This window comes from Ranitomeya variabilis, chromosome 5, assembly GCF_051348905.1.
Source record: "Ranitomeya variabilis isolate aRanVar5 chromosome 5, aRanVar5.hap1, whole genome shotgun sequence".
Taxonomy (NCBI): Eukaryota; Metazoa; Chordata; class Amphibia; order Anura; family Dendrobatidae; genus Ranitomeya; species Ranitomeya variabilis.
Window position 1 is genome coordinate 400,436,744 of NC_135236.1, and position 72,089 is coordinate 400,508,832.

General features: G+C 43.8%; 1 protein-coding gene and 1 long non-coding RNA gene across 2 annotated transcripts; both read right to left on the reverse strand.

Annotated features, from left to right (window-relative positions):
* Positions 1–37,802: 37,802 nt before the first annotated feature.
* Positions 37,803–41,639, reverse strand: LOC143776096 (isotocin receptor-like). The gene is made up of 2 exons (XM_077265080.1): positions 40,058–41,639; positions 37,803–37,997 (listed from the first exon to the last, which is right to left on the reverse strand). The coding sequence occupies exons 1-2, from the start codon at positions 40,956–40,958 to the stop codon at positions 37,864–37,866; spliced, it is 1,035 nt and encodes a 344-aa protein (XP_077121195.1). The 5' UTR covers positions 40,959–41,639; the 3' UTR covers positions 37,803–37,863.
* Positions 41,640–42,462: 823 nt separating this feature from the next.
* On the reverse strand, positions 42,463–50,014 carry LOC143776097 (uncharacterized). Its single transcript, XR_013215768.1, has 4 exons — positions 49,759–50,014; positions 49,376–49,423; positions 44,168–44,248; positions 42,463–43,964 (listed from the first exon to the last, which is right to left on the reverse strand). It is a non-coding gene; the product is annotated as an uncharacterized LOC143776097 (long non-coding RNA).
* Positions 50,015–72,089: the final 22,075 nt, after the last annotated feature.

Consider the following 72,089-nt stretch of genomic DNA (forward strand, 5'->3'; position numbering starts at 1 on the left):
ATTATGTTCAGTGGGTTGGAGCAGAAAAAACGGAGAGTCTTCCCGCTCAATGAGAAAATCCAGGATCTCATCAATAAAGAATGGAAAAAACCTGAAAGAAAGGGTTCCTTACCTCCAGCGCAGAAGCGCAGATATCCATTCGATGATCCTGCAGTCACCAACTGGGAAAAAGCCCCTAAGTTGGACGCGGCAATAGCCAAAGTGGCAAAACGGGCCTCTCTCCCCTTTGAGGACATGGGGACCCTTAAGGACCCCCTTGATAGAAAAGCGGACACCTTTCTAAAAAGTACCTGGGAGATGGCGGCCGGTTCTTTAAGGCCTGCGGTGGCTTCAACCTGTACAGCCAGATCAATGATGGTCTGGTTGGAACAGTTAGAGACTCAGTTAAAAGAAGGTGCATCAAGGGATTCTATTTTGACTGCCTTACCACTGATCCAAGAAGCGGCTGCTTTCTTATCAGATGCATCTATTGACTCTGTCAAAATGGCTGCTAGAGCAGCAGGTCTCTCGAATGCGGCCAGGAGGGCTCTTTGGCTGAAATGTTGGCCAGGCGATATACAATCAAGGTCAAAACTCTGCATCATTCCTTGTAAAGGGGAGTACCTATTCGGGCCCACCTTAGACGAACTCCTAGAGAAGGCGGGAGATGACAAAAAGAAGTTCCCCAATCTGCTGGGGTCCTACCGTCGTCCCTTTAATAAAAGAAGGTTCGGTCGCGGAGGGAAGCGTACCTTTTCACCTTCAAGGGATCGGTCTAGGTGGGATGACAGACGTAGACGAGGTACGGGATATATGTTCCGTCGTTCCTCAAAAGAAAGGAAGAAGGAGGACAAATGACTAGGAGCCCCGGTGGGGGGTAGACTTTTACATTTTGGTTCAGAATGGTCAGAGATCACGAATAGTATCTGGGTGCAAGATACTATTTCTCGGGGTCTTACTCTTGAGTTCTGCCATACCCCACGGGATAAGTTTATGTTGACTCCATTGCGTTCTAATCCCCTAGAGCAATCTGCTCTGGAAGAAGAGGTGTGGTCTCTCTGTTCAAAAAATGTCCTTACACAGGTTCCAGAGGCTGATAGAGGGAAAGGTTTCTATTCTCCCTTGTTTCTTATTCAGAAGCCCGACAACACGTATAGAACCATCATAAATCTCAGACATCTTAACAGTTATTTGGTTAAGCATACCTTTAAAATGGAGTCCATCAGCTCGACAATAAAGATACTGTTCAAAAACTGCTTTATGGTGGTTGTCGATTTAAAGGATGCCTATTACCACGTACCTATTCATGTGGATTTCCAGCAGTTTTTGAGGGTAGCAGTGTTAATGGGAGGAGTTGTTTATCATTTTCAGTACAGGGCTCTTCCTTTCGGTATAACATCAGCCCCTAGAGTATTCACAAAAATAGTGGCGGAAGTGATGGCTCACTTGCGAGAATCTAATGTCCTTATTGTCCCATACCTTGATGATTTCCTCATAGTAGGTAACTCTGTAGAACACTGTTTGTCCCAACTGGAGCTAACTAGAGTTAAGTTGGAACGCCTGGGCTGGATAATTAATTTTGAAAAATCTCGGTTACAGCCTCAAAAAATTCAGAAGTTTCTGGGCCTATTACTAGATTCAACTACACAACAGTGTTATCTTCCAGAAAATAAATTAACTCAGATTCAGCATCAAGTTCTAAAAGCAGTTAATACACCCTCTATGACCCTGCGGCAAGCTATGTCCCTGTTGGGGTCCCTCACATCGTGCATTCCAGCGGTAAGGTGGGCACACTTTCACACTAGATCCCTCCAAAAAGAGATTTTGGTTAAGGATAGGATCTTGAGGGGTGTATTAGAGGAAAAAATAACGCTTGAACCAGCGACTCTCAAATCCCTAAATTGGTGGCTGGATAGGGATAACTTGTCAGCAGGCGTTCCCTGGATGATAGATGTGTCCCGGGTTGTGACTACGGATGCCAGCTCCTCAGGTTGGGGGGCTCACATGAATGACATTGTAGTGCAAGGCCAATGGGAACCATACTCAACGTCCTCTTCCAATCAGAGAGAATTATTAGCAATCGAGTTGTCGGTTAAAAACCTCCTCATGTATCTACAGGGCCACCACGTCAGGATCCTCTCAGACAACCGGGTGGCAGTCTCCTATATAAATCATCAAGGAGGGACACGCTCCGAGGCTCTGATGCAGATCACAGATCGTCTCCTCCGGGTGGCAGAAGAGAATTTACAATCTTTGACTGCTCTGCACATCACAGGAAAAGACAACATAAAAGCGGACTTTCTCAGCCGCAATGTCCTAAAGCAAGGAGAATGGTCTCTAAATGGAGACATCTTCAGACAGATTGTCCGTTTGTGGGGTCGACCGGTGGTGGACCTATTCGCCACAAGGGAGAACAAAAAAGTAAAAAACTTTTGTTCCTTAAATCCCAGGGAAAATCCACTGGCAGTGGACGCATTCCTCATAAAATGGGATTTTTCTCTGGCCTACGCCTTCCCGCCACTGAACCTGCTACCTCTAGTGGTGAGGAAAGTCAGAGAAGATCGGGCGAGACTCATTCTGATTGCTCCCTTTTGACCCAGGAGAACCTGGTTTTCATGGCTCAGGATGATGTCAGTGGGCGATCCCTGGGTACTCCCAGACATCCCATATTTGCTTTCCCAGGGGCCGATACTCCATCCACAAGTAAAGGGACTTCATTTGACGGCTTGGAGTTTGAGCGGTCATTGTTAGAAAATAAAGGCTTCTCTCCTAAATTAGTCGATACCCTTTTAAGAAGTAGAAAGCCGATAACAACAAGAATCTACTCCAGAACCTGGAGAAAGTTCTTAACTTCCTCAAAATTTAATATTAATGATGGTGTACCAATACGTCAAATATTGGAATTTTTGCAAAGAGGGTTAGAGTTAAAACTCTCTACAAGCACATTAAGGGTACAAGTTTCAGCACTTGGAGCCCTGTTCTCATGTAACATTGCGGGTAACTACTGGGTGTCGAGGTTCATTAAGGCGGTCGGCAGAATTAGACCACTGTATAGAAACAAAATGGTACCATGGGATTTAAATCTGGTCCTTTCTTCTTTGACAAAACCCCCTTTTGAGCCGTTGAATGAAGCCTCAGTCAGGATGTTATCTCTCAAAACAGCTTTCCTAGTAGCTATAACATCAGCTCGCAGGATAGGAGACATCCAGGCACTCTCTAGACTTCCCCCGTATATAGAATTTCTCCAGGATAGAGTTATCCTTAGACCGGACCCAGCCTACTTACCAAAAGTAGTATCCCAGTTTCACAGATCGCAGGAGATAGTTTTACCTTCGTTTATCCCTAATCCTTCTAACCCTAAAGAAAGTGAGCTCCATACCTTAGATGTCAGGAGATGCCTTCTTCAATATATCTCGGTCACTAATGATTGGAAGAAGGATAATGCACTATTCCTGTCCTACCAAGGTCCAAGGAAAGGGGCTAGAGCATCTAAATACATATTAGCGAAATGGATTAGGGAGGCTATCTCTCTCGCTTACACGACAGGTGGGGGTCCAGCTCCGCAGAATCTGAGGGCACATTCCACCCGAGCCATGGCGTCATCCTGGGCAGAGAGGTCTGGAGTGTCGGTCGACCAGATATGTAAGGCGGCCACATGGTCATCCCCTTCTACCTTCTTTAAGCACTATAGGTTAGACTTGGGGTTCTCCTCAGATCTCACCTTCGGGTTAAGGGTGCTACAGGCTGTGGTCCCTCCCTAAAAATGGCTTACATCTCTGTAAATCTCTCGTGGTGCTGTCATGGGAGTCCGAATAAAGCATTAAGCTACTTACGGGTAGCGGCATTTTTCGGAGGCCCATGACAGCACCCTTAGTTCCCTCCCTTTTCACGTGGGGTTGCACATCCTGGGTTTATAATCAACCAAATAATTTAAAGAAGGAATGTTATCTTCTCACGTGTATTACTTTATTAAAAGTCATTGTGTTTAATTGTATGCAATTTTGTGTTTGCTTGTCATTAACTGCGGTTAGTCCTCTCAGGCTCTGTAATCCAACTGATGCATGGGAGAGGTGCCGCCCTTTTGTATCTGTGGGTTTCCTGTTCCTAAAGGGGCGGATCCCCTCTCTCGTGGTGCTGTCATGGGCCTCCGAAAAATGCCGCTACCCGTAAGTAGCTTAATGCTTTGCAGAGGTTTTTGTGCGGATTTCACCTGCGTTTCTACACCTGCGGATTCCTATTGAGGAGCCAGGTGTAAAACGCTGCGGAATCTGCACAAAGAATTGACATGCTGCGGAAAAAAAAACGCAGTGTTTCCACGCTGAATTTTCCGCAGCATGGGCACTATGGATTTTGTTTTCCATAGGTTTACATGGTACTGTACAACGCATGGAAAACTGCTGCGAATCCGCAGGCAAATCCGCAACGTGTGCACAGACCCTTAATCTGTCTTGTCTTAGCACTTGTATTTTCAATAAAGCCATCTTTTATCATTCCATTTTTGCCTGGCTGTGCGCAATCATTTGCAGTTTTTTTCCTTTAAATGTACACTTGTCCCTAGTGCAGATGTACGGCACTTTGTATGAGGCACCTAATTTAGTAAGAGGTGTGCGTCTCGATTAATAGCTAACAGAACTTGGAAAAATATTATTTATTATTATTCATACTTTGATCTGTATTTTATATCCAAAATAGGACAAAATGCAAATAAAAGCTTAGATATGGACATACCACTTGCTGGCACATATATGTGGTGTACTGGTCTCCTAGAAGAGCAATGAAAGGTGAAAGCTACTTATGAGCCGATGCAATGTTTGTTTTCTTGAAGCAATCTTCAGAGCTGTCATATGCAATTGTTGCCTCAGATTCTGACACACCGCCACATCTCCAGGGAGCTGAGGCTTGGAAAACTAAACTGCCTTCTATCGGGTAAACACATGCTGCTCAGATGCATTGCAGCTCTCTGTACCTGACTTTTTCAATCGTGAAACTTGTTTTGATTTTCTTGCTGACTATAATCAGTGCGGGGCGGCCCTCCTTGGCTGTCCTGAGTTAAGGTTCACTGACACTGCAAGATTATCGTTCCAGCCAAGGAACACTTGCTTCGTGATAATCTTGCAGTCTAAACGGGCTGCTGAGAAAATAGCTTGTTCATCAGGTGAGCTGATATTTTCAGCAACCTTAAAAATCATTATTCTTGACGGTGTACAGTTGTAAATAGGACAGAATAACAGCAGCTTATCTGCAATGGGTGATATATAAGCCCTGTATGCCTTTGCAAACATCGGTAAATAATTACTGATCCATTGTCGTTTAATGCCTTGGATGGGTCTGTAAATGAAGCCATAGGGATGAATGCAATTGGTAATGGTAATGACTGTATGCGTAAATTATTAAAACTTTACATAGACAACTACAGTTCTCTTATGTCAACACTGGATTCCTATAATAAATGAAAGCTATCTTAGTAAAGATGAGTGAATTTGCTCGGGTCCCTGCTTATTCGGCACGCTATAGCGCTTATCGAATAAGCTGCAGAGGAAACTCAGATACCTGGAGCGCTCCCGGTGATCAGCTGATCGACGCTGCATGTGTTGTGGCTATGTGATATTCACAGCACATGCAAGGAGAGCCCAACAAACAGGATCTCCATGCATGTGTCGTGCCTGTCACACAGCCGTGACACATGCAGCTGCGGAGCCAAACAGCTGATCGGGAGCGCTCCATGTAACCGGGTTCCCTCTGCAGCTTATTTGGTAAGCACTATAGCTTGCCGAAGAAGCAGGGACCCGAGCAAATTCGCTCAACTGTATTGCTTAGGCTAGGGTCACATTGCGTTAGGGCAATCCGTTAAGCGCATAGCGCTAGAGGATTGCGCTAACGCAATGCTTCTCAAGGGTCCGCGTTCAGCGTCCCCGCTAGCGCAGATCCCCGATCTGCACTAGCGAGGAACGGACCTCGGGCGCACCGCGGACGCTGCAAGCAGCGTCCGAGGTCCGTCACTCAAATGACGCGACATTGCTAGTGCACGCCCAATGTGGGCGGACGCTAGCGACGCGTTCACCATTAGGGGCAATGGTGGCGTTAACGGACTACGTTAACCCGCGTTATGCCGCGGTGTAACGTAGTCCGTTTAACGTGGTCACATTAACGCAATGTGACCCTAGCCTTAGCAATTCACTCGTTCCCATTTCCAAGTGTGGGGCATTCTACATTGTGATGAATTGTCCAAAGTTCAACAAGGAAAACTTGTTCTTTGTTTCTATTAAGCTCTATATCTCAGCCTTTGTTTCGATAGGCCTATATGAGAGATCCTGACCCAGAAAACGGCAACCTCACGTGAAACATGGCCTTTGCTAAGGCTATGTGCACACGCTGCGGATTTTGATGCGGATTTTGATGCGGATCCGCAGTGTTTTATGATGCGTGGAATTGCATCAAATCCGCAGTGTAGTGCAATGTTAGTCAATGTGAAATTGAGAATTGTTGTGCACATGCTGTTTGAAAAACACATGCGGATTTGCAGCATTTTATTTTCCGCAGAATGTTAATTCTTTTTGTGGATCTGCAGCGTTTCTGCACCTATTGACTTCCATTGTGTCAGGCCAATCCGCAGCAAAACTGCAGGTTCAAAAAAGATCTGTGGATGTGCCTGCGAGAAACGCTGCAGATCGGGAGGGGGAAGAGTGTGTGGGTGAAGACTCCGTGGGCAGAGGCTGCAGAGAAGATGTGCTTGTGTGTCTGCGGGGGGCTGTGTGCGTGCGTGTCTGTGTGTAGGCAGGCATCGTCCGATGGGACTACTAGTCCCTTCCTGCTATGCCTGCTACAGTGACAGCTAGCCGGATGATGGGACAGTAGTAGTTCCATCATCCGGCTACTGTGTTCAAGTGTAAAAAAAACCAAACAAAAAAAAAACACATACATATAGACATAAAGTACATACTTACCAAACACCTAGTCCCTGTAGCCCTCGATCACCTGTAAAATAAAAAAAAACAGTATACTCCCTGTTACGATGTAATCCATTTAATAATGAGTGTCCCACGACGATCTTCCGTGGAGAGCTGTTACATCGGCAGATGCGACCGCTCTCCAGGGTCTCCGGTGATACAATAATGGCAGGTATCCTTCCACACTGTATCCCTCCGCCGTGAGTTCACTTCTGCTGCATGGGAAAATTTTCACGCAGCAGTGCCAAAAAAGTAAGAGCCCATTGAACCCTCAGTGATAATAATGCAGGAGCCATTGTGTCACTGGAGGCCTATAGAGCAGTCACATCTCCTGATGCGACAGCTCTGTAGGGAAGATCGTCGTGGGACAGTCGTCGGACCAGGGAGTATTTGTGTTGTTTTTTTTTACGGAAGATCGAGGGTGTCGCATGGATTGGCAGAACATTGAAGATGGCAAAACTCTGTAGTGTTTTATTTATTTAAAATACTTTTTTCTAGCTGTGTTTATTTAACCCATTAACAACTATAGGATTAGTAATGGATAGGTGTCTTCTTGACGCCTCTCCATTACTAAGCCGGCTTGATGTCAACTTACAATTCAAAGGTGACATTAACCCCCTATTACCGCATATGCCACAGGGAAGTAGGAAGAGAGAGGCTAACTACGCCATTTATGGTGCAACTGTGAGCTGGTGTTTGTAGGGGGCAGAATCCATGGTCCCTTCCTAGGCTATGAATATCAGCCCGCAGCTGTCTGCATAGCCTTTTCTTGCTATTAATTACTAGCTATTGAACCCGTTCTACGCCCGGGTGGCGAGCATTTATATTGGTATATGGTCTCCATCCTGGTATGTGCTGCTTCCATCCTGTCCTAACTTTATGTGCTGCTACCATCTTGCACCTGCAACCTGTCATATGCTGCTCTTATCCTGCGCTCATTTTCTGTCATGTGCAGCCCCTATCCTGTGGTCTTATGCTGTTTTGTGCGTCTGGATGTTGGCATTCTGTTATGTGATGATCACATTATGTAATGTGCTGCTTTGATCCTGCGCCCCGTTTTGTGATGTGGTGATGTCATCATGCCATCCTGGTATGTGCTGGGGCCTAAGTAAGAAATTGCTGTGGCGTGAACTGCCACAGCGTCATGAGTGTGGGCTCGTGTCCACACGCCCCGTTTCCGGCTCCTAAATGTCCCCCTGCACCCGGAATCGGCGCCTGCGCAGTCTGCACTTTCCGGCGCCATTTTCTTGAAGACACTGCAGTGTCGGCGCCATTTTCTTGAAGACACACTGCAGTGTGTCTTCAAGAAAATGGCGCCGGAAAGCGTGGACTGCGCAGGCGCCGATTCCGGGAGCAGGGGGACATTCATGGGCGGGAATCAGGTGCCGTAAGTAAGAAATTGCTGTGGCATGAACTGCCACAGCGTCATGAGGGCGGGCTCGTGTCCACACGCCCTGTTTCCGGCTTCTAAATGTCCCCCTGCTCCCGTAATCGGCGCCTGCGCAGTCCGCGCTTTCCGGCGCCATTTTTTTTCTACAATACGGACACAGGGTATAATCTAACGCTAGGAGCGTCGCGTCTACGCAGTTTATAAAGGCTTCGGACAGAGTGACGCTCCCAGCGTTATATTATAGATAGGGGACCCCGCGTCTTTTTTGGGGGGGGTCCCCCTATTTTAATAGCCAGTAAAGGCTAAATATACAGCTGCGGGCTGATATTCATAGCCTGGGAAGATCCATGTGTATTAACCCCTTCCCAGGCTATAAACATTAGCCCCTAGTCGCTGGCTTTCCTTCTCTGGCGCAGAAAATTGTGCGGTAGCCCACGCCATATTTTTTTTTTTTTATAAATTAAACATACTGCATTTAAGGCTGAGGTCACACTTGCGAGAAACTCGCACGAGTCTCTCGCATCAATACCTGCCACTGCCGCCGGCACTCGGGATCAGATTGCGTGGCTGCATGTATTTCTATGTAGCTGAGCGCTCCAGTCCGAGTGCCGGCGGCAGTGCCGGGTATTGAGGTGCAAGACTTGTGCGAGTTTCTCGCAAGTGTGACCCCGGCCTAATGCAGATTTTTTTTTTTGTGTGTGTGTGTCCTTAACTCTTTATGTACCATTTTATTATGTTTATTACTAAACATCGGGCTTGGTGTTATCTATATATCTATCGATAGATCTAACTATCTGTGTGTGTAAACATTATTCTTCAATGGAGTATGTAAAGGAAGAGGTTGGACAAGAAATGACATGACAATAATAATTTTTTTTTTTTGTTCATTAATAGATCTTTATTTATTTTACAAAAACGCATACAAATCCACATGAAAATCAGCATCAAATTCGCTCGGATTTTCACCTGCGGCTTCTGCCAAGAGATGCAGAATCTGCGCAGAAAATTCCAAAGGCAAATCTGCAACGTGTGCACATACCGTAAGTCTTTTCAGAAGACAGTCTTCCTGATCACACTGAAGTTGGTTAAAAAAAAAAAAAAATTGCTTATTAGTGGATTTTTGTTTTCACCTATCAGTTCGATACAAACTGTCAAAACTTGTCATGACTAGTGTTGAGCATTCCGATACCGCAAGTATCGGGTATCGGCCGATATTTGCTGTATCGGAATTCCGATACCGAGATCCGATACTTTTGTGGTATCGAAACAACATTAATGTGTAAAATAAAGAATTAAAATTAAAAATATTGCTATACTCACCTCTCCGACGCAGCCTGGACCTCACCGAGGGAACCGGCAGCGTTGTTTGCTTAAAATTCGCGCTTTTCCTTCCTTCCGTGACGTCACGGCTTCTGATTGGTCGCGTGCCGGCCATGTGGCCGCGACGCGACCAATCACAGCAAGCCGTGACGTAATTTTCAGGTCCTTCTAGGCATTCAGTATTTTAAAATTACGTTCCGGCTTTGTGATTGGTTGCGTCGCGGCCAACATGGCGACGCGACCAATCACAAGCCGTGACGTCACGGGAGGCAGGAGACGCGCGCATTTTAAAATGCGCGCGTGTCCAGCCTCCCGTGACGTCACGGCTTGTGATTGGTCGCGTCGCCATGTTGGCCGCGACGCAACCAATCACAGAAAGCCGTGACGTAATTTCAGGTCCTTCAGTATTTTAAAATTACGTTCCGGCTTTATGATTGGTCGCGTCGCGGTCACATGGGCGACGCGACCAATCACAAGCCGTGACGTCACGGGAGGCTGGACACGCGCGCATTTTAAAATGCGCGCGTCTCCTGCCTCCCGTGACGTCACGGCTTGTGCGACGCGACCAATCACAAAGCCGGAACGTAATTTTAAAATACTGAATGCCTAGAAGGACCTGAAAATTACGTCACGGCTTGCTGTGATTGGTCGCGTCGCGGCCACATGGCCGGCACGCGACCAATCAGAAGCCGTGACGTCATGGAAGGAAGGAAAAGCGCGCATTTTAAGCAAACAACGCTGCCGGTTCCCTCGGAGAGGTGAGTATAGCAATATTTTTTATTTTAATTCTTTATTTTACACATTAATATGGTTCCCAGGGCCTGAAGGAGAGTTTCCTCTCCTTCAGACCCTGGGAACCATCAGGAATACCGTCCGATACTTGAGTCCCATTGACTTGTATTGGTATCGGGTATCGGTATCGGATTGGATCCGATACTTTGCCGGTATCGGCCGATACTTTCCGATACCGATACTTTCAAATATCGGACGGTATCGTTCAACACTAGTCATGACATAAATAAAAAGAATGCATAAAGTGGTTTAGCCATGCACAGGTTCTATTGTTTCGGTGTAGAGTCGTATAAAGCCCAAGGAAACCCAAACTGATGTCTATAGCCAAAGGACGCGTCCAAAGAATTCACCCAGTGTAAAAAAGCAATGTTTCAGCTCCTCAAGTCTTTAAAATGGCTCCATAAAGTAGCTGAAAAGCTGCATTTTTAAATAATATTGTTTCTTTTATTATTTTAAATTCCTGCAGTGCTCTACCCTCTTTTTTTTATTCCCATTAGCTTTGTCAACTTGTATTCAAATCTTTTCAAACTTGCACCAATGTATATGCTTTGATAGTGCAGCTCCATTTTCCAGAATTTCTCCCATCCTTGTGGAGAGTGACATACTGGCCCTGGCATGCCAATGTAAGGAGGCTTATTCAGCGTACAATGCTCCACTGGCAAATTCAATATGCAAATTGCCTCTTCAGAGAGGAAGAGGACTAGAACTCAATAGTCCAGAGCCTCTCACCTAGCCATACTTTGCACTGACTAGGGGCAATACCCCAAATATCGTGTCTAAATAGAGATTCTGATTTGGATTTTATCCTAAGTTATATTGCAGGACTTGTTAAAGGGTCGATAGTGACTTGCAGGACACTGCATGCAACAGATGGCGCTATAGAGTTTTATTCCTCTCTGAAGAAGCAATTTACAAATTATGGGTGTCGTCAAAGGTGAAAAAGTCCTGAAATGATTCTTGTTTTTATGATTTCTCTTACATGATAAAACCCGGCATTATAACAGAGGTGTTGACTTTTTATATCCACTGCGTATACTGTGCTCAGCTTAAATGAGTACACCCCCTTTGAAAAGAAAGATTTTAATCAATATCTACCTGAACACAATATTTTCCATGATTTTGAAAAGAATGAAGTTTATAGAACACTTTTAATCCTTAACATAAATTAAAGTAAGGTTAATAATATAACTTTCATTACAAAATCTTTAGTTTTACCTAAAACCCACATAAAAACTAATACATCTAGTATTTTCTATTATCTCCATGATTTTTAAGGACAGCACCAAGGCTTCTATGCATAGAATGAACAAGTTGATGACATATTGCAACTTCTATCTTTTTCTATTCTTTAACAATGACCTCTATTAAAGCCTGGATGCTGGATGGAGAGTGAATTCTCTATAGGTTTTTGATAGGGTTCAGATCAGGAGACATACTTTAATTACTTTCAACCCTACTTTTCTTCAGAAATGCAACAATGGTCTTAGATATGTGTTCTGGATTAATGTCATGTTGGAAAAGTGCATGTCTTTGTGCATGAAAATGAAGGTATCCAGCTTAGGAAATAAAATCAAAAGTCTTTATTTGGACAAATTTAAAAAGTAAGCTGCTTGACAAACCAGTGCATAATGGAGGAAGAAATGTCTTGAATAAGGCTACTTTCACACTAGCGTTTTCTCTAGTTGTCTTCCACGACAGCCACAGGAGGTTGTCTCCATACCCTAATGGGGGACAGGAAGCACAAGAGGTTAAAAACCCCTCCCACCTCCCATTAACCAGTGTCTTTCCTGTTCCCCATGGGGCATGGAGAGATTCCTGGTGCGCTGCAGCGGCCGGCTCTAGCAGTGTACCTTATTTCTTTTCTCTTGTGCCGGGCACTGGTGGTCGGGTCCCCAGGGCTTTCTCCTCCGTTGTGCTCCCGTCTCCTCCGGATTCTGGGACCGCATTCCCGGTCCTCCTGCGTCCCCTCGCGGGGGTAAAGCGGACCGGTGAGCCCATCCTGGAGGCCTCCCTGAGCTCTCCAGCGTCTCTCCCTCCTTGTGCACGCTGTTCGACGACCCGGAAGTCATGTAACGCTTCACTTCCGGGTCGGTGCTCCTGTGTGAAGGAGCGTCTCTCTGCTGAGATGCATGGCCGAACGGCGTGTGAGGCACGCTGCATCCTCGCACGTCTGCCTGGGACTACGGAGGGGGTGGGGCGGCTAATTACCACGCGCTGGGGCAGCCTTATTTTCTATATAAGCTGCAGAAGATGTCTCGGGTAAGCCTGCTCAGCATGGCTACATCTTCCCCTGCAGCTGCAGAGCCCAGCGCTCCCCAAGCCCCAGTAAGTGTGGCAGGGACGGGTCCCATTTAAAGGTAGTTTTCAGTGTACCTTCTTATACGGCTTCCTCATTTCAGGGAGACAAGCCTGGCCATAAAGCTACTACCAAGCGCAAATGTGCTACTTGTAATGGGAAACTGCCCTTAAAATGGGAGAAAAAATTGTGCCAACCCTGTACGGACAAAATAATCCGGGCTGAACATCCTTCATTAATTGAAGAGATACGTTCCTTGGTTAGACAGGAGGATCAGACCTCTTTAGCCACGCTCGCTCCACCGCCACCACCACCCTCACCTGGTCCATCGCTCCCCAAAAAGAGGAAGATCCAGGAATGTTCTGATTCCGAGTCTGATGGCTCTTATGCGTCATCTTCAGTTAAATGGGAGGATGTCCTACCTCATAAAACTGCGGAAATTAGGAAATACCTTTTTTCCTCTGAATATATTGAGGAATTGGTGTCCGCAGTGAGGAATACTATGGGGCTTAAAGGGAACCTATCACCCCGTTTTTTCGGTATGAGATAAAAATACTGTTAAATATGGCCTGAGCTGTGCATTACAATAGTGTAGTTTGTGGACCCCGATTCCCCACCTATGCTGCCGAAATACGTTACCAAAGTAGTCATTTTCGCCTGTCAATCAGGCTGGTCAGGTCGGATGGGCGTGGCTTCTTCCCCCAGATATTGCGTAGTTTTCCGTTGGTGGCGTAGTGGTGTGCGCATGTCCAACGTCCCCAATCCTGCACGGGGGGGTGAAAATAGCAGCGATGTCCGTTATTCCATTGGTGGTCGGTGGGCGCGGCCATCTTCCTTTGGCCGCGCGTGCGCAGAAGCGGCGCTCTGCTGGCCGCGGCTTCAGGAAAATGGCCGCGGGATGCCGCGCGTGCGCAGATGGAGATCGCGGCGGCCATTTTCCTGAAGCCGCGGCCAGCAGAGCGCCGCTTCTGCGCACGCGCGGCCAAAGGAAGATGGCCGCGCCCACCGACCACCAATGGAATAACGGACATCGCTGCTATTTTCACCCCCCCGTGCAGGATTGGGGACGTTGGACATGCGCACACCACTACGCCACCAACGGAAAACTACGCAATATCTGGGGGAAGAAGCCACGCCCATCCGACCTGACCAGCCTGATTGACAGGCGAAAATGACTACTTTGGTAACGTATTTCGGCAGCATAGGTGGGGAATCGGGGTCCACAAACTACACTATTGTAATGCACAGCTCAGGCCATATTTAACAGTATTTTTATCTCATACCGAAAAAAACGGGGTGATAGGTTCCCTTTAAGGAGGAACCCGTTCCTCAGTCTATACAGGACGAGTTGTTTGGCATACAGACTGATAAACAGCCTGGGTTTCCCGTACACAAAAGTATCATTGATATGATAAATAATGAGTGGGAACTTCCTGAGAAACGGCTAACTACCCCATCAGACTTCAAACACCGGTTTCCTCTGGATGAGGAGTCGATTAAATGGAACATCCCAAAAATAGATGTTCAGGTGGCTAGAGTGGCAAAAAAGACTGCCCTGCCGTTCGAAGACTCCTCCCAGTTAAAGGATCCCTTAGGAAGATTGAAAGTCTGCTCAAAAAATCTTGGGAAACTTCCACTTCGGCCCTCAGGTCTACTATTGCATCCACCTGTGTAGCCCGGTCTCTTTTCCGCTGGATAGAGGAGTTAGAAAACCACATCTCTCAGGGTACTCCAAGAGATGAGCTATTGGACTCCTTGCCTATTTTACATAGAGCAACTGGTTTTCTTGCAGACTCCTCTCTAGAATCTATCCGTATAGCCGCCAGATCTCTAGTCCAGACAAATTCGGCCAGAAGAGCTCTCTGGCTTAAAATGTGGAGTGGGGATGTCACTTCAAAAATAAAGCTGTGTTCCATTCCCTTTAATGGTGACTACGTGTTCGGGCCCTCATTAGATGACATCCTGGAAAAAGCCACGGACAGGAAAAAGACTCTTCCTGAACAGAGGCCTCCCAGGAAGTGTTTTTATCGGGACTCCCAGTCCCAGCCCTCCCAGGTTAAGGGTAAAGGGAAAACCGGCTGATGGAGTTATGCTAAGGGAAAACCCAAAAATATCCTTATTCCCCAGCAACCGCAGCAAGAAAAACAATGACTCCGATCTGGTGGGGGGAAGGCTTTCGAACTTCGTTCTCAGTTGGCAGAATATCTCCAACAGCCCTTGGGTCGTAAGTGTTATCCCACAGGGTCATCTTATAGAGTTTGAGGCACCTCCCCCCAGGATCCTAAGAGTCACCTCCCCGTCATCTCAGGAGACTCAAAAAGTGATGATGTCAGGTTTACAAGATTTGCTGACCTCAAGAGCTATTTCAATGGTCCCGGTGAACGAGCAAGGGGAAGGGCATTACTCCCGTATATTTATGGTAAAAAAGCCTTCCAGACAAGCCCAGATCATAATAAATTTAAAAGCTCGCAATCAGTACATTACTTACTGCATGTTCAAAATGGAGTCAGTGAAATCAGCCATCCCTCTGATAGCTCCTCATTCATATATGGCAACAATAGACCTCAAGGATGCCTATTTTCATATCCCAATACATCCTCGTCACAGGAGATATCTAAGATTTGCGGTCAAGTTAGATCGCAAGATCCTGCATTTTCAATACAATGTCCTCCCCTTCGGGATCTCCACGGCCCCAAGGGTTTTCACCAGGGTCATGGCGGAAGCTGTAGCTCATATCAGAAACCAAGATGTCGCTATAGTACCTTACTTGGACGACCTCCTAATCATTGGTCATTCCGCCGAAATTCTCAATCAGAGGATTTCCAGAACTCTAAACAGCTTACGGCTTTTGGGTTGGATGCCCAATCTGAAGAAGTCTCATCTGTTACCATCAAAGGTGATAAAGTTTCTGGGGGTCCTATTGGACTCGGAAAATCAAAAATCCTTTCTACCAGAAGAGCACCAGAGGAACCTGATATCCAAGGTTCTAGACTTCAAAAAACAGAGGTCTCCTGCTCTGCGGACAGCAATGTCTCTTCTGGGGTCGATGACTGCCTGCATACAATCAGTCCAGTGGGCTCAGGCCCACTCCAGGATTCTGCAGGCTCATATTCTGGAAAACTGGAATGGAAATCCAAATTTCCTAAACAGAAGAGTGTACACTCCAGGGAAGGTAAAGGCCTCGTTAACCTGGTGGGCGATCCAGGTAAATCTGCTAAAAGGAGTGGACTGGACACAAAATCCACTGGTGACAGTGACAACGCATGGCAGTCAAAAAGGCTGGGGGGCGATTGTGTCGCAGGTCCCATTCCAGGGCCACTGGAATCAGAAAGAAAGTTCCAGTTCTTCCAATCTCAGAGAATTGATGGCAGTGGAGAAGGCCCTTCTAGCCGCCAGCAGTCTAATTGTAGGTCAGCATGTCAGAGTTTACTCGGACAATATAACGATTGTAGCGCATCTCAAACACCAGGGGAGTCCGAAGTTCAACCACTTGAGAGTAGTATCAAGCAGAATTTTTTGCTGGGCAGAGAAACATCTCCTCTCTCTTTCAGCAATACACCTCAAAGGGTCGGTAAATATTCATGCAGATCTCCTAAGTCGTCACGACTTACAACCAGGAGAATGGAGCCTGAAGGTGGATGTTTTCAGAATGTTGACGAACAGATGGGGCCTTCCCGACATATATCTTTTAGCATCCAGTCAGAATGCACAGGTCGAGAACTACTTCTCTCTAGACCCCAAAGACAAGTGTCAAGGAGTAGACTCCTTTTCTCATACATGGAGGTTCCGACTAGCATACGTGTTTCCTCCAATACGGTTGCTTGCAAAGACCCTTCGGAAGATCCGAGACGATCAAGTCCCAACTATCCTGGTTGCTCCGGCATGGCCGAAAAGGAGCTGGTACCACCTCATCAAAGAGTTACAGGTGGATGGTCCAGTTTTTCTACAAACATCAGAGGATCTACTACTCCAGGGTCCCTTTTATCATCCGAACCCCAAAAAATTCAAACTGGCAGCCTGGCTATTGAAGCCCAGGTATTAAGAGCGAAAGGTCTTTCAGAGTCAGTGATTTCTACTTTACAAAAATGCAGAAAGCCTGTCACCAACGCTATCTATAGCAAAATTTGGAAAAGATTCTCCTCGTGGTGTCACCCTCATAATCCTGACCCCTTCCATCCTAACATCTCACAAATATTAGATTTCCTACAAAAAGGTTTGGAGTTGGGGTTGAAGCCGAGTACATTAAAAGTTCAAGTGTCAGCTTTGAGTTCTGTCTTTGACCAAGACCTTGCAGGTCATCGTTGGATAAAAAGGTTTATGGTCTCAGCATCAAGACATTGTCCAAAACAGCAAATTTTTGTACCGGCATGGGACTTAAACATAGTCTTAAAGGGCCTTACGGCTTCTCTATTCGAGCCGTTATTTTGTTCCTCACAGCTCCTGTCCTGCAAGACTGCCTTCTTGGTTGCCATTTCTACTGCAAGACGTGTGGGGGAAATAAAAGCCCTCTCAATAAGAGAACCTTATCTTAGCATAACGGATGATTCCATTGTGTTCCGGCCAGGCCAGATCCATATTTTCTTCCGAAAGTAGTGTCAGAATTTCACCTATCACAGGACATAGTCCTCCCATCGTTCTGTCACAATCCTACAAACTCGGAAGAACACAGATTCCATACCTTGGATGTATAGTATTACACTATTTGGAACAAACTAAATCCTTCAGAATTGAACAAAATCTCTTTGTTCATTTATCTGGCCGAAACAAGGGCAAGAAAGTAGCGAAGAGTACCATTGCCAACTGGATAAAAAAGGCCATTACTGAGGCGTATCTAGCTCAGAATATTGCAGTTCCTGCTGGCCTAAAGGCTCATTCCACCAGATCTACCTCCGTCTCTTGGGCTGAAAGGGCTGGTGCTTCCACGGAGCAGATTTGCAGGGCTGCATCATGGTCTTCTCTACACACTTTTACTAAGCATTATAGATTGGACTTCTGGTCCAACCGGGATCTAGTCTTTGGCCGGAAAGTTCTTCAGGCTGTGGTCCCTCCCTAAATACAGAATTGGTTGGCATTCCTCCTGTGGCTGTCATCGAAGGCAACTAGAGAAAATAGAATTATTCTTAACGTTAATTCGGTTTCTAGGAGCCTTCCACGACAGCATTAATTCCCTCCTGATGTTCTTGGATATTTTTCTGAGAACCTAAAAGGTAACCGGTGCTATGGGTTCAGTTGTAAGTCACTGGTTAATGGGAGGTGGGAGGGGTTTTTAACCTCTTGTGCTTCCTGTCCCCCACTAGGGTATGGAGACAACCTCCTGTGGCTGTCGTGGAAGGCTCCTAGAAACCGAATTAACGGTAAGAATAATTCTATTTTTTTGCATACGTCGCAATGCGTTGTTTTGGCGAAAAAACGCATCCTGCAAAGTTGTCTGCAGGATGCGTTTTTTCCCCATAGATTTACATTGGCGACGCATTGCGACGTATGCACACACGTTGCAACCGTCGTGCGACGGTTGCGTCGTGTGGCGGACCGCCGGCAGCAAAAAATGTTACATGTAACTTTTTTTTGTGCCCACGGTCCGCCATTTCTGCGCGGCCGGAACACCACCCCCACCTCCCCGCACCTCACAATGGGGCAGCGGATGCGTGGAAAAACAGCATCCGCTGCCCCCATTGTGCGGCGCTTGCACAGTATGCGTCGGTAAGTCGGGCCGACACAGCGCGACGGCCCCGTACCGACGCTAGTGTGAAAGTAGCCTAACTGGACGCGTTTCGAACACGTATAGTGCTCTTAGTCCTCAGTTTCACAATGAGCAGTCTTGCCAAAAGTTAAAATATGCCCCAAACAGGTGGGGAACAGAGTGAAAATGATTGCTCCACAGAATGAAATTAACACTTGAATAGCATGACATGCAATGCAGAGTGCACAAAAAGAAAAAAAAAACACCCACAAAAAAAACCACACACCACATTCAATTACAAATGTGAATAACATATACAAATAATGTTAACTATAATCAATAATGCAACATAATTTCCTTCTTCAAGTTCAAACCCAGAGGTACTCGAGTGTTTAATAGGTAAATCCAAAAAGCTTCCCTATCCCGCAATTTCTTTTCTCTATCTCCACCACGTATATTTCTATGCACTTGTTCTATTGCAAATACACTAAAGTGTGCAATTTGTCTGTTGTGCGATTTTATGAAATGGTTGGATGCATTAGATACATGACGAGTTGTGGGCTGGGTAATATAAAGATGCTCCCTGATCCTGTCTTTTAATCTTCAGATTGTACAACCCACATATAATAGTTCACATGCTGAACATTCTATTATGTTACTACGTGATCTGAGGTACAATTGAGACATTTTTTTATTTTAAACTTCTTTTGATTTTTTTGAGCAGGAAAAAGCAGATGTTTTCTTGGCGCGTAAACATGTTTTGCAGGGAAATTGCCCGCATCTGAAAAACCCTGTGGTGGAGAGAGAGAGACTTTTTCCCGAGCTTGAATAATCCTTCCGGGCATGCTCAGAGGGGAAAAAGTGGATCCGTCGCTGGATTCCTGTGTGTGACGTCAGCGACGGATCCTGCGTCCATAAGCTTCCATTGTAGCCGACGACGGGCAGCACAGGATGCGTCGCTGACCGATTTTCCGACGTGCACAAAACACGTTCCTATGAACGTTTTCTCTGCCCGACAGACCGTTGTTTTACGAGCAGTGGACAACGGATGAAACGGATGGCCATTCGTCACAATGCGTCGCTAATAAAAGTCTATAGGAAAATGCAGGATCCTGCAAATTTTTTTGCAGGATCCTGCATTCACAAAAAACGACAGATTGTGACGGATTAAAAAAAATTCAAGTGTGAAAGTAGCCTTAGGGAGAGCACGTGTGCCATATATTTCTATGTGCAATATTTTCGAAGTGTCTCACCTGTAATACATGGCATGTGGTGAGGGCATGAGACAGGTAAGCTTTGTCAGATATCTAAACAAACATGCTTCTTGTTCCGTTGTACTACACATATTAATTTTTCATATCTCTTTGCGTCATATATGTTTTAGTTGCTGCTTTCTTTCACCTCCACTGCCCTTTCACACATTGTGTACACTGTCCACATCAGCCCCTCACTTCTCCCCTCTCCTATGTACAACACTGACATTTCTCAATCACACCATATCATCCACTACTGCCATATGGCACACAAAACGCTTACACAAATCATTGAACCACCTGCTCTTTTCTCTTCCTCTCCTAGTCACTGGCGACATCTCTCCCAACCATGGCTCTCCTTACACTAGCATATATAACTCTCATCCTGCAGCACATTGGCAGGGGTTCTATCTTATAAACATTCAGTGCTCACCTTCTGTCTTTTAATTGTGCCCTCTGGAACTCACAGTCTTCACTTAACAAACTCATTTACATCCTTGATTTCTTACTTTCCAATTCCCTTGATCTGGCTCACTGAAACCTGGATCCAGCAGTCTGACACCACCGCTGCTGCTACTCTCTCATATCACTTATGTTTCCTTCTTTATGAAGTCTGTTATGATCCGGTGACCTTGGAGCCGCATGAGACTTTCTCAGGAGTAGGTGGAACCTATACTGACCGCAAACCCTAAACTGACACCGCAACTAGAAGTAGCCGTGGGATGTACCTAACAATCCTAGACACCTCGACACAGCCGGAGGACTAAATACCCCTATAGATGGAAATGGGAATCCTATCTAGCCTCAGAGCAGAACCCCAAAGGATAGACAGCCCCCCACAAATATTGACTGTATTAGAGGAAAGACACACGCAGGCAGAAAACAGGGTTTAGCAAAAGAGGCCACTCTAAACAGGAAAAGATAGGACAGAATGCTAAGCGGTCAGTAGTAAAACCCTGAAAATATCCACAGCAGATAATACAAAAATTCCACCATCTAACTAAAGACATGGAACGTAAATCTGCATCTCCTGAGAATCCAACTTGACTGGAAAAATCCTGGCACAGTCTAAGCTGGACAAGAAAAAACAATGAATAGCACTGATCTGTAAAGCACACTGCATGTGTGCTGCCGAAACAAAAAACAGACACTTATCTTTGCTGAATTGGCAGCAGGGCAGGAGGAACCAGACTGAGATCCAAACCTTCCAAGAACAATGGACAACTGGCAAGGACTAATGAATCCTGCAACCTTAAATACCCCAGTCAGCACTGCAATCAGCAGGGACACCTGCCCAGGATTGCAACCCAGGGACAACTGTATTACCACCAACAACCGCCGGAGGGAACCCAAGAGCATAATTCACAACAGTACCCCCCCCCTTGAGTAGGGGTCACCGAACCCTCACCAGAGCCCCCATCTGCTGCAACCTGTCAACCACAGAATCCACACCGGGACAGTCAGAAGGCTCAACCTGCCCTGAAGAAAAACGAGGATGAAAACCAAAATTACAAAAGAAGGGCAAACCAAAGTAGCCGAAATAGCCCGATTATTAAGGGCAAACTCGGCCAATGGCAAGAAAGCCACCCAATCATCCTGATCAGCAGACACAAAGCATCTCAAATAAGTCTCCAGGGTCTGATTAGTTCGCTCGGTTTGGCCATTTGTCTGAGGATGAAATGCGGAAGAAAAAGACAAATCAATGCCCAGCCTAGCACAAAAGGCCCGCCAAAACCTAGAAACAAACTGGGAACCTCTGTCGGACACAATATTCTCCGGAATACCATGCAAACGAACTACATGCTGAAAAAACAACGGAACCAAATCTGAAGAGGAAGGCAATTTAGGCAAAGGCACCAAATGAACCGTCTTAGAGAACCGGTCACAAACCACCCAGATAACCAACATCCTCTGGGAAACCGGAAGATCAGAAATAAAATCCATAGAAATATGCGTCCAGGGCCTCTCAGGGACCGGCAATGGCAAAAGCAACCCACTAGCACGGGAACAACAAGGCTTGGCCCACGCACAAGTCCCACAGGACTGCACAAAAGAACGCACATCACGTGACAAAGAAGGCCACCAAAATGACCTACCAACCAAATCTCTGGAAAAATAATAAAATTTTAAAAATGTATGTATTTCCATTTTCCCATTAGGGTTAGGGCTAGGGTTGGGGTTAGGGCTAGGGTTAGGGCTGGGGTTAAGGTCGGGGTTAGGGCTAGGGTTAGGGCTGGGGTTAGGGTTTCAGTTATGATTGGGGGTTTCCACTGTTTAGGCACATCAGGGGCTCTCCAAACGCGACATGGCGTCCGATCTCAATTCCAGCCAATTCTGCTTTGAAAAACTAAAACAGTGCTCCTTCCCTTCCGAGTTCTCCTGTGCGCCCAAACAGTGGTCCCCCCCAACATATGGGGTATCAGCGTTCTCAGGACAAGTTGGACAACAACTTTTGTGGTCCAATTTCTCCTGATACCCTTGGGAAAAAAAAAATGTGGGGGCTAAAATATCATTTTCGTGGAAAGAAAAATATTTTTTATTTTCACGGCTCTGCGTTATAAACTGTAGTGAAACACTTGTTGGTTCAAAGTTCTCACAACACATCTAGATAAGTTCCTTGGGGGGTCTAGTTTCCAATATGGGGTCACTTGTGGGGGGTTTCTACTGTTTAGATACATCAGGGACTCTGCAAATGCAACATGACGCCTGCAGACCAATCCATCTAAGTCTGCATTTCAAACGGCGCTCCTTCCCTTCCGAGCTCTGCCGTGCGCCCAAACAGTGGTTTCCCCCCATGTATGGGGTATCAGCGTACTCAGGACAAATTGGACAATAACTTTTGTGGTCCAATTTCTCCTGTTACCCTTGGGAAAAAAAATTGCGGGCTAAAACATCATTTTGTAGAAAGAAAAAAATGATTTTTTAATTTTCACGGCGCTACATTCTAAACTTTAGTGAAACAATTGGGGGTTAAAAGTGCTCACCACACATCTAGATAAGTTCCGTTTTCAGTTATGATTGGGGGTTTCTACTGTTTAGGCACTTTCAGGGGCTCTCCAAACGCGACATGGATTCCGATCTCAATTCCAGCCAATTTTGCATTGAAAAGTCAAACGGTGCTCCTTCCCTTCCTTTCAGAATCGCCACAGTATAAACACAACCTATTCTGACGTCTGAATCCTTGTCGTTCAGCTCTAGACACAATCCTATCACACTGCATAGGCTCAGGACTCCGCTCGGAAGACAATGCCATAGTGTGCACAACTCAGCGCTCGCGCAAGCACCGATCAATCTGAATGGCCAGAGACCTAGAATCACTCAGACCAGCAGGCGTTGGGAACCCCACCATAACATCTTTAACGGATTCAGAAAGACCCTTTCTGAAAATTGCCGCCAAGGCATCCTCATTCCATTTAGTCAGCACAGACCATTTTCTAAATTTCTGGCAATATGATTCTGCCGCTTCTTGACCCTGACACAGGGCCAACAAGGTCTTCTCAGCATGATCCACTGAATTAGGTTCATCATACAATAACCCAAGCGCCTGGAAAAAGGTGTCTACATTAAGCAAAGCCGGATTCCCAGGTTCCAGGGCAAATGCCCAATCCTGGGGGTCACCACGCAGCAGAGATATAACAATTTTAACCTGCTGGATGGGATCACCAGAGGAACGGGATTTAAGAGCAAAAAACAGTTTACAGTTATTTTTAAAGCTCAAAAATTTGGACCTGTCCCCAAAAAACAAATCAGGAGTTGGAATTCTAGGCTCTAAAACCGGAGTCTGAACGATATAATCGGAAATACCCTGTACTCTAGCAGCAAGTTGATCCACACGAGAAGCCAATCCCTGAACATCCATGCCAGCGCCAAACTCCTGAGCCACCCAGAGGTAAAGAGGGAAAAAAAAACACAACAGACTACAGAAAAAAAAATGGCTCAGCACTTTCCTTCCCTTCTTCTGAGATGCGGTTAACTCATTGTTGGCCAGTTGTACGGTTATGATCTGGTGGCCTAAGAGCAGCATGAGACGTACTCTGGAGAAGGTGGTACCTGTACTGACCGCAGACCCTGAACTTAACACCGCAACTAGAAGTAGCCGTGGAATGTACCTTTCACTCCCTAGACATCTCGACACAGCCGGAGGACTAATTACCCCTAGAGATAGAAAAGGGAAAACTATCTTGCCTCAGAGAAAATCCCCAAAGAACAGGCAGCCCCCCACAAATATTGACTGTGAGAGGAGAGGGAAATAACATACGCAGACTGAAATCAGAATTTAGCAAAGGAGGCCACTGCTAGCTAAATAGAAAGGATAGGACAGAGTACTATGCGGTCAGTATTAAAACACTAGAAAATATCCACCACAGAAAATACAAAATCTCCACATCTAACTAAAGATATGGAGGGTATATCTGCATCTCCAGAGATACCAGCTTGGCTAAACAAATCCTTATACAGACCAAGCTGGACAAGACAAAAACATGGAAAAGAACTGAACAATAAGGCCCACAGGCACAGCATGTGGACAGCAAAAATCAAGGCCAGAACTTATCTTTGTTGAAATGAACAGCAAAGCAGGAGAGACCAGGCAGGGATGAGAATCCTCCAGGAACAATGGACAACTGGCACTGGCTAAAGGGTCAAGCAAGACTAAATAGCCCAGTCAGAATTGCAAAAAAGTGGACACACCTGATGAATGCTGCGATCCAGAGACAGCAGCGCTACCACTTATAACCACCGGAGGGAGCCCAAGAGCAGAATTCACAACAGGTCAGTAATAAAACCCTGAAAATATCCACAGCAGATAATACAAAAATTCCACCATCTAACTAAAGACATGGAACGTAAATCTGCATCTCCTGAGAATCCAACTTGACTGGAAAAATCCTGGCACAGTCTAAGCTGGACAAGAAAAAACAATGAATAGCACTGATCTGTAAAGCACACTGCATGTGTGCTGCCGAAACAAAAAACAGACACTTATCTTTGCTGAATTGGCAGCAGGGCAGGAGGAACCAGACTGAGATCCAAACCTTCCAAGAACAATGGACAACTGGCAAGGACTAATGAATCCTGCATCCTTAAATACCCCAGTCAGCACTGCAATCAGCAGGGACACCTGCCCAGGATTGCAACCCAGGGACAACTGTATTACCACCAACAACCACCGGAGGGAACCCAAGAGCAGAATTCACAACAGAAGTCCACACAATTAGACTCTTAAAGCCCTTCTCCCTCCGAGTAGCGGTTGTGTGTCACCCTTTGGGCTCCTCTCGTCAGTTTCTGGATGACTTTGCTACCTTGTTTCCACACTTTCTAAACTGTGACATTCTTCCTCTCGTCATGAGGGACTTTAACCTCCCCATTGATGATCTGCTCTCACCATCTGCCACTCATCTTCTTTCTTTAACCTCTTTTTTGGCCTATAGCAGTTTACTAACTCTCCTACGCATTAAGATGAGTGTATGATGAACCTGGTTTTCGCCCGGATCTGCACAGTGCATGACTTTACTAACTATTTCTAACTTTACTATGCTGATTTCACCCAATTATACACTTCTTATCCTGATATCACCCCCAGCTTCATACACAATACCAGGGATTATCTGTCTGCTGTTTCTAACATCATGTTCTCTATGTGAAACTGAATTTCTCCAAAACTGAACTCCTTGTGTTTCCTCTCACTAATAACCTACCTATACCTGACTTTTAAATTTCTATTGGTGGTTCAACCATAACTCCCAAGCCGCAAGCTCTCTGTCTTGGGGTCAAATTTGACACAGAACTTTCCTTTATTCCCTATATCCAATCACTCACTAGCTCATGTTAGCTGCATCTTAAAACATCTCCAGAATCTGACGGTTTCTCACCTTTGAAACTGCAATAACACTTACTGTAGCTCTTATCCATTCTTGTCTGAACTACTGCAACTCTTTATTGTTCGGTCTGACTCAAACCAAACTTTCTACTCTTCAGTCGGTCTTGAATGTGGTAGCCAGGGTCGTATTTCTGTCCAGCCGCTTCAACAATGCATCCACCTTGTGCCAGTCATTGCACTGGTTGCCTATTCGCTACAGAATATAATACAAATGTATCTCTCACTGACAAAGCTCTCCACAGTTCTGTAGCACCCTATAGCTCATCCCTCATTTCTGTCTGTCACTCTACCTGTGCCCTCCATTCTGAAACTGGTTTAAGGCTAACATCCTCCATGAGCTGAACCCCGCGCCTCCCTCTTCAAGACTTCTCTTGTATTACGTCAGTGTTCTGGAATGCATTACCCCAAATGATACGACTAATATCTAGCTCCCATGTTTGTAAGCATGCTTTAAAAACACATCTCTTTAGACAGGCCTCCTTCTAAATGTTAATCATAATCTGTTCCTTCTTTTTCATCTGTCTCCACTTCTTCCATGCTCCCAATAGCACACGGTAACCGCAGTTAGATAGATACTGACTGATGACCGGTTCATGCAGTTTTAACCCCTTAATGACCGCCGATACGCCTTTTAACTGAGCTGATATATAAGAGCATAGCATCCCCATACAGGTGACAATCCAGCAGCTGCCGGCTGTACACAATAGCTGATAACTTGCTGCATTAGCCACAATCAGTGTTTGCACCGTCCAACTCTGTTTAACGCCTTAGGGTACTGTCACACAGTACCATTTTGATCGCTACGACGGTACGATTCGTGACGTTCTAGCGATATCGTTACGATATCGCAGTGTCTGACACGCAGCAGCGATCAGGGATCCTGCTGAGAATCGTACGTCGTAGCAGATCGTATGGAACTTTCTTTCGTCGCTTGATCACCCGCTGACATCGCTGGATCGTTGTGTGTGACAGCGATCCAGCGATGTGTTCGCTTGTAACCAGGGTAAACATCGGGTAACTAAGCGCAGGGCCGCGCTTATTAACCCGATGTTTACCCTGGTTACAAGTGTAAACGTAAAAAAAACAAACAGTACATACTCACATTCCGGTGTCTGTCCCCGGCGTCTCAGCTTCTCTGCACTGTGTGAGCGCCTGCCGGCCGGAAAGCGAGCACAGCGGTGACGTCTGACGTCACCGCTCTGCTTTCCGGCTATGGCGCTTACACAGTGGAGAGAAGCAGAACGCCGGGGACAGACACCGGAATGTAAGTATGTACTGTTAGTTTTTTTTATGTTTACCCTGGTTACCGGGGACTTCGGCATCGCTCCAGCGCCGTGATTGCACCGTGTGACCGCAGTCTACGACGTCACGGATCGTGCCGTCGTAGCGATTAAAATGGTACTGTGTGACGGTACCCTTAGATGCTGCTGTCAATAGTGACTACATCATATAAATGGTTAACAGAGTGTGGGGGCTTCCTATTTATCCCAATTGGTGCCCTCAGATCATGATTGTGTGGTCCTGATGTTTGTCATGGCAATTCATGACCAAATAGCGGCCTTAGAGTCTGACGACTGTAGTAATCTGTTCAGAAGTTGGCGACATTTAGGTGGTAAAAATACACATTTTGATTTCTGTCATGCCACTTTGCATTAATTCCCAAAAATCACCTGAAGGGTTAATAAACTACCTGACAGCTATTTTCAATATGTCAGGGGGTGCTGTTTTTAAAATGGTATCACTTTTGGGGGTTTCCCAATATATGGGACACCTAATGGCACTTCAAGCATGGATAGGTCCCTAAAAAAATACATTTTGTAAAGTTCCTTGAAAAAATGAAAAATTACTGCTACATTTTTAAACCTCCTAAAATGCTAACAAAATAAAAGAACATTTTACAAATGGTGCTGATACAAAGCAGATATGTGGGAAATGTTATTTATTAATGTTTTTGTGTGTAATGACTATCTGGATTAAAGGGAAAATCATTAAGGCCACGTTCACACGCTGCGGGTTCCTCTGCGGGTTAATCCCGCAGCGGAATTGATAAATCTGCAGGGCAAACCCGCTGCGGTTATCCCTGCAGATTTATCGCGGTTTGTTCCGCGGTTTCCGCTGCGGGATTACTGCTGTACTATTGATGCTGCATATGCAGCAATATGCAGCATCAATAGTAATGTAAAAAATAATAAAAATTGGTTATACTCACCATCTGACGTCGCGATCTCCCCGGCGCTGCAAGCGGCTGTGCCGACAAGGACCTTCGTGACGTCACGGTCATGTGACCGCGGCGTCATCACGGTCATGTGACCGCGGCGTCATCACGGTCATGTGACCGCGACGTCACCACAGGTCCTGTTCGGCACAGCAACTGAGACCGGACGCCGCGGGCAGCGCTGAGAGGTGAGTATAGCATTATTTTTTATTTTAATTCTTTTTTTTACACCCAAATATGGTTCCCAGGGCCTGGAGGAGAGTCTCCTCTCCTCCACCCCGGGTACCATCGGCACATTATCCGCTTAACTTCCCGCAACGTGGGCACAGCCCCATGCGGGAAGTTAGCGGTTCAATGCATTTCTATGGGTGACATGCTCCTTCTTTTTTTCTGCAGAAAATCCGCGCGGATTTTCCACAGAAAAAAAGGATCGTCGGCACAGCGGGTTTTGTTTTCCATTAGGTTACATTGTACTGTAACCTACATGGAAAAAGGATGCGGACCCGCAGCTGCAAAACAGCTGCGGGTCCGCAGCAAAACCCGCAGCGTGTGAACATAGCCTAAAAGTTTGAAAATTGCTAATTTTTTAACATTTTTCTCAAATTTCTGATTTTTTTTTTTTATAAATAAACACAAAACATATCGACCTAAATTTACCATTAACATAAAGTATAATGTGTAACGAAAAAACAATCTGAGAATCACTGGGATTTGTTGAAGCGTTCCAGAGTTATTACCACATAAATTAACACTGTTCAGATTTCAAAAATTTGGCTCTGTTTATTTATAATGATGGCTGGACCATAAATGACAAGCAAGTTCTACCTATTGTATCCACCTATTTCCTTACAGAATGTGAGCTTGCAAGCAGCTCCTCACTCCCCCTGTAACTGTTCTTCTATGTGTTACTTTGTATTTATTATTATTGTTTGCACATGTCTGCGCTTTATTGTAAAGTGCTGCGGAATATGTTGGCGCTATATAAATAAAATTATTATTAGCTCCCCAACACCAGAAGCACTTGTGCAGCTCCACATAAGGACACGTCAGCACCATATTTCACTGTAAGCATAATGCAACTCCTTTGTACTCACCTTTTGTGATGCCATACAGTTTTGAAGCCAACAGTTCCTAAATCATTTATTATAGTCTCATCTTTCCAGAGTTATAGAGTCCCAGTAGTCTTCTTATTTGTCAATCTGGGTCCTGGCAACTTATGGGTGAGTTTTTTGTGACTGACCCCCATGTATACCATTCCTCTGCAGTGTACACCATAGTGTGTCACTTGAAACACTCACCCCGATTTGGCTTTCTGCTTCTTTAGCTAACTGAACTGAACATGTATGTCCATTTTCTTCAACCTTTTCTCATGAGAACACGCTCCTGTATGTATATATGTTAACTTCTGTGGTCGGCCTGGATGCCTCTCTGAGATGGTTGCAGTTCCATCTTTGAAATTGTCATTTATGCTACAATAGTCTGACTGATAAGTAAAGGTTTACTGATCTTCTTGTAGCCTTCACCTTTCTTGTGAAAATACATTTTCTTTCTCGGGTGATATTTTTCTTCCACAGGGTGCTATTGGAAGAGGTTTTTTTAAGCAACACCCTTTTATAGTCCACTATCTGTTGGACACCTGCTTAGTGAATAAGTGCAGTTATCTGTGGTTGAATCATTCACTGTTAATTAGAATTTTGTAGTCTAAAGGTACCGTCACACTCAGCTACTTTGCAAAGAGAACAACAACAATCCGTGACGTTGCAGCATCCTGGATAGCGATCTCGTTGTGTTTGACACGCAGCAGCGATCTGGATCCCGCTGTAATATCGCTGGTCGGAGCTAGAAGTCCAGAACTTTATTTCGTCGCCAGGTTGGCGTGTATCGTTGTGTTTGACAGCAAAAGCAACGACGCTAACAATGGATGTAATGGAGCTAACAACCAGCGAGAACGAGAAGTGAGTCGCTGTTACGTCACTGGATCTCTCCTGCATCGTTCTGGAGTTGCTGTGTTTGACGTCTCTACAGCGACCTAAACAGCGACGCTCCAGCGATCTAGTTTAGGTCGGCTCGTTGTCTATATCGCCGCAGCGTCGCTGAGTGTGACGGTACCTTAAACTTTGTTTCCTCCTAAGACTTTCATTGGGGTGTACTCATTTATGTAACATGTTCTTGAATGAATTTGCTAGAAAAACTACTTTTGGGGGTGTGCAAAATAACAAATATTGTTAGCCTTTATTGACTACTCCTCCACTTAGGTTCTACACTATACTGACATTTCTACCATCATCATGGGTGACTTCAACATCCCCATTGACATCTGCCAGTCAGCAACCTCCAAACTCATCCTTTGGTTTTACCCAGTGGTCCTCTGCAGCCACCCAGTAAATATAGGAAAACTGACTGAACAGCAATCTAGTCTGAACTGGTGCATAACCAAAAAAAGACATATAGTAAATAGATCAATGGCTGCACTCAATTTTACTGTACTAAAGCAAGGAAATGTGCGATACATGAAATGTGAATAGCATAATGGCTTGTGAAATCTATGAAAATACACATGAGATGCTTAGCACAAGATTTGGCCAAAAATTGTGAGCCCATCCACCAAACGTCAAGGTAATCTCAGATCGGATGGGTACCTAACCTCTCTGCTTAGTGTGAACACTTACCTATGGCTAATAACATGGTAAAGCCTACATTTATAGGAAGGTCGGAACCAACTGTGTTTGGATGTAATTAAAATCACAGCATGGTGATATTGGTAATATTTCCTTGCTTTAGTACAGTAAAATTGAGTGAAGCCATTGATCTATTTACTCTGCAGCCACCCAGACAGACATACATTATGCCAGGCCCCCTAATGGGGCTGGACCACTTGCTGAGCAAGTAGTCCTGTTACAGCTACACATGCTGAAGGAGGATTATTAGCTGCCATTAAATCGACCCATATTCTTTACAACCGTATTTTATATTTGTATCTTGTATAAAACTCCCTCATGCACAGCACCATGGAATCAATGGTACTCTAAATATAATTATATGCTGCAATAATTTCACCTATATTTATTCATTAGATGAAAATAGCAGAATAGAGGTGTAGACCAGAAAAAAACCTGGACAATTATGAGCAGCATTGAGCCTCATACACACGGATAAGTGCTGCATGCAGCTCTATATTTTGGAGACATTTCAAGATTCTACATTTCTCATAAAAAATTAAACATGAAATTAGAGGCATATGCTTCTAGCTTTATTATAGCTTTTTTTTTTTTTTTTACTACTTGAATGATGTACATGGTTATTATATGTTTGTATCCCTGAGACTGTAGTGATATTTGAATGCTTTATTTAGCTTAATGACTATTTTTAATCTCAAATTAAGCTTTTGGCATTCAAGTAAACAATGTGTTCTATTATAGTAAAAATATTATGAAGCTATATTGAGAAAAAATGCATCTGGTATAATAGGCTGGTTAATATTACACGTGACATCAGTAATACAGCTGTATTTTCATTATATCCACAGCAGATGGAGCTCCAATCATACTTAAATTGCTTATACAACATTGGCAGATGTTCAGACGTCTTCTATTAATTTTTAAATGTATTTTCTATTATGTAGTTTACACATTTCTATTAGGTTCAAGCATTTTTATGTCGTTTTCATCCATTATGAAAAGGAAGCGTACATCTTTTACATTACCATAATTTACACCTGTTATGACATTTCCTGTAAATTCCATGAAACGCGCAAGATACCAGTATGCCAAGATCACTGCCGTCATTTTCCTTGATTGAAAGTTCTGGCTTTACAGAAGACTGAGGAGGGATGAATAAGTACGGTAGGTGGAAAGGTGCAAAGAACAGATCAGCCATGCTGACGATGCACAGGAAACCTCATTTGTATTTGTAATACAACTTATGGTCAGGGCAGCAATGGATTTGGACACTGAAGGGTACCATGTTCATTAGGGCTGTGTCCCCTTCAAGGTGATAGGCTTGGTTTGAATAGACATTTTGTGCTGACAGATTGCCTTTAACCCCTTTACCCCCAAGGGTGGTTAGCACGTTAATGACGGGCCAATTTTTACAATTCTGACCACTGTCCATTTATGAGGTTATAACTCTGGAACGCGTCAACGGATCCTGATGATTCTGACACTGTTTTCTCGTGACATATTGTACTTCATGATAGTGGTAAAATTTCTTAGATATTACTTGCATTTATTTGTGAAAAAAACGGAAATTTGGCGAAAATGCTGAAAATTTCGCAATTTTCCAACTTTGAATTTTTATGCCCTTAAATCACAGAGGTATGTCACACAAAATACTTAATAAGTAACATTTCCCACATGTCTACTTTACATCAGCACAATTTTGGAACCAAAATTTTTCTTTGTTAGGGCGTTATAAGGGTTAAAAGTTGACCAGCAATTTCTCATTTTTACTCCATTTTATTTTAGGGACCACATCACATTTGAAGTCATTTTGAGGGGTCTATATGATAGAAAATAACCAAGTGTGACACCATTCTAAAAACTGCACCCCTCAAGGTGCTCAAAACCATATTCAAGAAGTTTATTAACCCTTCAGGGGTTTCACAGGAATTTTGGGAATGTTTAAAAAAAAAATGAACATTTAACTATTTTTCACAAAAAATTTAGTTCAGCTCCAATTTGTTTTATTTTACCAAGGGTAACAGGAGAAATTGGACCCCAAAAGTTGTTGTACAATTTGTCCTGAGTATTCCGATACCACTGTTTGGGCGCATGGCAGAGCTCAGAAGGGAAGGAGCGCGGTTTGACTTTTCAATGCAAAATTGACTGGAATTGAGATCGGATGCCATATGTGGGGGTAAAACACTGGGCGCATAACAGAGCTCGGAAGCGAAGGAGCGCCATTTGACTTTTCAATACAAAATTGACTGGAATTGAGATGGGACGCCATGTCGCGTTTGGAGAGCCCCTGATGTGCCTAAATTGAAACCCCCACAAGTGACACCATTTTGGAAAGTAGACCCCCTAAGCAACTTATCTAGATGTGTTGTGAGAACTGTGAACCCCCAGGCGTTTCACTACAGTTTATAACACAGAGCCATGAAAATAAAAAATCTTTTTTTTTTTCAACAAAAATTATTTTTTAGCCCCCGGTTTTGTACTTTTTTCCAAGGGTAACAGGAGGAATTGGACCCCAAAAGTTGTTGTCCAATTTGTTCTGAGTACGCTGATACCCCATATGTTGGGGTAAACCCCTGTTTGGGCACACGGGAGAGCTCGGAAGGGAAGGAGCACTGTTTCACTTTTTCAACGCAGATTTGGCTGGAATTGAGATTGGACACCATGTCGCGTTTGGAGAGCCCCTGAGGTGCCTAAACAGTGGAAACTCCCCAATTCTAACTCCAACCCTAACCCAAACACACCCCTAATCCCAACCCTAACCATAACCCTAACCACACCCCTATCCCAAACATGCCCCTAGCCGTAATCCCAACCACACCCCTAACCCCAACACACCCCTAATCCCAACCCTAACCACACCCCTCACTCCAACACACCCCTAACCCTAATCCCAACCATAACCCTAACCCAAATCCCAACCCTAATTCCAACCGTAAATGTAATCCAAACCCTAACTTTAGCCCTAACCCTAACTTTAGCCCCAACCCTAACGTTAGCCCCAACCCTAACCCTAATGGGAAAATGGAAATAAATACATTTTTTTTTTAAATTGTATTATATTTCCCTAACTAAGGGAGTGATGAAGGTGGGTTTGATTTACTTTTAGGCTATGTGCACACGTAGGGAAAGGGGTGCAGAATTTTCTGCACAAAATCCACATCTCCTGGCAGAATCCGCAGGTGAGAATTTGCGGCGGATTTAGTGCGATTTTTGGGCGGATTTTCTGAAGTTTTTCCCACTGCGGATTTCTATTATGGAAGGTTGCAGAAACGCTGCATATCCGCACAAAAGAAGTGACATGCACTTCTTTTAAATCCGCAGCAATTCCGCACTGATTTTTCCGCACCATGTGCACAGCTTTTTTTTTTTTTTTTTTACATTGATTTACATTGTACTGTACATCACAGTGCGGATCTGCAGCGTTTCTGCATGGAAAAATCCGCTGCAGATCAGCAGCAAATCCGCATTGTGTGCACATAGCCTTATAGCGGGTTTTTTAGCGGATTTTTATGATTTGCAGCCGTCACACACTAAAAGACGCTTTTTATTGCAAAAAAATAGTTTTTGCGTCTCCACATTTTGAGAGCTATAATTTTTCCATATTTTGGTCCACAGAGTCATGTGAGGTCTTGTGTTTTGCGGGATGAGTTGACGTTTTATTGGTACCATTTTTGGGCACGTGACATTTTTTGATCGCTTTTTATTCCATTTTTTGTGAGGCAGAATGACCAAAAACCAGCTGTTCATGAATTTCTTTTGGGGGGGGCATTTATACCGTTCCATGTTTGGTAAAATTGATACAGCAATTTTATTCTTCGGGTCAGTACGATTACAGCGATACCTCATTTATATCTATTTTATGTTTTGGCGCTTTTATACTATAAAAACTATTTTATATAAAAAATAATTATTTTTGCATTGCTTTATTCTGAGAATTATAACTTTTGTATTTTTTTGCTGATGATGCTGTATGGCGGCTCGTTTTTTGCGGGACAAGATGATGTTTTCAGCGGTACCATGGTTATTTATATCCATCTTTTTGATCGCGTGTTATTCCACTTTTTGTTCGGCGGTATGATAATAAAGCGTTGTTTTTTTGCCTCTTTTTATAATAATATTGGCAAATATCGCCAATTAGAAACATGGTATAGTGATTCACTCTTTCCTTAGGTGCATGTTTTGAAGTACCTTATGTGTCCATGGTTACGACCACTGGATATATTGACAGCTAGCTAGTTGGTAGTGGTCGTAACCATAGATAACTAAGGTCCTGCAATGTCTCCACATGAGGAAAGAGACATAGAAAATCAGAAAAACTATACTGCATTTCTAATTGGAGGTATTTGCTCATATTATTATTATTATTACACTTACTACATATTTGGATGAGAGCTTGTAGATGGGAATACCCCTTTGTACATACAATTCTCTCATCGTTATTGGCACCCATGAAGTTTACGTACTTAATGTGGAATATCTCCTGAAAAAATAAGTGAAACAGTTTTTTTTGTATAGAGCACTCATATTGCATACAAAAAAGGAAATCATAAACAATAATCTAAAATGAAAAACAATTGGAGGGAAAGTAGAAAAATCTAAAGCTTGCTGTGACACTGGTATTGGCACCCTTTACATTAAATTAGTATGGAAACACATTTTGGTAAATCACACATAAGAATCAACTGTGATTAATTGTCGGTGACATAAATTAGCCAATGAATGATGACAACAATGTTTTAAAAACCCGCATAATAGGCCCTGTTCCTTTGTCACAATGGTTAAGACAAAGGAGCTGTCTGAGGATATCAGAACTACTATTATTTGCAAATCCAAGATTACTTCTAAAGGGTATAAGGCCATCGCCAAAGACCTTGGTATCCCAGTTTCAACAGTACGCAATGTTATTAAGAAGTTTGCCAACCATGGTACCGTCAAGAACCTCCCTGACGTGGGGGAAAGAGGAAATTGACAAGATGTCTTCAAAGGTTGGTTCGAATGGTGGAAAAAACACCATGTCAAACATCGAAAGACCTCATGGCCAACCTGGAACAGTCTGGGTTCATGGTTTCAACAAGTACCATACTATGCACACTAAACCAAGCAGAGCTTTATTGGCGAAGGCCAAGGAAGAAACATTGCTCAAATAAAAAGGAATGCCAAAGAGTACCTTGACAAGGCACAATCAGTCTGGCAAAATGTTCTGTGGACAGATAAAACAAAAATAGAGCTTTTTGGCAATGCAAAGCAACAGTAGGTTTATAGACAGCGCAATGAAGCTTTTTAAGAAAATAACACCCTACCAACAGTTAAGCATGGTGGAGGATCCATAATGCTGTGGGGTTGCTTTGTTGTGTCTGGTACTTGGGGCCTTGACCATATCCAGGAATCGTGAAGTCAGAATTATCAAGAGATTTTAGAGCAAAATGTCCTACCCAGTGTAAGAAGACTTGGTCTGAGTCGAGGATTATGGGTCCTCCAGCAAGACAATGACCCAAAGCATACATCCAAAAGTACACAGGAATGGTGAAAAAGACAAAATGGACTGTTTTAAAATGGCCAGCAATGAGTCCTGACCTCAATCCCATTGAAAATCTTTGAGGTGAGCTGAAATCTGCTATTGGGAAAAAGAACCCTGCAAACATTCAAGAACTTGAACAAACTGGAAAAGGAAGAGTGGGAGAAAATATCAGCTGAGAAGTGCAAGAAGCTTATAGATGGCTACAAGAAACGTTTGGAGACTGTCGTCAATGCCAAAGGGTGTGCAACCAAGAATTAAGGGTGCCTTTATTTCTGCACATGCGGTTTATTCTGTCTCTTCTTTGAAATTGTAACATGTAAGTGGAAAAACAATGTTTTATTCTTGTATTACTTTGGACCATTAATTAAAAAATCCTGAGGATATAACTTTAGTACATTCCCATTTATTTCTTAAGATATTGTACAGTACTGTATATGAAAAAAAGTTAAGGGTACCAGAATATTTAAAAAACAGCTTCGGGACCCCCCTATTCTTGATAAACAGCCTTGCTAACGCTGACAGCTGAGGGTTGCACACCCAGCTGTAAGTTTTGTCTTACGGGCTCTCTAAAAAAAATAAGGAAACCCATGCCGGATTTTTTATATATTTATTTATTTATAGTGCAGGCGGTGGGTAATGAATACTCCCATCAGCTGCTGCCTGCACTCACTGTTATTAGCGGCAGCAGGTGAAGGCTGATGAGAGTAATAGTCCCATGAGCTGCCACCAGTTGTCAGTTGAATATAACTCAAATCATTCTCCCCTGATCACCGGCAGATCAGGGGAGATTGATGAGAGCAGTCTTCAGCACCCTGTGTCGGGGAACAGCACTTACTGTACCGCTGATTCTCAGGCACCGGTTGCCACAAGTATTACCCACATGGACACTGACATCTCCGGTACTGTAAAAAAAAACTGAAAGGGGGAAACAGGCTTTAAAGAGGTTCTCAAGGACACGGACAACCCCTTCTCAGTCACAATATTTCCCCCATGTAAAATAAAACCAGCTTTACGTCATTCCAGTGTTGTCAGCACTTGGTATCCTGGGGCTCGTGTGACATTGATTTCAGGGCTTCCGTGACATAATGGCCATCTTCACTCTCACTTCAAATGTAACTAACATTCAGAGAAAGTCAGAGCAGCAGCGCTCCCTTCTTCCACGTCTCAGTTTCAGCCAAAAGAAGTGAGAGTGAAGTTCTGCTGATTAGTTACAGTGCTAGCGTGACATAACAATGCCAAGCATGGCCTGTGAGACCAGGCGGCGACATCGCTGGAACGATACCCCCACAAGAGGCGAGTATAGCTGTTATTTTACATAGGGGAAATAAAGTGATTGAGAAGTGGTTGTCCGAGTAGTGAACAACCCCTTTAATCTTCCAGAGGAGGTATCATGTGACCACTGCAACCAGTCAGTGAACACCTGATGCCCTCCTTGTGGCAATACAAGTGGCAATACGGTATGGTGGGGGTCTGGTAAGCGAGTTGTATTTTTATTTTGTTTTAGCACTGACGTGCTCATTTTTAAAAGGTGTATTAGCAATCGACATTCCCTTTAAGTAGATGTATTGAAATAGATACCTCTGTTTATGACAGAGTGAAATATAACTGAACATGTAGGTGTGAAAAATATACAAGTAAGCATTTATAGGAAGCATTAGCATACTATTCCTTAGAATACAGACTGGAGGCACATAACAAAATGAGGCCATTAATATGACTTATTTAATAAAATGTAATTAATCCTGCCATACTCCGCAGTCACAGGCATTACAAGAGACATGAAGACACCTAGCTGAACAATACATCCCTTATGCGTTAAGCACTTATACAAAGGTAATAAGATAATAATTCTTATACAAAGGTAACCAACTTTTCATAAAGTCTTTGTCTGCAACTGATGCTTTCCGAGTATTGAAATTACTGAAGATTCGTGATATGTTTTGAGATCTGTTTAATGCCGTGTGCAATGTCACCACAGAAATACAGATATATCCAGGGGTTTACACAGCTGTTTAGATTTCCCAGAAGCATTAGAATAGTGAATACAGGACCTAAAAAAAACAAACAGCGTATTAGTATTTTTTTTATTTAGCTTTATAGTATCCATCACTAATATTTACAATATCTATAATATATCCTCCTATTAAATCCCTTCCTTTGATTTTTGATTCTTGTTTTTTTGTTATATAGCACTTTATACTCAGTCATTACAATTATTAAAGGGATTCTGACTTCAGGTTTGTGTTTCCATCTGAGAGGAGCATGATGTAGGACAGAAAAACGGATTCCAGCCATATGTCACTTACTTGGGCTGCTTGCTGTCATTCTTATAAAATCAGGTAAATCTGCAATAGTAAAAAAAACAGTGATTTTATCAAAATGGCAAGAAGCAGACCACTAAATGATACATCACTGGAATCAGGGTCTCTGTCCCAAAATTATGGGTCTGTCAGATTATGTAGCTAAAACCTGGTGACAAATTCTCCTAAAAACCAATATACTTAAAGCAAACCTGTCACCAGGTTTGGCCGATATAAGATGCAGCCACTGCCTTTCAGGGCTGATATACAGCATTCTATAATGCTATAGATAAGCCCCCGATCCGACCTGAAAGATAACACAAATAAGTTTCATTATACCGACCCAGGGGTGGTCCGGTGTGATGGGTTTCACAGGTCCGGGCCTGGCACCTCCCATCTTCTTGCAATGCTGCCCTCCTGCTTCTTCATGGCTCCCCGGCATCGCGCACCTGCGCAGACGCACTTATCTGCCCTGTTGAGGGCAGAGCAAAGTACTGCAGTGCGCAGGTGCAGGGAAAGGTCAGAGAGGCCCGGCACCTGCGCACTGCAGTACTTTGCTCTGCCCTCAACAGGGCAGATAAGTACGCCTACGCAGGAGTGCGGTGCTGGGAGTGATGAAGCAACAGGAGGGTGGCTGTAACAATTATATGGGTACTATGGATAAAAGGAATCTGAGACCAAAGCTGAGGCAAACAAGTGTATTTAACAAAGTAAAAAATGGAGCAAAAACTAACAGATTTTCCTACAAATGTAATGAAGTGCACAGCACAACATAGAAATGTTCAGCAAACTGAATAGCGGGGCACGACCGCAAATATGAACCTGTCCAGCAGTAATATGATGCAGGAGTGCACACGGCACTTAAATGTGGAATTCCAGCAATAATATGAGTTATAATGCACACAGTACTTAAACGTAGAAGTCCAGCAATAATATGAGTGAGAATGCACACAGCAGTAATATGATCACAAATGCGCACGGCACTTATATGTGGAAGTCCAGAAATACACAGGCGGAGCGTTAACAGGAGAAGGTCTCTAAATGTACCTTTTGGGCTGAAAAGTCCCGCTCAAGTCCAGCACCGCAGCCTGACAGACACAGTCCAAGAATAGAGAATGATGTCAGAATATCTTTCTGACCACAGCAGTTCCAGAGGTGAGTAGCTCCTCACTAAAAGTCCAGACAATAGGGAACCCTGATCAGGATCAAGGAGCTGCGCTGATGACTGAAAGCAGCTGAACGTGGAAAGGTAGAGCATCGGGTAACGAGCAGCAGCAGCAGGGAGTCCAGAAGCAAACAGGCAGAAGCTCAGGAGCCAACAACAACAAAATACTCAGGCAAGGAGGAGCTCCTGACCCGGACTAAAATAGCAGGACAGACAGGAAGTTCAAGGGCAGGAGAGAAGCACCAGACTCCATCTTGGACAAGGGCAAAACAAACTCCAAGGAACATCCGAAACCCTTACAGCGGCATCACAAGAAGATGGGAGGCGCCGGACTCGGACCTGCTACACCCATCAGACCGGGCCGCACTGGACCGCCCCCCCAGGGTGAGTATTATAAAACTTATTTTTCTTATCTTTCAGGTCGGATCGGGGGCTTATCTACAGCATTATAGAATGCTGTAGATAAGCCCTGAAAGGCGGTGGCCGTATCTTATATTGGCCAAACCTGGTGACAGGTTCCCTTTAAAGAAGGAAACGTACTGCTGTCAATAGTACAGAACTTTCTTGCTACTTGTGTAAACAGAAGAACATTTTTAGAGAGAGTATATTCTTAAGTTATCTCGGTCTTTAGTGAATAATATCTTACCGTCAGGAGCATCAGCCGACCAAGCAGCCCACATCTGAACGATGAAGAACGGTGTCCAACATGTGACATAAGAGACAACTGTGACTACAGTCATCCTCACATTCTTAATCATGGCTTTTGATACGCAGTTAACACTACTTACTCTCGATATTACTCCAGTCTGTGATTCGTGAGCTAGGAACTTCCTGTGTTTTTTCACAAAGACATTCATTTTGATCTCCCAGCAGATTTTTATCTGACATATGCTAAGTATTACAACTGGAATAAGAAATATGGCTATAGAAATCCAAGTCACATATGCCACTAAGCCCCAAGGCTCAATGAAGTGAGCCCAGCATTCAAAGATGCCTGGAGCAATCTCGGTCTTAGAGAAAATGAAAGCCTGGGGGACACTGAGAATGAGAGAGATTGACCAGCTTGTGCAGATTGCAGAGTTCCACAGAGCTCGCTTCTTCTGAAATGTCACCATTGGGTAACATACTGCTTGAAACCTGTCCATGGTCATTACAACGATCATATATGTAGAGGCAAACATTCCAACTAGTTGTAAATACTTAATAATCCGGCAAAGTGAATCAGGTCCAATGAAAACATCAGTAATGTCCCAAATCAGCTGAGGGAGGACTTGAAAAAATGCCACAACCAAGTCAGCCAAGCTTAAGTGAAGCATAAACACATACACCCGAGACAGCTTCGTTCTTCTGTTCCACAAAACCAAAATCAAGATGAAATTTCCAATTGTTGCTGCAATGAAAATGATTCCGAGCACAGATATTTCTGCATAAGCCAAATGCTCATCTCTCTTGGACCAGCCGGCTATTTTAGTCCCATTGTTCTTGCTTACTTCATAATGTTCAGTGTGGTCGAGCTTTTCCATTATAGAAGCTGAAATGTTTTTCATGAGGTGAAAATGTTACTGAATTGATGTATTTTTTCCTTGAAGGTTCTTTCGTTGATATTCTCTTTCAAGACCTAAGTGATAATCATTTTAATTTGGATGTCCTTATGAAGAAAAGATATTCTTTCATGGATAAGCTACTGCTTGCTGTATTTGAAACCTCTATGGCTGAGCAGCGCTCCTCCTCCTCCTGACCAATTCCATGATTTGTCTCCTGTCAGGAAGGGCCATCCCTGTCTTATAAATATTAAGAACTTTACATATTGGAAGTACCGTAGATATGTTAGATAAATTATATCCGACTGGTTTTATATGGAGGTGTAATTTGATAGTTACTGTACATACAGTGGGGGAAATAAGTATTTGATTGTGATTTTCTGGATTTTATTTTTGATATTCTACCTCTCAATGTTAAAATTAACCTACCCATAAAATTATAGACTGTTCATGTCTTTGTCAGTAGGCAAACTTACAAAATCAGCAAGGGATCAAATACTTATTTCACCCACTGTATATTTATGTTATATCCCAGGGGAGCATTGCATGGCCTATGCCGATCTGGTGCTCCCCCAAGGACCAAGTCTACCCCTTAGATAGTCACATGGAACAATGACTATTACGGTGAGATAAAAATTCTGGTTTTTAAATTTATATGCAAATTATTTTTTATTTGATTATAGCATTCTCCTCAAGATTATTCATTAAAGGGTGTGTGGTGGAAACACTAATTAATATTGAAGCTCATACAGTTTCTAACTTGGGTTACCGACACTGATTTTCATCTCATGTATTCCTATTTTAGGTATCTGCACCATATGTGGTTTAATGATACTCTCAATGACTTAGAGTAATTATACCAGATAGAGTTGTGTGGCCACCTACACTGGCGGTCACATCTAGCTGACTTTCGTATCTGCACCAAATGCCTAATAAAACTAAACCCCGTACATATAAACATGGCGTAACATTGGTATAAAACTTTTTTTGTTGCTTGCTGCATGATATTCACTCCAAGTCACTATAACACCACGTCACAGTACGAAGGTAGCAGGCAGGAATCATAGCCACATGGTGCACAGGTCTTGCCATGGAGAATACTCTGGATCCTGACAATAAGCTCCCTGACTCCCTGGCATCTTTGTCTTGACAAAATTGTTGCTGGAGTTTAAAATGGATTCATCACTAGATTTCACATGGGAAATTGCATATATTATTAAGGAGATATTTTCAACCTGATAATGTCTTACACTGAAAAGTCAGAATGCCTGTGTAATCTATATATAGTATATACGGTAATTGTCTAAGGGTCACTTCCGTCTGTTTGTAACTTCCGTCTGTCTGTCGCGGAAATCCAGGGTCGCTGATTGGTCGCGGCCAATCAGCGACAGGCATCATAGAAAAGATAGGTTGGCGCACCACAATGATACTAAATAAATAAATATATACTGGGGGTGCAAAACAATGGCTAATATGCAGAGCAGATAATAAACAAGAAAAGAAAAGCCACTATACTGTATGCACACCACCAGAAGTTATAGTAAATCAAACAAGCTTTATTGGTAACATAAAAACAATTAAAACCATACATGCAAAACTCCCTCCATATACGTGTGCCCAACACTGCCCAATACACAATATTTACATATAGTAGTGAAGAACCTACATCAAATATAGCAGATAATCAAATAGTATACACATATAAATAATTACTGGCAACAGCCGCCCCGTCCTGATCAACAAAAGATATATCTGTCGATAGAAAAACCCTGTCAGGCTGCAGCTTACCCCCAGCAAATAGTCCTCCTGGTATGTAATGGGTAGGGCACAAGCAAATACGGCCAAATAAATACCCCAAATAGGAAAAAGGAGCACGGCTGTCACCCGTCCTGAGCGTAAGAGGGGAACATGCTGCGGCAGCTAGAGGGTGATCCAGACAGAAGGCTCACAAAATATAGAGAAAATGTAGCATGAACTGGGCAGCCAGCAAGTGAAGGGCAATGGAGGGAGAGCCCAACGCGTATCGCTGTTCAAGACAGCTTCGTCAGGGGAAGTGAGCTCTAAAAGCACCAACAGCGCTTGTATATACCTGATCTAATGAAACAGATCGCAGTCTGCTGTGCAGGTAATCAGGAACGATGGCGTCAGAGGCTATAGTAAGAGGATATTGCAATAAGAGTAAGAGGCATGTGCCGGCCTGCCAGACCGACGGATCGCACAGAGGAAAAAGTAAGAGACTGGAGCAGAGGAACACAAATAAATAGGAAATGCTAAGGCGCACGCGCGGCTCCCGGGAGCGGGCGATGTGACAGTCAAACATGCTCGACTGTCACAGTGCCACAGAGAACCCACTGAAAAGATAAATGATTTGTGCACATATATAGAAAGAGGGGATAAGAATAAGTCCTATTGCTATAAGTCCTGTTGTTGCAGTACCAAGGAGAACACACTAAAAAGTGAAAACATAACTTATTTGTGCATATATGTAAAGAGAGGGAACAAAGATAGATCCTATGATGACATAGATAAAACACTGTCAAATAAGCCCAAGAAAAAGAAGGAGGGCAGAAGAACGTCCCCCCCCTAATCAGAAAGAGAAGTTGCATAATTAATAAGGCATAAGGATGTGTGTATGCCATACTAGATATTATAACAAAAAAATATATATATATACATATACACATAGATGTCCATAATATATAATTAGTGGAAATACATCATGATGATATACATATTTATGCATTCCCAGTAAGGAATGAGCAAATGAATGGTAATGCACAGTCAAAATGCTGAAAGATCAGCGAGTTTCTTCCACTCAAAACAAAGTTCATTTTCATATAATCATCTCCCGAGCAGGATCGAACCAAGTCACACTCGCCAAAGACCAATTCTTCATGCTTGAACATAGTGCGCAGCCCCATATTCTCCAAATCCATGCGGTATAGATGTAGTTTTGACTAGACAAGGTCCCATTTCGTGTCCACACAATAAGGTCCAATTATCCCAGGAAGCCTGTGAATAAAAGATCTTCGTTAATCCCATGGGGTGCCATGGAGTGAAGTAGATCCATCGGGATTCTACCTGTAACAGCTTGGTCCGTAACGATCCACCCCTGCCTGAACTTTTCAAATGTTCAAGTCCAACCACCCTCGTATCCATATAGCTCGCAGTGTGGTGGGTCAAATAATGAGCTGCCACTGTAGTTAATGTTTTACCTTTCCGCTTGTCAGCAGCTGCTGTATTGATCGTAGAGAAGTGTCCCTGAATCCTTCGTCTTAACCCTTGTGAGGTTTGCCCTACATATACACGAGGACAGGGACAGATGATGGCATAAATAACATTAGAGGTTTTACAGTTAATAGAAGATTTCAATTTATAAGTCCTCTGATCAAGTGGGTTAGTGAAACTGTCACGAGTGGGATGCATATATGGACATACCGTACAATCTCCACATGGGAACGAGCCTCTAAGTATGATACCACGATTAAGTCTAATGGTGGGCCTAGAGTAGTGGCTCCTCATATCAGGGACAGGCACAGTCCGGCCGCGAATTGGCCCCTCCCTACTCCCCTCCAGTCAGTGCCCCCTCCATACTCCCCTCCAGTCAGCAGCCACATAGGGTTTTAGCAGTCCGTTAACGCGGCGATTAACCCTGTGTGACCAACTTTCTACTATTGATGCTGCCTATGCAACAGCAATAGTAAGAACATATAATGTTAAAAATAATTTTAAAAAATATATTCTCACCTTCAGGCGTCCGCGGCAGCCTGTCCCGCTCCTCGCAACGCTCCAGTCCCAAGAATGCATTGCATCAATGACCGGAGAGGATGTAGCTACATAATCACGTGTTATTGCCGCAAAGCATCACTGGGACCGGAGTGTCGCCAGGAGCATCACTAAACGCCTGAGCTGGATCCGAGGGGCCAACGGAAGGTGAGTATATCACTATTTTTTATTTTAATTGTTTTTTTTAACAGGGATATAGTGCCCACATTGCTATATACTACGTGGGCTGTGTAATATACTGCGTGGGCTGTATTATATATTGCGTGGGCTGTATTATATATTGCATGGGCTGTGTTATATACTACGTCACTGTGCTATATACGTGGGCTGTGCAATATACTACGTGGCTGTGCTATATACTACGTGGCTGTTATATACTACATGGGCGGTGCTATATACTATGTGGGCTGTGTTATATACTGCGTGGGCTGTCTTATATACTGTGTGGGCTGTCTTATATACTACGTGGCTGTGCTATATACTTTGTGACTGGGCAATATACTACGTGGCTGTGCTATATACTACGTGGCTGTGCAATATATTACGTGGCTGTGCAATATACTACGTGGGCTCTGCTATGTACTACGTGGCTGTGCAATATACTACGTGGCTTTGCAATATACTACGTGGCTGTGCAATATACTACGTGGCTGTGCAATATACTACGTGGAAATCTTCATAAATAAAGTACATACATATTCTAGAATACCCGATGCGTTAGAATCGGGCCACCATCTAGTCTTTTATAAAAGATTCCCTGCATTTCATGACTCCAACTCTAGTCATAGCTGAACTAAAACAAATCATCAGGATTATTCTGATAACAAGCCTCATGAGGCCTAAGAAATATTTAACCAATGTACCGTATGTGGTTTCTATTGTGAAATCTTTAAAGGGAATCCATCTGCATAATGTAAGGACAGAGACCCCGATTCCAGCTATGTGTCACTTACTGGGATGCTTAATGTAGTTTTGAGAAAATCACAGTTTTATCAGCAGGAGATTATCACTAGAAGACTAGTAATCCTGCTTCTATGTAGTCCTCTACATTCTTGATATAACGTCATAACTCCACCACCGCTGATTTGCAGCACATTGTACAGAGACACCTGCCAGTGGTGTGGACAGGGTTAAACAGAGCTCAACATTCAAAGAACTTGTAGATCTGCAGCAGATCAAATAGTGATTTTAGCAAAACTACAGCAAGAAGCCCAGTAAGTGCCACCATTGGAAAAACATCTTCCTCTACATCATGCTGTTTTCAGATAGAGCAGGAAAAACCTGGTGACAGATTCCCTTTAAGGATAAATATTTCCATTCATATTTTCTCAGGATAACACAACTGGGCTAAAGTCAAGGAGATGGAACAATTTGCTTCCAGATTTCCCAAAAAACAGTCAAAACCAGAATTGGCCGCAGACACCTTAGGGGGGATGGAATACGGGAGACGTTCTTGGAGTGCTGTCCATACACAATGAGGAGGAGTGCCATTTGAGTAGACATACCAGTGTGAATATTGTAAGCAACATCGTCATAGGAAGTGAGTTCACTGACTTGTTTAAGAATACAGAAATTCTTGAGGAAGTTCTCCAAGATGTGATTTATTTGTCGGGTTCATATATTGGATTGAGGGAAGAAAGCTGAGGAAAAATATAACTTAGCAGGAAGTAACTTGTTGACAGCTGTCCAGAACTTGGTACTCAATTTTACTTCTAGATATTGTGTATATAGGAAGCTCTTATAGGTAGAAACGTTTTTTTTCAATGCCACTGAAGGAAGACCACTTTAATGGATACAGGTATTTTGGGAAACTGCCTCACTAGCACCATGTGACGGTGCAGGTGTCCCAAGGTCCATGAGGAGTTTGAAGTAGGTAGGGTGAAGAGTTAATCTAGCATGTCACTCTTCTTTTGGGAAAAATTAAGGACATGCTCCTTCCTACAAAGTCTTTTACGTCCTAACATAAGGAGGGTCACAAGTACACACCTACAGTTGTGGCCAAAAGTATTGACACCCCTGCAATTCTGTCAGATAATACTCAGTTTCTTCCTGAAAATGATTGCAAACACAAATTCTTTGGTATTATTATCTTCATTTAATTTATCTTAAATGAAAAAACACAAAAAGAATTGTCCTAAAGCCAAATTGGATATAATTCCACACCAAACATAAAAAAGGGGGTGGACAAAAGTATTTGAACTGTTCGAAAAATCATGTGATGCTTCTCTAATTTGTGTAATTAACAGCACCTGTAACTCACCTGTGGCACCTAACAGGTGTTGGCAATAACTAAATCACACTTGCAGCCAGTTGACATGGATTAAAGTTGACTCAACCTGTGTCCTTGTGTCCTTGTGTGTACCACATTGAGCATGGAGAAAAGAAAGATGACCAAAGAGCTGTCTGAGGACTTGGGAAACCAAATTGTGAGGAAGCATGAGCAATCTCAAGGCTACAAGTCCATCTCCAAAGACCTGAATGTTCCGGTGTCTACCGTGCGCAGTGTCATCAAGAAGTTTAAAGCCCATGGCACTGTGGCTAACCTCCCTAGATGTGGACGGAAAAGAAAAATTGACAAGAGATTTCAACGCAAGATTGTGCGGATGTTGGATAAAGAACCTCGACTAACATCCAAACAAGTTCAAGCTGCCCTGCAGTCCGAGGGTACAACAGTGTCAACCTGTACTATCCGTCGGCTTCTGAATGAAAAGGGACTGTATGGTAGGAGACCCGGGAAGACCCCACTTTTTACCCCGAGACATAAAAAAGCCAGGCTGGAGTTTGCCAAAACTTACCTGAAAAAGCCTAAAACGTTTTGGAAGATGTTCTCTGGTCAGATGAGACAAAAGTAGAGCTTTTTGGTCAAAGGCATCAACATAGAGTTTACAGGAGAAAAAAAGAGGCATTCAAAGAAAAGTACACGGTCCCTACAGGTTCCCTGATGTTTTGGGGTTGCTTTGCTGCCTCTGGGACTGGACTGCTTGACCGTGTGCATGGCATAATGAAGTCTGAAGACTACCAACAAATTTTGCAGCATAATGTAGGGCCCAGTGTGAGAAAGCTGGGTCTCCCTCAGAGGTCATGGGTCTTCCAGCAGGACAATGACCCAAAACACACTTCAAAAAGCACTAGAAAATGGTTTGAGAGAAAGCACTGGAGACTTCTGGTGGCCAGCAATGAGTCCAGACCTAAATCCCAGAGAAGGCACCCTTCAAATATCAGGGACCAGGAGCAGTTTGCCAAAGAAGAATGGTCTAAAATTCCAGCAGAGCATTGTAAGAAACTCATTGACGGAAGCGGTTGGTTGCAGTTATTTTGGCTAAAGATTGTGCAACCAAGTATTAGGCTGAGGGTGCCAATACTTTTGTCTGGCCCATTTTTGGAGTTTTGTGTGAAATGATCAATGTTTTGCTTTTTGCTTCATTCTCTTTTGTGTTTTTTCATTTAAGACAAATTAAATCAAGATAATAATACCAAAGAATTTGTGTTTGCAATCATTTTCAGGAAGAAACTGAGTATTATCTGACAGAATTGCAGGGGTGTCAATACTTTTGGCCACAACTGTAGATGAGAGTTTTCTCAGATACAGAATGGTTTGTTAACTTGGAAGAATGTTCCTTAGAAAGTATCTGTCCCATAATTTGTTGTATATCAAAGATTTTGCTCAGAAGATTATCTTTGAGCAGAACTGATGCTGCAGTATAAATAAGGTCAAAGATTGAGAAAGGGTGTCCGATTTCTTTATTATACTTGCTTATATAGGGCCATCATATGGCTCATCTCTCTTTAGACATTACATTTTTAGCATCGATATTATAATGCCCCCACATTTTTGGGGGGGAGAGGGTAGTCATTGTGTAAATAGAGCACATTTTGTGATTATCATGAAGGGCATTCAACAAAAGGAATGAACTTTCCCCCTTTGATCAAAATTAGGACATTTCCAACATCTACAGTAAAAATGTAGACCTCAACAAAATTATCGAGATGGTGAATAACCCAAGCAGAAGACATGTTCTAACTCCAGAAAAACTGATTTTACCTCTGGACCCTTCTCCTGAGGGCAGATAGTGACGTAAGCCACTCAAAAGAGATAATAGTTTGGAAATACTTGTGGAATTGCTTTTTACAGTGTCACTGTAGAACAATCCATATATGTTCTCAAGGAAAGTAGATGTGTTGAGATGAGAACCGAAGAATGGTGTTGAAAATAAACAACCACCCAAACACAAAGAAGAACTCAGAAGTCATCAGCACTTGCTTGAAACATGGTTAAAGCATTACACACCTCCCCATCGATAGAGCAATAAATATAATATCCAACGTACTCCAGACAGAGGTAACAATAGTAGTCACAATGTAATGTCACTCCCCAATTTGAACATTTACTAAGAGGCATTAATGAGCCGATCACACTAAAGTAAGAACACATTTTTTTTTAATTCAATTGCTTGTTTTAAAGTGACAGGTTCTTTATGAGAGCGACAATGATGATCCTCTATGGCTTGGTATACAGTTTCCATTTTCCTTCATAAATCTAAGCATTTTTGTAAAAATATACACATTTGTAAATACTGTGGAAAGTAAGCGATGCACAAATTAATATCTAAGTCCCAAGAAAATGTACTTGAACTCACCTTTAAAAGGAAATTGGGTTTAGGCAATGTATCCATGACAACACCCCTCTTAAAGATGAAGAGTTAAGGAAATACATTTTTTTTTATATATGTCATTATTGTATATGGGCAATTCCATGAACGTAAAATAATGAAATGGGTTGCCTTTCTTATGGCCTGCCGCGTGCAAGAACATTGAAGTGTTTTTTTTGAGAAATTCATTATGTTGTCTACACTAATGTCAAGGAAAGTGCGTTATTCTGTAAATTATATACAGCACTTAACCATTTTTAGCCCTGCCGCAGTTTGTGTTGCTAAGATCTGTCCTCAGTCTTAACCCAAACCATCAATTGCCATAAGATAAGTGTTATCAGATAATGTTTACAGCCTGAAAGTCAAGATACAATCCGTGCGGGGACAGAGTGTTCCATTCAGGCCATGCCGAGCACTACACAGCGCATTAGATATGGTGTCTTCTGTCATCAAGAAAAACATTTCTAAACAAGCAATTTATGGTGGAGTGAAGTCATTCTACTAAATATTGCCAACCAGTTCACCTCAATAATGAAGGCCGGCTCAGATACTTGATATACGCGGCCTGAACACTGCCTCACCATTAGTTGATCTGACAAAAATGTGGAAGGGTAATGCTCTGGATGATGTTAGTGACACATGGCATAAGTAGTGGGACAGTACAAGAATAATGCACAAAGTGATGTCACAGTGCAGCCGTAACACACGTAGTAATATCACAGCGCAGAATACATACACAAAATGATGTTGGAATAAAAGAATCATTTTTCTGCTATGACAAAGTGCAGATAAAATACACATAATATTTCACTGGTTAAAGCATGGTAATAATTAACATGCAATAGTCAATTATCTCGCAAAGGCATTTGCTTTAATTGCTGCTGTTTATCTGCTGCCACCTACTAGTTTACATATGCGTATCTGGTTTCTGTATCACTTAAAGGGGTATTCCCATTTCAAAGATCTCAACATGTACTAGGTATGATATTAGCAATATTAGTAATTACCTCCAATTAGATATTCTGTATATTTTTTTTTTGTTATATTGCATACCCGATGTGCAGGGTATCATAGTCACTCAGGTATCCATTGTTACAGCCACTATTGCGTTCCTGGCCATGCTCGCGCAGTTAGTAAGGTATTCATCATTATCACTGGCTGGATTCTATGTGTACTGACTACATAGCCATACTGTCTGGAAGCTTTATATGAGGAGAGCTTCTATGCAGTCAGTGCGCATTGAACTCGGCCATTGATAATGTGCAGTGCAGGAGTGAGGCGGTGGGGCAGGGAGCTACAGCGCAGGCTCTAACTATGTGCGCTATCGAGAACCTGGCCATTGATGATGATAAACTCCTTACACATGCGCTACAGCAGAGCAGGAGTGAGATGGCCGGGCAGGGAGCTACAGCACAGGCTCTAACTATGTGCGCTATCGAGAACCTGGCCATTGATAATGATAAACTCCTTACACATGCGCTACAGCAGTACAGGAGTGAGGTGGCGGGGCAGGGAGCTCCAGCGCAGGCTCTAACTATGTGCGCTATCGAGAACCTGGCCATTGATAATGATAATCTCCTTACACATGCGCTACAGCAGTGCAGGAGTGAGGTGGCCGGGCAGGGAGCTACAGCGCAGGCTCTAACTACGCGCGCTACCGAGAACCTGGCCACCGATAATTATAATCTCCTTACACATGCGCTACAGCAGTGCAGAAGTTAGGTGGTCGGGCAGGGAGCTACAGCGCAGGCTCTAACTATGTGCGCTATCGAGAACCTGGCCATTGATAATGATAAACTCCTTACACATGCGCTACAGCAGAGCAGGAGTGAGATGGCCGGGCAGGGAGCTACAGCACAGGCTCTAACTATGTGCGCTATCGAGAACCTGGCCATTGATAATGATAAACTCCTTACACATGCGCTACAGCAGTGCAGAAGTGAGATGGCCAGGCAGGGAGCTACAGCGCAGGCTCTAACTATGTGCGCTATCGAGAACATGGCCACCGATAATGATAATCTCCTTACACATGCGCTACAGCAGTACAGGAGTGAGGTGGCGGGGCAGGGAGCTCCAGCACAGGCTCTAACTATGCGCGCTACCGAGAACCTGGCCACCGATAATTATAATCTCCTTACACATGCGCTACAGCAGTGCAGAAGTTAGGTGGTCGGGCAGGGAGCTACAGCGCAGGCTCTAACTATGTGCGCTATCGAGAACCTGGCCATTGATAATGATAAACTCCTTACACATGCGCTACAGCAGAGCAGGAGTGAGATGGCCGGGCAGGGAGCTACAGCGCTGGCTCTATGTGCGCTATCGAGAACCTAGCCATTGATAATGATAAACTCCTTACACATGCGCTACAGCAGAGCAGGAGTGAGATGGCCGGGCAGGGAGCTACAGCACAGGCTCTAACTATGTGCGCTATCGAGAACCTGGCCATTGATAATGATAAACTCCTTACACATGCGCTACAGCAGTGCAGAAGTGAGATGGCCAGGCAGGGAGCTACAGCGCAGGCTCTAACTATGTGCGCTATCGAGAACATGGCCACCGATAATGATAATCTCCTTACACATGCGCTACAGCAGTACAGGAGTGAGGTGGCGGGGCAGGGAGCTCCAGCACAGGCTCTAACTATGCGCGCTACCGAGAACCTGGCCACCGATAATTATAATCTCCTTACACATGCGCTACAGCAGTGCAGAAGTTAGGTGGTCGGGCAGGGAGCTACAGCGCAGGCTCTAACTATGTGCGCTATCGAGAACCTGGCCATTGATAATGATAAACTCCTTACACATGCGCTACAGCAGAGCAGGAGTGAGATGGCCGGGCAGGGAGCTACAGCGCTGGCTCTATGTGTGCTATCGAGAACCTAGCCATTGATAATGATAAACTCCTTACACATGCGCTACAGCAGAGCAGGAGTGAGATGGCCGGGCAGGGAGCTACAGCACAGGCTCTAACTATGTGCGCTATCGAGAACCTGGCCATTGATAATGATAAACTCCTTACACATGCGCTACAGCAGTGCAGAAGTGAGGTGGCCAGGCAGGGAGCTACAGCGCAGGCTCTAACTATGTGCGCTATCGAGAACATGGCCACCGATAATGATAATCTCCTTACACATGCGCTACAGCAGAGCAGGAGTGAGATGGCCGGGCAGGGAGCTACAGCACAGGCTCTAACTATGTGCGCTATCGAGAACCTGGCCATTGATAATGATAAACTCCTTACACATGCGCTACAGCAGTGCAGAAGTGAGGTGGCCAGGCAGGGAGCTACAGCGCAGGCTCTAACTATGTGCGCTATCGAGAACCTGGCCACCGATAATGATAATCTCCTTACACATGCGCTACAGCAGTGCAGGAGTGAGGTGGCCGGGCAGGGAGCTACAGCGCAGGCTCTAACTATGTGCGCTATCGAGAACCTGGCCACCGATAATGATAATCTCCTTACACATGCACTACAGCAGTGCAGGAGTGAGGTGGCCGGGCAGGGAGCTACAGCGCAGGCTCTAACTATGTGCGCTATCGAGAACCTGGCCACCGATAATGATAATCTCCTTACACATGCGCTACAGCAGTGCAGGAGTGAGGTGGCCGGGCAGGGAGCTACTGCGCATCTCACTGTCAATATACAATGTGTACAGAAAGCTGCTAAGGGACATGGGCAGGTTTAACTTTTACAGGGTTAACTGCTACATCTAAAAAACTCTGATTATATCAGAACTGCTGCACCAAGTAAACTAAGTGATACATTGCTGGAGACATTTGTGTCATTCCTACATTATGCTGAGATCATGGTTCCACCCCTCCGGGTGTCTGGGATGCAGTTACTGACAGCTCGGCCATTCAATCTGGCACAGGGGCATGCTGAAGCTGTCAGGCCTTTGATTGACAGCATGACCATTTAGTCTGGTTCAGGGGCGTGCTGAACTGTTGGTGTTTTGATTGACAGCTTAACTAGCTGATCTGTGACTGGGAGGTGTCAGCTGTCTCAGGCGTTCACTAAATCGGGTAATGGCCTTGCCTACTTAACTGAGCAGATTCTCCCAGACCACTGCCAGACATACATTCATCTTGTGAGGTTTGTGCTTTGTGCTCTCTGTGCCTTGAGTTCTGTATGCTTGATCTGTTGCCTGACCTTGGACTTCGCTCTGACCATCTGCCTGTTTAACCCCTTCAGCTCTGATCCCTTATCCTCCCTGTACTCTGACCTTGGAACGTTACCTGACTACGCTTTTGTCTCTTCCTTCTGCTTGTGACATACTCTCCTGGCTTCTGACCTTGGACTCCCTGACCACACTGACACACAGCTTAGCCGTGAGAAGTGACTAGCATCACAGCTGCTCTCTGATGAAGTAGTAATATCCAGGTGACAGATTCACTTTAAATAGAATCTGTCACGATGATCAACCCAGCCTATATGGGCACACAGGTGAAAGGAAGCTGAATAAAGTGATACCTTGATATCTGCGATCCAATGTCTTATTCCAAAGAAATCCATGTTTTTTTCTTATAAGTAAATGAGCTATTCCAGGCTATGGGCCGAGCACTTATCTGCATGAGAATCTGGCCCCAGAGCTTATCTTATATGACAGGAGTAGTTACCAGTGTGACATGTAATGGCCGCTCTCTGCTCTCCTGACCTCACTGCAGAGCTGTGTGATTATAACTGGCACATCTGCAGGTTCCTCTCAGCTTCAGCTTTCATCTCACAGGCAGCCAGCAGAGCTGTAAAAAAATGTGTTTGTAAGGAGACAAAGTTTACTTTCTGGTGGAAGACTGTGGGGGAGATCAGTGTCAGGCCCATAGATCTTAACAGCTAATTTGCAATTTAAGAAAAACGTGGATTTCTCTTAAATAAGACAATGGATCACTGATATCAAGGTGTCATATTATTCAGTTTCCTATGACCTACATGCCCATATATACAGCTTAGGAGGATTGCTCTTACTGATGGATTCCCTTTAAATGGGCAACACACTGGGTTTGCTGTCTCCTGTTGAGTATGTCACACTCATCTCCCTGTGTCATGGCCTAAGCATTAAGGATCCTTGCTGTCAGTGACTGACACTGAAACATTTTATTTCCTTTTTTTCAACCTGTAACTAAAGAGTTCCTATTCGCAAGCCCACTAGATAGATCTGACTTGACAATAACACAATGGGCCCAGTTCATTGCAACACTTTAAAATTGTTTGTGTTGGTAAGTCTTACTGAGTTTAATCAACAGCACTATCCTATGTTGTTGCCACCCTGTGCCATACAGCAGCAGTGGGCATAAAAAAATGCACCTGTAGAATCCCTGTGCAAAATGGCCCACTGCCAGGCTAGTTTCACTTGACTTTCGGCTACATGTAAGGAAATGGATGTACTTTGCACGTTACCCTGTAGGGGTTTTACTCACTTGGGTGCGACGGGAGGAAAATAGGAGGCTTATTCCTTTAAAAGTTCATGTGGGTTTATTGCTTCATAAACCCCAGAAGCAGAAACAGAAAATAAACAGCCTTTAGATCAGGTAAACAAAATACAAAATGTCCATAGCAGGGCTCTGCTTCTCCAGGCCTGTGGGCACACAGGCTGGAGTAGTGTCCAGTACTGAGGTCCAGTCTGGAGCCACACACACACAGGAGGCCTTCTCCCTCCCAACACACCGACCATGAGCCAAACAACAGCCTCCATTACATAGTCTGTTAGGCTACTTTCACACTAGCATCGTTTTGCATACGTCGCAATGCATCGTTTAGGAGAAAAAACGCATCCTGCAAAGTTGCCCGCAGGATGCGTTTTTCCCCATAGACTTACATTAGCGATGCATTGCAACGTATGGCCACACGTCGCATCCATCGTGCGACAGATGCGTTGTGTTTTGGCGTACCGTCGGCACAAAAAAAGTTACATGTACCGTTTTTTTGCACGTCGTGTCTGCCATTTTCGACCGCGCATGCGCGGCCGAAACTCCGCCCCCTCCTCCCCGGACATTACAATGGGGCAGCGGAAGCGTCGTAAGACTGCTTCTGCTGCCCACGTCGGGCATTACTTTCACAACGCGCGTCGGCACGTCGGGCCGACGCTAGTGTGAAAGAAGCCTTAACCACACCTGAGATGAGGTATGTGGGTAGCTAGACCCGCCCATCTCTCACAGCTACTGCAGCTCGGTCCCAGGTACTGCGGGTTACGTCACAGAGACAAGCCATCTCTGCGACACAAACCTCCCATCGACTATGCGACCACTAGCCACACTACAACCCCTTGAAGAAACGTGTATTGTTATAATGTGTATTGTGACATAAGTTATTGGTGATAGTGTTGTGTTCAGCCCAACAGTAGACAGAGTTAAGGTTGATGTTTGGGACTTGCCCAGAGTGGGAAGTGATAAAGTGAAGGGACAGTTTACTGACAGGGTGTGAGCTAGGGCCCAGTGTGCACCAGAAGCAGGTCTATGGTCTGGATAGTCAGCAAAGCCGTGAGTGTCCCTGACATGAGTGGAGATCTAGAGGGTAGATAGCAAGATCTAGAGTAGAGGAAGGAAAAGTGATAGAGTGAAGGATTGTGTATGGGTCCTGGGACAGGACTCCTAACAGTACAGTCCCCAGATTATAACTCAGAGAAGTAAAGGGCCAGAACGGAACAGGGAACATGAAACAAGAGTTCTAAGGTGTCAGCAAGGAGAGAAGCAAAGTACCAGCCATATTGGTGAACTAGTTCCTCTTTGAGGAGAACAGGACACAGAACTGATGGTTGAGAATGGGACTCTCACTAAATGAACAGTAGCACTGTGTTCGGTTGTGGTGCAGACAAAAAGATGTTGAGGCAGAACTAAGAAAACAAGAGGTAGAGAGATGGAGTTTAAAAATGCTCCATATTGTAAAGTAAATGTTTGTGAGGTTATACACCCGCTATCTATTTGTTCCCACCAAGTTACTGTTAAGTAAAAGGCTGTTTATTTTTGAGTGGTGGTTTCCCTCATTGAACTTCTCGACACCTGGTCCTGGACACCTGAAGTGGTTTGCAAGGGTGTAGTGCCCCTATAGAGCTCACACACCCAACCAGGACCCCCATCTTTGTGTAGCATGCCAAGGCTTGAAAGACAAGCATCTACTGCCCCTTGCCAGTTTACACATATCCTGAGATATTTAATGGTCTCTGTCAATACGATGTGGCAAGTGGTGATGGTGGTTGGAGGGGGGGATTCTCCATGAAATACAGTTTGGGAGACATCATCTCTCCTAAGGACCCAAATAACACGAGCAAAGTGTCTGCAGTTCTCAACTGACTGTAATCTGTGAGTCTAAAGGCTCCTCAATATTTCTTCAAAATCTGGACCATACAACTTAAAAAATCTGTACGATACAACTTAAAACAATCACCCGAAAATATAGAATTGATGATTGTGAGTTATTGTCTGTGAATTTTGCAGTGAAGAAGTGGCATCATGTTCTAGAGGGTGCCAAGTTCTTAATAACCTTCTACATCCACCATAAAACTTAAACCACAACAAGCACATTGGGGTCTGTTTTCTTTCTGAAAAATTATCCTTATCTATCAGCCAGTGGGGAAGAATCATGAAGTGGATGTCCATTTCCAAGTCCTTTGATACTCCAATCTGTATCGTAAAGAAGAAGCACATTTCATTGACCCATATTGTATTCTTGTCTGTCTTGTCAAGACATGACAATGTTGGCCTTGGTGACATGAACCATTTTTTTTTAATTCTGATGAGTCAATTTATGTGGTAATAACTATATATATATTCCAGTGATTATGAGATTGTTTCTTTTGTGACATATAGAACTTTATGGGGTAAATGTAGGTCGTTTGTTGTGAACTCTGTTTTTGGGCTCCCTCTAGTGGTCACAAGCGGTACTGTGTAGTGTTGTCTTTCTGCAGGTTGGCAGCATCAGCTGGTTCGTTATCCTTGGTAGGTTTCCTATTTAGCTCACCTGGATACTCAGTTCCTTGCCTGCTCTCAATGTATTCAGTGCTCTTCAGATTCCTTGTGACTACCTTGCTCCCAGTCTCTCCAAGACAAGCTAAGTTTTTGTTTGATCATTTTTTAATTATCAGCATTTATTATGTTTTTAGTCCAGCTCGCTAAAATGTGATTTCCTCGCTTGCTGGTTGCTCTAGGGGACTGAGTTTCTCCCCCACACCGTTAGTTGGTGCGGGGGGTTCTTGAAATCTCAGTGTGGATATTTTTGTAAGGGTTTTTTACTGACCGCACAGACCCCTTTACTATTTTCTGCTATCTAGTATTAGTGGGCCTCATTTGCTAAATCTGTTTTCACCCCTGTGTATGTGCCTTCCTCTTTCCTCACCGTTATTATATGTTGGGGTCTTCTATATCTTTGGGGATTATTTCTCTGGAGGCAAGAGAGGTCTTTCTTTCTCTCTAGGGGTAGTTAGTTCCTCAGGCTGGCTCGAGACGTCTAGGATTTTTAGGCACGTTCACCGGCTACTTCTAGTGTGTTTGGATAGGTTCAGATTTGCGGTCAGTCCAGTTTGCCACCTCCCTAGAGCTTGTCCTATGTATGTTACTTAGCTGGAGTAATTTGTGATCCTCAACCACTAAGGATCATAACAGTCGTTATATTTTGCTTTTTTTCTGATGAAAATGTCTGAATTTGACAAAAAGTTTTAAAAATTAGCAATTTTCAAACTTAGAATGCTTACCTTAAACTAGATAATCATGCCAAAGAATTTTTTTTAAAAATAAATAACATTTATCATAAGGCTACACAGTAAGTACTTAGCTGCATGAAGTTCTCCTCAGGGTCCATTATCGAGAGTCGGATCATTTTATACTCCCCGGAAAATCATTGGGCAGAAATGCGTCGGTACAATGGACCCTGAGGAGAACATCATGTACAGTAGCTAAGTACCTAATGTGTCCTTCTTTATGACAAAGCAATTACATTTCTTACATTCTGTTCCTGGGATGTATCTATGGCAGACATGGGCAAGCTGTGGCCAGCATCCCACGTCTGACCCACTGGCTGGTCCAGAAGGACCAAAGGACTGAAACAGTGGCCTATAGACCGCACCATGCCCTCCTCAACTGCCATCCATTTGCTGCCTGCTGTCACCGCTATCTGCAGTGGTGAATACATAGGTGGAGGACAGGGCCGCTGGCTCCATCTTCCACCAATCAGCGTTTGAGACAGCAGACGCGATGATGTCATTTTACTGCACTGTTGCTGAGACTCCTGTTGCACAGGAGACAGGATAATGGGGAACAGAAGCGAAGTGAGTATATGTTGTTTTGTTTTCATGTGTATGGGATATTTGTATGCATATAGGAGGCTATGTGAGTCTCACACTGTACAGTGGAGGAAATAAGTATTTGATCACTTGCCAATTTTGTAAGTTTGCCCACTGACAAACACATGAACAGTCTATAATTTTAAGGGTAGGTAAATGTTAACATTGAGAGATAGAATAGCAAAAATAAAATCCAGAAAATCACATTGTATAAATTATATGAGGTTGTTTTTTCCTTTGACCCTTGTCAAAATAAAAAAAAAATCGACCTGAAGTAAATTTTTGTGAATAAAGTTAAATATTCATTTTTTTTCCACATTCCAAAAATTCCTGTAAAGCACCTGAAGGGTTAATAAACTTCTTGAATGTGGTTTTGAGCACCTTGAGGGGTGCAGTTTCTAGAATGGTGTCACTTTGGGGTATCTTCTATCAGATAGACCCCTCAAAGGGACTTCAAATGTGATGTGGTCCCTAAAAAAATGGTTTTGTAAATTTTGTTGTAAAAATGAGAAATCAGTGGTCAACTTTTAACCCGTAAAACTTAATGTTACTTATTAAGTATTTTGTCTGACATATCTATGTGATTTAAGGACATGAAAATTCAAAGTTGGAAAATTGCGAATTTTCAAAATTTTCAACAAATTTTCATTTTTGTTTTTTTTTCAAAAATAAACACAAGTCATATCAAAGACATTTTACCACTATCCTGAAGTACAATATGTCACAAAAAATCTCAGAATCACCGGGATCTGTTGAAGCATTCCAGAGTTATTACCTCATAAACTGACAGTGGTCAGAATTGTAAAAATTGGCCTGTTCATTAACATGCAAACCACCTTTGGGGGTAAAGGGGTTAACGTGCAAAATAGAGGAGGAAAAACTATGCAAATAGATTAAATAAACAATGTGACTTGATCTCATCACAATTCTTCCCCTTTACCTCTGGACGCTGCCTTGAAGGACAGTTGTTAACTATATAAAGAGCATATATGTGCCTCTGTAACAGATACCTCCAGTTGCAGAGAAACCACCAAATACAGAGATACATCTAGACAGCCAAGAGATCCAGGGATCCAAAGAACCAGAGACTTTTTACAAGACAGCAGCCAAGACATCATGGCTCAATCACCAGGGACACAGATTTGACATTCTACAGGATGTCAGCTTTGGGGACCAGATCTAATCCATTGACCATCACTGAACCATGGATACATTTTGGGTTTTCATAGGCTGTTTGTAATGACTCTATATAATATATGAGTTTCACTTTTTGTATTGAAGAACTGAAATAAATTAACTTTTTGATGATATTCTAATTTTGTGAGAAGCACCTGTAGGATATGATTCGGCGGTGTCCGTCTTTTTAAGCATGCATAGAAGTGCAGTCCATCATAATTTTGTACACCTCTGAAAAGAAGGACAATGCTTAACAGGGGCCAGATGAAGACCAGAGTAAATGAATGGATCCCTCAGGGTTTCATCTGAATTACATCATTTGAAGATTTAGATGAATACCCTGATGTAAGTGGTCAGCGTAGCGGATAAATGTGATCCCAAACGTTATGTAGAATGTTCCCAATAAAATATTCAACTAAATCTACAAAAGAACAAGTCCCCACTCAGGTCTGTCATCTTTTAGCGGAAATATAGGGGGCTTCTACATTACTGGGGGTGCAAAGGCTCTGGAAAAGCACTATGGCTCCTTGCCCCCCTAAAGAAATCCAGTGAATTCTACACTCCCAAATCCAAATGCCCCTCTCCCTTCTAAACCCCATAATATGCCTAAACCACAGTTAGAATCGACGTTTGGCAGGGGTATAAATTACAAAATGGGGTCACACAGGGGGGGGGGGGGATTCTGCCCTTCTAGCACTTAGAGGCTCTCTATATGGAGTCTGCAAACTATTCTATGAAAATCTGTGCTACAAGAGTCAAATAGCGCTCTGTCCCTCCTGAGTCTCGCCATGTGGCTAAGCAGTACTGCACAGCCACGTATGGGGTATTTCCACGTTCAGCAGAAATTGAGTGACAAATTTTGGTGCCATTTTTACCAATTTCCCCTTATGAAACTGTAAAAACTAGGGCTGAAACAATGTTTTTGTGGCCACTTTTTCTTCACTGCCCAATGGTATAAAATTCTGTTACCCACCTGTCATGTCAATATGATCACTGCACTTACATTAATTCATTGAGAGATCTATTTTGTAAAATGTGGTCACTTATGGGGGGCTCTACTGTTCTAGCACCTCAGGAGGGAGCTCTTCCTGTGGGTCATGGCACCCGCCAACCATAACAGTAAAATCTGTGCTCTTTCCCTATTGATCTTTGCACTGTGCCTCAAAAGTAGTTTCCGATTACATGTAGGGTATTGGCATACTCAGGAGAAATTCTACAACAAACTGATGTCCATTTTGTCCTATTAGTCCTTATAAAAATAAAGGACTAATAGGGGCTAAAACAACATTTTAGCAGTAAAAATGTAATTATTTTCCCCTCCCCCCACATATGGGGTATTGGCATACTCAGGAGAAATCGCAGAAAAAATTTGGGGGCTATTTTCTCCTGTTACACTTGTGAAAATAAAAAAATTTGGGGCCAAAAGAACATTTTTGTGGGAAAAATGTGATTATTTATTTTCACATCTCTACGTTATAAACTTCTGTGAAGTACCTAGGAGTTCAAAATGCTCACCACAAATCTAGATACATCTAGATACATTCCTTTAGGGGTCTGGTTTCCAAAATGGTGTCACTTGTGAGGGGCTTCCACTGTTTAGGCACATCAGGGGCTCTGCAAACGAGACATGGCATCCACTCTCGATTCCAACCATCTTTGCGTTAAAAAAATTCAAACATTGCTCCTTCTCTTCCAAGCCTTAGCATGTGCTCAAACAGTAGTTTTTCCCCATATATGAGATATAGGGGTACTCAGGAGAAATTGTACAAGACATTTGGGGGTCCATATTACCCTTGTGAAAATTAAAAAAACATTGGGGCTAAAAGAAAATTATTGAAAATAATGTGATTATTTATTCTCACGTCTCTATGTTATAAACTTCTGTGAAGCACCTGGGGGTTCAAGGTGCTCACCACACATCTAGATACATTCCTTGGGGAGTCTAGTTTCCAAAATGAGGTGACTTGTGGAGGCTTTCCACTGTTTAGGCACACAGGGTCTCTCCAAATGCGACATGGCATTCGCTCTCAATTCCAGCCATTTTTGCGTTCAAAAAGTCAAATGGTTCTCCTTCCTTTCCGAGCCCTGCTGGGGGCCGAAACAGTGGATTTCCCCCACATATGGGTTATCACTGTACTTCTAAGTAATTGTGCAACAAATTTTTAGGTTAGTTTTCTGTTTCCCTTGTGAATATATAAAAAATTGGGGCTAAGGTAAGATTTTTGTGAAGAAAAGTAAAATGTTCGTTTTTTACTTCCAGATTGCGTTAATTCCTATGAAGCACCTTAAGGGTTAATAAACTTCTTGAATGTGGTTTTGAGGGGGGCAGTTTTTAAAATGGTGTCACTTTTGGGTATTTTCTGTCGTATAGCCCACCAAAGTAATTTCAAATGTGATGTGGTCTGTAAAAAAATGGTTTTGTAAATTTAGTTGGAAAAATGAGAAATGAGAGCTCTGGTTTATTTCTTTGGTTTTGCTGAATTGCTGTGGTGCAGCTCTGCAACCAACTGTGACGCAGAGAAGCAAATGTGTTGGCTATTTTGTCACAATAAAGGGAAAGCTGCACATCTAATATAATGGAAAAAGACAATACGTTACTATCAAATATAAAATAAGAGAGACAAGGCCTAAAAAAGTTAAAATCATCCAAAGATGAAAGATGACAGCCCCAGCGCCAAAATTCAACCAACTAATAATATAATAGAAGCATTTAATACCAGAGAAACATAACGCCATCTCCTATCTCAGTAATGGGAAAGTCTGTCTGCACTTAATACAGATTTTGGACTCCTTCTCACTTGTGCGAGACTCGGATGAGTCTCGCACGGCAATACCCCGGCGCTGCTGCCGGCACAGAGGAGCAGAGTGTGCGACTCCATGTAATCCTATGCGGCAGCACGCTCTGACCTGATGCCGGGTGCAGTGCCGGGTTTTAACCATGCGAGACTCATCCGAGTTGCTCGCAAGTGAGAAGGAGCCCTTTACCTCAGAATTGAGAATTTTGTAATCACCGATCAATTCTGGCAGACAAAGAAGCAGATTTTTCTGATAAGATATACAGGTCCTTCTCAAAAAATTAGCATATAGTGTTAAATTTCATTATTTACCATAATGTAATGATTACAATTAAACTTTCATATATTATAGATTCATTATCCACCAACTGAAATTTGTCAGGTCTTTTATTGTTTTAATACTGATGATTTTGGCATACAACTCCTGATAACCCAAAAAACCTGTCTCAATAAATTAGCATATTTCACCCGGCCAATCAAATAAAAGTGTTTTTTAATAACAAACAAAAAAAACAACAAATAATAATGTTCAGTTATGCACTCAATACTTGGTCGGGAATCCTTTGGCAGAAATGACTGCTTCAATGCGGCGTGGCATGGAGGCAATCAGCCTGTGACACTGCTGAGATGTTATGGAGGCCCAGGATGCTTCAATAGCGGCCTTAAGCTCATCCAGAGTGTTGGGTCTTGCGTCTCTCAACTTTCTCTTCACAATATCCCACAGATTCTCTATGGGGTTCAGGTCAGGAGAGTTGGCAGGCCAATTGAGCACAATAATACCATGGTCAGTAAACCATTTACCAGTGGTTTTGGCACTGTGAGCAGGTGCCAGGTCGTGCTGAAAAATGAAATCTTCATCTCCATAAAGCATTTCAGCCGATGGAAGCATGAAGTGCTCCAAAATCTCCTGATAGCTAGCTGCATTGACCCTGCCCTTGATGAAACACAGTGGACCAACACCAGCAGCTGACATGGCACCCCACACCATCACTGACTGTGGGTACTTGACACTGGACTTCAGGCATTTTGGCATTTCCTTCTCCCCAGTCTTCCTCCAGACTCTGGCACCTTGATTTCCGAATGACATGCAAAATTTGCTTTCATCAGAAAAAAGTACTTGGGACCACTTAGCAACAGTCCAGTGCTGCTTCTCTGTAGCCCAGGTCAGGCGCTTCTGCCGCTGTTTATGGTTCAAAAGTGGCTTTACCTGGGGAATGCGGCACCTGTAGCCCATTTCCTCCACACCAGACTCAGTCCACTGCTTCCTCAGGTTCCCCAAGGTCTGGAATCGGTCCTTCTCCACAATCTTCCTCAGGGTCCGGTCACCTCTTCTCGTTGTACAGCGTGTTGTGAATTTGCTTTTTGCTCCCTCTAGTGGTTACTAGTTTTTTGACTCTGGTTTTTCTGTCATTCCTTTTATCCGCACCTGGGTCGTTAGTTAGGGGTGTTGCTATATAAGCTCCCTGGACCTTCAGTTCAATGCCTGGCAACGTAGTTATCAGAGCTAGTCTGCTGTGCTCTTGTCTACTGATCCTGGTTCCAGTTATATCAGCTAAGTCTGCCTTTTGCTTTTTGCTATTTGTTTTGGTTTTGTATTTTTGTCCAGCTTGTTCCAAATCTATATCCTGACCTTTGCTGGAAGCTCTAGGGGGCTGGTGTTCTCCCCCCGGACCGTTAGACGGTTCGGGGGTTCTTGAATTTCCAGTGTGGATTTTGATAGGGTTTTTGTTGACCATATAAGTTACCTTTCTTTATTCTGCTATCAGTAAGCGGGCCTCTCTGTGCTAAACCTGGTTCATTTCTGTGTTTGTCATTTCCTCTTACCTCACCGTCATTATTTGTGGGGGGCTTCTATCCAGCTTTGGGGTCCCCTTCTCTGGAGGCAAGAAAGGTCTTTGTTTTCCTCTACTAGGGGTAGCTAGATTCTCCGGCTGGCGCGTGTCATCTAGAATCAACGTAGGAATGATCCCCGGCTACTTCTAGTGTTGGCGTTAGGAGTAGATATATGGTCAACCCAGTTACCACTGCCCTATGAGCTGGATTTTTGTATTCTGCAGACTTCCACGTTCCTCTGAGACCCTCGCCATTGGGGTCATAACAGTTTGCCAGGCCAGTATTAAATGTTTAATGCATTGCAGAAGCGGGATTATAAGAAAGAAGATTCTGAGTTGTTTTTTTTTTTCTCCTTCCCCTTTACCTCAGAGTGGCTATGCTTGCTGCAGACATGAATGTCCAGACCTTGATTACAAGTGTGGACCAGCTGGCTACTCGTGTGCAGGGCATACAAGACTATGTTATCAGAAATCCTAGGTCAGAACCTAAAATACCGATTCTTGAACTGTTTTCCGGAGACAGGTTTAAGTTTAGGAATTTCGTGAATAATTGTAAATTGTTTTTGTCCCTGAGACCCTGTTCATCAGGAGATTCTGCTCAGCAAGTAAAAATTGTTATTTCGTTCTTACGGGGCGACCCTCAGGATTGGGCTTTTTCGCTGGCGCCAGGAGATCCGGCATTGGCTGATCTTGATGCGTTTTTTCTGGCGCTCGGTTTACTTTATGAGGAACCCAATCTTGAGATTCAGGCAGAAAAGGCCTTGCTGTCTATGTCTCAGGGGCAGGACGAGGCTGAAGTGTATTGCCAAAAATTTCGGAAATGGTCCGTGCTGACACATTGGAACGAGTGTGCACTGGCCGCTAATTTTAGAAATGGCCTTTCTGAAGCCATTAAAAATGTTATGGTGGGTTTTCCCATTCCCACAGGTCTGAATGATACTATGGCACTGGCTATTCAAATTGACCGGCGGTTGCGGGAGCGCAAAACCGCAAATTCCCTCATGGTGTTGTCTGAACAGACACCTAATTCGGTGCAATGTGATAGAAAAACCGCAAATTCCCTCATGGTGTTGTCTGAACAGACACCTGATTTAATGCAATGTGATAGAATCCTGACTAGAAATGAGCGGAAAATTCATAGACGCCGGAATGGCTTGTGCTACTACTGTGGTGATTCTACACATGTTATCTCAGCATGCTCTAAACGTATAGCTAAGGTTGTTAGTCCTGTCACCGTTGGTAATTTGCAACCTAAATTTATTCTGTCTGTAACTTTGATTTGCTCACTGTCATCTTATCCTGTCATGGCGTTTGTAGATTCAGGTGCTGCCCTGAGTCTCATGGATCTCTCATTTGCTAAGCGCTGTGGATTTACTCTTGAACCATTAGAAAATCCTATTCCTCTTAGGGGTATTGATGCTACACCATTGGCAGCAAATAAACCGCAGTATTGGACTCAGGTTACCATGTGCATGACTCCTGAACACCGCGAGGTGATACGTTTCCTGGTTTTACATAAAATGCATGATTTGGTCGTTTTAGGGCTGCCATGCTTACAGACCCATAATCCAGTCCTGGACTGGAAGGCTATGTCAGTCTCAAGTTGGGGCTGTCGTGGTATTCATGAGGATTCCCTGCCTGTGTCTATTGCTTCTTCTACGCCTTCGGAAGTTCCGGAGTATTTGTCTGATTATCAGGATGTCTTCAGTGAGTCTGAGTCCAGTGCACTGCCTCCTCATAGGGACTGTGACTGTGCTATAGATTTGATCCCAGGCAGTAAATTTCCTAAGGGAAGACTGTTTAATCTGTCGGTACCTGAACATACCGCTATGCGTTCATATATCAAGGAGTCTCTGGAAAAAGGACATATTCGTCCGTCTTCTTCCCCTCTTGGTGCGGGATTCTTTTTTGTGGCAAAAAAGGACGGATCTTTGAGACCTTGTATTGATTATCGGCTTTTAAATAAGATCACTGTCAAATTTCAGTATCCTTTACCGCTGTTGTCTGACTTGTTTGCCCGGATTAAGGGTGCCAAGTGGTTCACCAAGATAGACCTTCGTGGTGCGTACAACCTTGTGCGCATTAAGCAAGGTGATGAATGGAAAACCGCATTCAATACGCCCGAAGGTCATTTTGAGTACTTGGTGATGCCTTTTGGGCTCTCCAATGCGCCTTCAGTTTTTCAGTCCTTTATGCATGACATTTTCCGGAAGTATCTGGATAAATTTTTGATTGTTTATCTGGATGATATTTTGGTTTTTTCTGATTATTGGGATTCGCATGTGGAGCAGGTCAGGTTGGTCTTTAAAATTTTGCGTGAAAATTCTTTGTTTGTCAAGGGCTCAAAGTGTCTCTTTGGTGTACAGAAGGTTCCCTTTTTGGGGTTCATTTTTTCCCCTTCTGCTGTGGAGATGGACCCAGTCAAGGTCCGAGCTATTCTTGATTGGACTCAGCCCTCGTCAGTTAAGAGTCTTCAGAAGTTCTTGGGCTTCGCTAACTTCTACCGTCGTTTTATCGCTAATTTTTCTAGCATTGTGAAACCTTTGACGGATATTACCAAGAAGGGCTCCGATGTAGCTAACTGGGCTCCTGCTGCCGTGGAGGCTTTCCAGGAGTTGAAACGCCGGTTTACTTCGGCGCCTGTTTTGTGCCAGCCTGACGTCTCACTTCCCTTTCAGGTTGAGGTGGATGCTTCGGAGATTGGGGCAGGGGCCGTTTTGTCGCAGAGAGGCCCTGGTTGCTCTGTTATGAAACCTTGTGCCTTTTTCTCTAGGAAGTTTTCGCCTGCCGAGCGAAATTATGATGTGGGCAATCGGGAGTTGTTGGCCATGAAATGGGCATTTGAGGAGTGGCGTCATTGGCTCGAGGGTGCTAAGCATCGTGTGGTGGTCTTGACTGATCACAAAAATCTGATGTATCTCGAGTCTGCTAAACGCCTTAATCCGAGACAGGCCCGCTGGTCATTGTTTTTCTCCCGCTTTGATCTTGTTGTCTCGTATTTACCTGGTTCAAAGAATGTGAAGGCCGATGCTCTTTCTAGGAGCTTTGTGCCTGATGCTCCTGGAGTCGCTGATCCTGTTGGTATTCTTAAAGATGGAGTTATCTTGTCAGCTATTTCTCCGGATCTGCGACGTGTGTTGCAGAGATTTCAGGCTGATAGGCCTGAGTCTTGTCCACCTGACAGACTGTTTGTCCCGGATAAGTGGACCAGCAGAGTCATTTCCGAGGTTCATTCCTCGGTGTTGGCAGGTCACCCGGGAATTTTTGGCACCAGAGATCTGGTGGCCAGGTCCTTTTGGTGGCCTTCCTTGTCAAGGGATGTGCGGTCATTTGTGCAGTCCTGTGGGACTTGTGCTCGAGCTAAGCCTTGCTGTTCTCGTGCCAGCGGTTTGCTCTTGCCCTTGCCTGTCCCGAAGAGACCTTGGACACATATCTCCATGGATTTCATTTCTGATCTTCCGCTATCTCAGGGCATGTCCGTTATCTGGGTGATATGTGATCGCTTCTCCAAGATGGTCCATTTGGTTCCTTTGCCTAAGCTGCCTTCCTCTTCCGATCTGGTTCCTGTGTTTTTCCAGAACGTGGTTCGTTTGCACAGCATCCCTGAGAATATTGTGTCAGACAGAGGATCCCAGTTCGTTTCCAGGTTCTGGCGATCCTTTTGTAGTAGGATGGGCATTGATTTGTCGTTTTCGTCTGCTTTCCATCCTCAGACTAATGGACAGACGGAGCGAACCAATCAGACTTTGGAGGCTTATTTGAGGTGTTTTGTCTCTGCTGATCAGGACGATTGGGTGACATTCTTGCCGTTGGCTGAGTTTGCCCTTAATAATCGGGCTAGTTCCGCCACCTTGGTTTCGCCTTTTTTCTGCAACTCTGGTTTCCATCCTCGCTTTTCTTCGGGTCATGTGGAGCCTTCTGACTGTCCTGGGGTGGATTCTGTGGTGGATAGGTTGCAGCAGATCTGGAATCATGTGGTGGACAACTTGAAGTTGTCACAGGAGAAGGCTCAGCGCTTTGCCAACCGCCGCCGCGGTGTGGGTCCCCGACTACGCGTTGGGGATTTGGTGTGGCTTTCTTCCCGCTTTGTTCCTATGAAGGTCTCCTCTCCCAAATTTAAACCTCGTTTTATTGGGCCTTACAAGATATTGGAAATCCTTAATCCTGTATCTTTTCGTCTGGATCTTCCTGTGTCATTTGCTATTCACAATGTATTTCATAGGTCCTTGTTGCGGCGGTACATTGTGCCTGTAGTTCCTTCTGCTGAGCCTCCTGCTCCGGTGTTGGTTGAGGGCGAGTTGGAGTACGTGGTGGAGAAGATCTTGGATTCTCGCCTCTCCAGGCGGAGGCTTCAGTACCTGGTCAAGTGGAAGGGCTATGGTCAAGAGGATAATTCCTGGGTGGTCGCCTCTGATGTTCATGCGGCCGATTTAGTTCGTGCCTTTCATGCCGCTCATCCTGATCGCCCTGGTGGTCGTGGTGAGGGTTCGGTGACCCCTCACTAAGGGGGGGGTACTGTTGTGAATTTGCTTTTTGCTCCCTCTAGTGGTTACTAGTTTTTTGACTCTGGTTTTTCTGTCATTCCTTTTATCCGCACCTGGGTCGTTAGTTAGGGGTGTTGCTATATAAGCTCCCTGGACCTTCAGTTCAATGCCTGGCAACGTAGTTATCAGAGCTAGTCTGCTGTGCTCTTGTCTACTGATCCTGGTTCCAGTTATATCAGCTAAGTCTGCCTTTTGCTTTTTGCTATTTGTTTTGGTTTTGTATTTTTGTCCAGCTTGTTCCAAATCTATATCCTGACCTTTGCTGGAAGCTCTAGGGGGCTGGTGTTCTCCCCCCGGACCGTTAGACGGTTCGGGGGTTCTTGAATTTCCAGTGTGGATTTTGATAGGGTTTTTGTTGACCATATAAGTTACCTTTCTTTATTCTGCTATCAGTAAGCGGGCCTCTCTGTGCTAAACCTGGTTCATTTCTGTGTTTGTCATTTCCTCTTACCTCACCGTCATTATTTGTGGGGGGCTTCTATCCAGCTTTGGGGTCCCCTTCTCTGGAGGCAAGAAAGGTCTTTGTTTTCCTCTACTAGGGGTAGCTAGATTCTCCGGCTGGCGCGTGTCATCTAGAATCAACGTAGGAATGATCCCCGGCTACTTCTAGTGTTGGCGTTAGGAGTAGATATATGGTCAACCCAGTTACCACTGCCCTATGAGCTGGATTTTTGTATTCTGCAGACTTCCACGTTCCTCTGAGACCCTCGCCATTGGGGTCATAACAACAGCGTTTTCTGCCACATTGTTTCCTTCCAACAGACTTACCATTGAGGTGCCTTGATACAGCACTCTGGGAACAGCCTATTTGTTGAGAAATTTCTTTCTGGGTCTTACCCTCTTGCTTGAGGGTGTCAATGATGGCCTTCTTGACATCTGTCAGGTCGCTAGTCTTACCCATGATGGGGGTTTTGAGTAATGAACCAGGCAGGGAGTTTTTAAAAGCCTCAGGTATCTTCTGCATGTGTTTAGAGTTAATTAGTTGATTCATAAGATTAGGGTAATAGGTCGTTTAGAGAACCTTTTCTTGATATGCTAATTTATTGAGACAGGTTTTTTGGGTTATCAGGAGTTGTATGCCAAAATCATCAGTATTAAAACAATAAAAGACCTGACAAATTTCAGTTGGTGGATAATGAATCTATAATATATGAAAGTTTAATTGTAATCATTACATTATGGTAAATAATGAAATTTAACACTATATGCTAATTTTTTGAGAAGGACCTGTATTACAAAGTTGCTTATTCTCAAGTGTACTACTGATCTATGAAATAAAAATGATGGTTAACCCCCGAGGGTGGTCTGCATGTTAATGACCAACCCAATTTTTACAATTCAGACCACTGTCCTTTTATGAGGTAACTAGATGGTGGCCCGATTCTAACGCATCGGGTATTCTAGAATATGTATGTATGTATGTATGTATATAGCAGCCACATAGTATATAGCACAGGCCATGTAGTATATAGGAGCCATGTAGTATATAGCAGACAAATAGTACGTGGCCTGTGCTATGTACTATGTGGCTGCTATATAAATACATGCATATTCTAGAATAACCGATGCGTTAATACAGGCCACGCAATATATAACAGTGGCCACGCAGTATATAACACAGCCCACACACTATATAACACAGCCCAAGCAGTATATAGCAGCCACACAGTATATAACACAGGCCACGTAATATATAGCACAGCCCACACAGTATATAGCAGCCACGCAGTACAAAACACAGCCCACATAGTATCTAACACTGGCAACGTAGTATATAGCACAGCCCACGCAGTACAAAACACAGCCCACATAGTATATAACACTGCCCACGTAGTATATAGCAGCCACGCGGTATATAATGCAGCCCACGTAGTATACAGCAGTATGGACACCATAACCGTGTTTAAAAAAAGAATTAAAATAAAAAATAGTTCTATACTCACCCGACGGGATCCAGCGAAGCTCTGGCGCCATCTTCCGTTCCCAGGATTCATTGCGAAATTACCCACATGACTTAGCGGTCTCGCGAGCCGCTAAGTCTTCTGGGTAATTTCGCAATGCATCTCTGGGAACGGAAGATGGCAGGAGCCGCATACGCCTCGGCGGACTACGGAGGGTGAGAATAGCAGTTTTTTTGTTTTTTTATTATTTTTAACATTAGATCTTTTTACTACTGATGCTGCATAGGCAGCATCAATAGTAAAAAGTTGGGGACACACAGGGTTAATAGCAGCGATAACTGAGTGCGTTACCCGCGGCATAATGCGGTCCGTTACCGCTGGCATTAACCCTGTGTTAGCGGTGACTGGGGGGGAGTAATGGGCACCGACTGCAGGGGAGTAGGGAGGGACTAATCGGACTGTGCCCGTCGCTGATTGGTCACAGCAGGCAGCTGGCGAGACCAATCAGCGATGCGGGATTTTCGTTACGGAAGTTGTGGACAGGAAGACGGAAGTACCCCTTAGACAATTATATATATATAGATAACTCTGGAACGCTTCAATGGATCCCGGTGATTCTGACATTGTTTTTCATGACATATTGTACTTCATGACAGTGGTAAAAATTATTTGATATGACTTGCGTTTATTTGTGAAAAAAAAACAGAAATTTGCCGAACATTTCGGAAATTATGCAATTTTCCAACTTTGAATATTCATGCCCTTAAATCACAGAGCTGTGTCACACAAAATACTTAATAAGTAACATTTCCCACATGTCTACTTTACATCAGCACAATTTTGTAACCAAAATTTTTTTGTTAGGAAGTTATAAGGGTTAAAAGTTAAACAGCGATTTCTCATTTTTGCAACACCATTTTTTTAGGAACCACCTCACATTTGAAGTTACTTTGAGGGGTCTATATGATAGAAAATACCCAAAAGTGACACCATTCTAAAAACCTCACCCCTCAAGGTGCTCCAAACCACATTCAAGATGTTTATTAACCCTTCAGGTGCTTCACAGGAATTTTTGTAATGTTTAAAAAAAAAAATGAACATTTAACTTTTTTTCACAAAAAAATTACTTCAGATCCATTTTTTTAATTTTACCTAGGGTAACCGAAGACATTAGACCCCAAAAGTT

Excerpts from the sequence above, each read along its gene's own strand:
- LOC143776096 (XM_077265080.1), bottom strand. The coding sequence starts at position 40,958 with ATGAAAAACATTTCAGCTTCTATAATGGAAAAGCTCGACCACACTGAA. Across the intron at positions 37,998-40,057 it reads GTCGGCTGATGCTCCTGACG|GTCCTGTATTCACTATTCTA; the intron begins GTAAGATATTAT and ends TGTTTTTTTTAG.